This window comes from Oryctolagus cuniculus, chromosome 2 (assembly GCF_964237555.1).
Source record: "Oryctolagus cuniculus chromosome 2, mOryCun1.1, whole genome shotgun sequence".
Classification (NCBI taxonomy): domain Eukaryota; kingdom Metazoa; phylum Chordata; class Mammalia; order Lagomorpha; family Leporidae; genus Oryctolagus; species Oryctolagus cuniculus.
The window spans coordinates 182,309,675-182,378,664 of NC_091433.1; the positions used below are offsets into that span (position 1 = coordinate 182,309,675).

Here is a 68,990-nt window from a genome sequence, read left to right on the forward strand (position 1 = left end):
AAAGCCTGATTAAATAGTGACACCATATTCATAGATAGGAAGCTTCAATTCTGTAAATTTAAGGGCTTTTTTCTCCTAAGTATGAATTCAGTTCACCCAAAAAAGCCAGACTGTGGTCTCCAAATATCATTTCTCATTGGCTAATTATAGAGGTAAGAGAATAAATATGCAAGATGAGCCTGGAACATTTTGTTGTATTAGAATGTATTTTACAGGGCCAGCACTGTGGCATAGTGGGTAAAGCCACCGCCTACAGTGCCAGCATCCCATATGGGCACCTGTTCACGTCCCAGCTGCTCCACTTCTGATCCAGCTCTCTGCTATGGCCTGGGAAAGCAGTGGAAGATGGTCCAAGTGCTCGGGCCCCTGCACCAGCGTGGGAGACCTGGAAGAAGCTCCTGCATCCTGGCTTCAGATCGGCACAGCTCCAGCTGTTATGACCAACTGGGGAGTGAATCAATTGATGGAAGACCTCTCTCTCTCTTTCTGCCTCTGCCTCTCTGTAACTCTGCCTTTCAAATAAACAAATGAATCTTTTTTAAAAAAAGTTTCGTTAAAAAATAGAATGTATTTTACTTATGTATGGCTGTGAAATAAACCACCCCAAAACCACGGGCTCATTTTCTCTTTTTTGGCATCTTTTCTCTCTCCTTTTGGGGTCAGCTGGTGCAGTTGAAGGCTGTGGGGTGGGGCTGGGGCTGGAATTATCCTAAGGCTAGAATCATCTGACGGCTCATTCACTCACATGGCTAGCAGTTGATCTGGCTGTCAGCTGGGGCTTCAGTGGGAGCCGTCAGCCAGGACAGCCACACGTGGCCCATCCATGCAGCCTGAGTTCCAAAGGAAGCATCAGAGAGAGAGAGAGAGAGAGAGTGAGAGAGAGACAAACGGAGAGAGACAGAGAGACAGACAGAGACAGAGAGACAGAGGGAGAGACAGCCGCCTCCTCGTCCTAGCCTCCACAGCCGCCTCAGGGGAGAAGGTCTCAAACTCCACCGTGGGTTGGGGCGAGAATCCGGATTCCATCTCTGATCAAGGGTGTCAGTTCCACACTGTAAGACGAGCCAGTGGAATGGCTGTGTTGACACAGCCTCAGTTTAAACTCTTAACAAGCACTGGGCTCATGTCAGAAGGGCTCAAGGTAACCTGAAGGCACTCTGTGGGTACCAGCAAGAACAATACCAACGCAAGGGATTGCAACAGACAGGAAGTGTTTAAATCTGTGAGTTCATCAAAGGTTTTGCTTTAATGGATTCATTTTGGTGGGTGGTGGTGCTAGGGGGCCAATGAGTTATTTAGAAAATGGGTTTGAATAAGAAAGACTTAAGCCTTTAGCCCAGCCTCTCCCTACAGAGCGCACCTTGGAGTAAATAGTGGATGAGCATCTTTGTAGAGGTAATCCCAATAATAAATGGGATAGATTGGGTTCACCATTGTCACTGCGTCAAATGATGAACCAAATTAATGAGCACCAGGGGTGTAGTTGGCTGAACTTTGGGTCCCATTCTCTTTCCCTCAAATCAGTGTCCGCCTGGAAGCCGTGACCGTGACCTTCATTTGGAAACAGGGTCTTTTGAAAACACACTGAGGTTATGACGAGGTCGGTCCTGTCCCAGGGTGTGCCCCACATCCAACACCGCCGGGGTCCGTATGGAAGCGGAGACTCAGGGCCCCGTGCTGTGGCGCAGCATGTCACTGCTCTGCTTCCGACTGAGCTGCCTGCTAAGGAGCCTGGGAAAAGGAGCGGAAGATGGCCCCTGCACCCACCCACACGGGAGACCCGGATGAAGCCCCTGGCTCCTGGCTCCGGCCTGGCTCGGCTCTGGCTGTCTTGGCCATTTGAGGAGTGAACCAGCGACAGAAGATCTCTCCACATATGTCTCTCCCTGTCTCTCTCTCTAACTCTGCCTTTCAAAAAAAATTACATCTTAAAAAAAGAGGGAAATTCAGACAGAAAGACACAGACAGTGGGGGATGCCACCAGAAAATGAAGCAGAGTGGAGGTGTCGCACGGGCCAGGGGACGCCAGGAGCCCCTGCGCTTGGGAGAGATGAGGGCTGCCCCTTCTCCAGTGCCTGCCCAGGGAGCGCAGCCCCAGCGGATCTTGGTTTCAGACTTGCAGACTCCAGAACTGAGAGCGAGTGCACTCCTGCTGTTTAAAAGCACCCGGTGTGTGGTGATGTGTTAGGGTAGCTCCAGAAACCAGCACTGGGGACGGCTAACACCACGAGAAGAGGAAGGCAGACTCCATGTTCACGGGCATCCCCAACCCCAAGCCGGGAAGCTGAGCGCCGGCAGTGACTATCCGCCTGGCAGGTGGGGGACAACGCCGTCCCCTTACGCCTCACGCTGTGCCAGTCGGAGCCAGGGCCTGGCACTGGGCCCCACTGCGGGAGCTCAGCAGGCTCGGATAAGCGAATGAATGAATGAGAAAATAAAGAAGTGGAGCCAGAGGGACCCATGCCTTATCAGGCCATCACCTCCACTTGCCCCTTGGCCCCTACTCACACAGAACATTCCTTCACTCGGGGATGCTAGGCCAAGGGCGCCCCGTCGGCCCGAGGAGGCAGGGCCGCTCCCACCTGCTTCCAGTGAACAGGGATCCTCGGCAGGCACCTCACGCCCAGCCCCTGACCACTCAGGCTGTGCCACACAGGCTCCCTGTCAGCAGGTTTCCCCTGCGGTCGCAATGTCCAGGGACCATCGTGCCCCAAGCAGGGTGTTTCTTTCTTCTGAGGCCCAGCCCTGGGCCTCGCCCATGTCCCAGTTGTCCAGGCGTGCACAGCCTCTGAGCACAGGCCCAGGTCCTCCACCTGCTTTGCCTGGGGTCTCTGACCCCAAGGCTGCAACTGCCATCCTAGGTCCTCCCCACCTGTGTATCCAAGCCGGGCCTCTTGAAGTCCATATTAGTAAATGACCATATCCATAAATGCCTTCTAGCAAGCTCTTCTGGACCACCCAAAGGCACCTCTGCCTCCCTGCTCCTGAACTGAACAGCCCCGGGCCTCCCTGTCTCCCCTTACTCACCCCTCTCAATTCTGCACCCCTTCCTGGGTTCTGTCTGGTTGAGTGGCTTCGTTCCAGAGCCTGGAACCTAGAGGCCTCATTCTCCGAGGCCAGCCCATTACTTTGAGCCGCAGCACTGCTGGCCACTGGGTCCACATCTTACTTACCCATGAGACGTGTCTCCAGTGAAGTGGCCACTTCCAAATCACAAATCTGGGGTTGGTGCTGTGGCGCAGTAGGTTAAGCCTCCGCCGGTGGTATCGGCATCCCATATGGGCACCAGTTCCAGTCCTGGCTGCTTCACTTCCAATCCAGCCCTCTGCTGTGGCCTGGGAAAGCAGTGGAAGATGGCCCAAGTCCTTGGGCCCCTGCACCCGTGTGGGAAGACCTGGAAGAAGCATCTGGCTCCCGGCTTCGGGTCAGCTGTTATGGCCATTTGGGGAGTGAACCAGTGGATGGAAGACCTCTCTCTCTCTCTCTCTCTCTCTCTGTGTGTGTGTGTGTGTATTTGTCTCTAACCCTGCCTCTCAGATAAACAAATAAATCTTAAAAAAAAAAAAAGCTACCCACACAGAAATGCACCCCCCTCCAAGCGAGGATCCCCCATCCACCCACGGACTTCCTGTTGCTCACCTGGCCGCTCACAGCTGCAGTGAGGTCAGCGCCCTTGACCCTTCCTTCCAAAGCAGGTGGCTATTCCACAGCTTCCTGCTGTGGTCCCTGAAGCGAGTCCTTAAACCTCAAGCCCATATTTTCCTCATTTGTAAAATTCGGTGAGCGCACGATTGGGGGTGGGGGTGGGGGTGGGGGTGGGGGTGGGCAGACCCTTAGCAGTCTACGCAGTACGGACTTTTCACTGCTCGTATCCTAAGAAATTAACAGGGACTCTTACCATGTGAAGCAGCAGGAGCGCTCCTTGTATGTCCCCAAATGCGTCTGAAATTTATATCCAAAGGTTGCATGCGATATTCATAGCTTCATTCACAGTTGCCAAAAAGTCCAAAGCAACCAAGGAGTCCTTCCAAATGGATGCACTCGCTGGTGCAGCCGTGCAGTGGAATATCGCTCGGTAGTGAAGAGAAACGGGCTCTTGAGTCACAAAAAGACGCCCGTGACTAAGGCTGGGACGTCAGTATGAAAAGGCCACACGCTGTCCAACTGCAGCTCTCTGACACTCTGGGAGAGGCAGCAAAAAGACCAATGGTAGCCAAGGGCTGAGGCGGGGGGTGGGGGGGTGGGGAGGAGCGGGGCAGGAGCAACAGGTGCAACACGAGCGCTTTAGGGCAGTGAAACTGCTCTGTAGGACACTGTAATGGTGGGCTCCTGGTGTTGTGCATTTGGCAAGACCCAAAGGGTGTTCACCACCTGGAGCCCAACCTCACGTGGGCCAGTGCTGGGTCAATAGCTGTAACAGAGGCACCGGGTGCCAGGTGTGAAACGGGGGGGATGGGGAGGCGGGTTGTAAAAAGGGGCTTGCTGTATTTTCTGCTCAGTTTTCCTGTAAACCTGAAACTGCTCTTAAAAAGTTTATGAGTTAGGGGCTGGTGTTGTGGTGCTGTGGTGTAGTGGGTGAAGCCATCGTCTGTGATGCCAGCATCCCAGGGGGCATTTGTTTGTGTTCTGGCTACCCCACTTCCGATCCAGCTCCCTGCTAATGGCCTGGAAAAAGCCGTGGAAGATGGCACAAGTGTTTGAGCCCCTGCTACCCATGTGGGAGGCCTGGGAGAAACTCCTGGCTCCTGGCTTTGATCTGGTCCAGCCCTGGCTGCTATAGCCAACTAGAGACTGAATCAGAGGATGGAAGATCTCTCTCTCTCTCTTTCTCTTTCTTTCTCTCTGTGTCTCTCCCTCTCTCTCTGTAACTCTGAATTTCAAATAGATAAATACATCTTTTTAAAAAGCTTATCATTAATAAATGAAGGAACGGGCCAGCGCTGTGGCACCGGGGGCTGAGCTGATGCCTGGGAGACCTGTGTCCCACACTGGAATGCCGGTTGGATGGACTCTCAGCTGCTCTGCTTCCGATTCACTTTCCTGCTGCTGTGGCTAGAAAGTCAGCGATGATGGCCCGAGTCCCTGGGCTCCTGCCACCCTCCTGGGAGACCCACATGGAGGTCCTGGCTCCTGGCTTTGGCCAGGCCCAGTCCTGGCCATTGAGGCCTTTGGAGGAGTGAATCAGCAGATGGAAGATCTCTCTTTCTCTCTCTCTGAAACTCTGCCTTTCAAACGATAAGTAAATATTTGATAAGAGTCATCCAAAGGGGAGACGGGGGCACAGGCTTCGGGGGAGAGAGCAGTTTAAGACATCTCTTCCCATGCAGCCAATCTGCTTTGCACGCTGCACCAAAGAACCCGGGGCAGACCGCTCACCCGCATCGTTTGTGCTAGCAAAGCATCGAGAAAGGACACCCATCACAGTGGTTCAAAAAATCAAGGTGCAGCCCAGTGGGAGAATCCTAAGCAGCCATCAACACAATGCAGTTTGATCTACAGATACTGACATTTTTAAGACGTGCTATGAAGGCAAGAAGGACAGTTACAGAGGGTGTGACTCACACGATCATTTTGCGCATAAATATCATTTATGAATGTGAATGCTTGGGGAAAGGTCTGAGTAAGCCCCCATCCAGCTGGGGGGAGGTGGGAAGGACGTGAGGAGGGGGCTTCTGTTTCCTCCACTTGCCTCTGCGGCAGGCGGCTGTTCATGCATGAGCTGTATTTTTAAAAAAGATTTATTTTTATTTATTTGAAAGAGTTACGGGGTGGCAGAGAGGAGAGAGAGAGAGAGAGAGAGAGAGAGAGAGAGAGAGATCTTCCATTCGCTGGTTCACTCCCCAAATGGCCACAAAAGCCAGGGCTGAGCTGGGCCAGACAGAAGTCAGGAGCCAGCAGCTTCTTCCAGGTTTCCCACGCAGGTGCAGGGGCCCAAGGACTTGGGCCATCTTCTGCTGCTTTCCCAGGTTCATTAACAGGGAGCTGGATTGGAAGTGGAGCAGCTGGGACTCAAACCAGCTCCTGTATGGGATGCCGGTGTTGTAGGCAGAGACTACCTGCTACACCACAGTGCCGGCCCGCGGGAGGCGTATTTTTTACCAGTGGGATGGATCTGACTGCTCTGACTGGGGGCATTGGCAAGCACCTGCACTTGTGACCACCTAGGAAGCCACTTAGAAGAACCCCTAAGAAACGGGGCGCAGTGGTTACCTCCGGGGGTGGCCCCTTCAAGTTCCATGAGATGTGCCCTGACTGCTCCAATCTGTTATGACAAGCAAATATTAACTTTGTTCTTCAAATCACAACAAAGCCTCTTTGCAAAGGGAAGCATTGACGATGGGATAGGTGACAGAAGGACTCGTGAGCCCGGTGACTGGCCCCTTGATGGAGACTGGAGCTGTCGCTCCTTGCCTGTGTATCCTCAGTGGAGAGGGCACACCTCAGCCAGGGGACAGGGGCATGGCCGTCTCACCGCTGATAGCTCCCCACCCGGACATGGCTCCCGTGGTCCTCCCAACCCTGGTGGCAGCCCACAGTGCCACCAGAAGCTCTGCCACCCATTTCTGCTAACCATGGCCCTGTCCCGCCTCTGCTCCATGGCTCATACGGGGCCCTCTGCAGGGGCTTCCCTCTCTGCTCTCCCCAGGGAAGCCCAGAGACTCCCACCTCCAAGGCCCTCCCCTGACCGCACCCAGCCTGCCTGCTCCTCTGGGGTCCAGCATGGGGTCCAGCATGGTCTCCCCAAGCACCAGTCTGTCTCAGACCCAAGGAATCTTTCTCCAGCATCCTCATCCTCCCAGCCCACCCCAACATTTTCCCCCCTTTTTAAATATTTTATTTTTATTTATTTGAAAGGTAGAGTTACAGAGGAGATGGAGAAAGAAAGATTCCGTCTGCTGGTTCCAAAGTTAGAATCCAAGAGCTTCTTCCAGATTCCCATATGGGCGCAGGGGCCCAAGCACTTGAGCCATCCTCTGCTGCTTTAGCAGGGAGCTGGGTTGGAAGTGGAGCAGCCGGGACTTGAACCAGCACCCGTATGGGATGCCGGCACTGCAGGCAAAAGCTTTACCCACTGCACCACCCCTACCCCTGACTTCTAAAGCTTCACTGCACAGGAGGGGCTTTGCCAAGGAGGGCGGGAAGAGGATGTGGTCCCCTGGTGAGCTCACGGGGGTTCTGCAAGGGCAGTAGGTGTGGTTCCCACTGACGTCCAGGTAGAGCGTGTGTCAGTGGATGGGTTGGTCCACACGAAGTGCAAACATCAAGTCCAGGAGAGCTTCCCCCAGGCCACAGTGTGGTCTCCGGGGCTGGTCAGGCACACAGGCGGCGCCACCGAAGGATGGTCCCTTCCAGCCTCCACAGAGGTTGGCTTTGATCCTGAAGTCATGGCTGGTGCCAGAAACAGGAACCATGGCAACAGCTGAAAAGCGAGGAATGCTTCCTCCGTTCCAGACACAGGGGTTTGCCTCCGTCTCTCACCCCTGCTGCGGGCTGATGCGTCCCCAAGGGTCCTGAGTCGGAAACGGGATTCCCAGCCAGAGATGTCAGGAGGTGGGACTCTTGGAGGTGCTTAGCTCATGAGGGCTCTGCCTTCACGAACGGGTCCCTGTCCTTATGGGCGGAGTGGGTTTCTTAGAGAACTCAAGTTCTGCCTCTTCTCCCTCTCTCTTGTCTTTTGCCTTGGACGCTGCAGCAGGAAGGCCCCTACTGGACGCTGACCCCCTGATTTTCAAATTCCCCAGCTTCCGGGACCACGAGCCGAATGCATTTCTGTTCATGGTAAATTACCCAGCCTGGGCCTGGCATTGGGCACAACATATGAAGATGCTGCCTACAGTACCAGCATCCCATATGAGTGCCAGTTCATGTCCCGGCTGCTCCACTTCCAATCCAGCTACCTGTTAATGTCCCAGGGAAGGCAGTGGAGGACGGCCAGCCACATGGGAGACTCAGATGGAGTTCTGGGCTCCTGGTTTTGGCATGGCCCAGTCATAGCCATTGCAGTCATCTGAGGAGTGAGTCAATGGATAAAAGCTTTCTCTCTCTTTCTGTAACTCTGCCTTTCAAATGAATAAATAAATAAATAAATAAATATTAAAAAAACAAAAAGCAGCTGAAGATGGCCCAAGTGTTTGGGCCCTTGCCATCCACGTGGGAGATCCGGATAAAGCTCCTGGATCCTGGCTTTGGCCTGGCTCAGCCTAGGCCATTGTGGCCATCTGAGGAGTGGATGAGCCAATAGAAAATTTCTCTCTCTGTCTTTCTCTCTCCCTATAACTCTTTAAAATAAAATAAATAAATCTTTAAAAAGAGAAAAGTCCTTATGGAACATTTCTTTTTCTTTTTTTAGATTTTATTCATTTCTTTATTTGAAAGGCAGAGTTATAGAGAGGCAGAGGCAGAGAGAGAGGTCTTCCATCTGCTGATTCACTCCCCAAATGGTTGCAACGGCTGGAGCTGAGCCAATCTGAAGCCAGGATCCAGGAGTTTCTTCCAGATCTCCCACACAGGTACAGAGGCCCAAACACTTGGGCCATCTTCTACTGCTTTCCCAGGCCATAGAAGAGAGCTGGATAGGAAGTGGAACAGCCAGGACTCAAACCAGAACCCATATGCATGCTGGCACTGCAGGCAGCGGCTTTACCCATTACACTACAGCAGTGGCCTCAGAACATTTCTATAAAATATTTCTATAGGGCGAGCGCAGCCCCGGGGGCTGTCTGTTTGCAGTCTCTGCCCAGACGGTCCCTGCAATGGAGTGCGAAGTCACCTTGGGGTGAGTGAACTCTGTTGCTGGCCTGATAGTTGAATTTGCAAAGGATCTTGGGGCTGAGGTGGAGCCCCCCGTGTCTGTGAATCTGTGTGCACATGTGCTGCGCATGGCTGCATGCATCGACACGGCACCAGGACTAACACAGCCTGGCCGTGGGCAGCTTGGGGCTGGAGCCCACCCTCACTTCTCCCCTGTGGGACTTTGGAATGCTCACCTTCTTCCTTCCTTCCTTCCTTCCTTCCTTCCTTCCTTCCTTCCTTCCTTCCTTCCTTCCTTCCTTTTCTTTTTTTGACAGGCAGAGTGGACAGTGAGAGAGAGAGACAGAGAGAAAGGTCTTCCTTTGCCGTTGGTTCACCCCTCAATGGCCGCTGCGGCCAGCGCACTGGCTGATCCGAAGCCAGGAGCCAGGTGCTTCTCCTGGTCTCCCATGTGAGTGCAGGGCCCAAGCACTTGGGCCATCCTCCACTGCCTTCCCAGGCCACAGCAGAGAGCTGGCCTGGAAGAGGAGCAACCGGGACAGAATGCGGCACCCCAACCGGGACTAGAACCCGGGGTGCCGGCGCTGCAGGCAGAGGATTAGCCTAGTGAGCCGCGGGGCTGGCCCTTCTCCATCATTTCTAGGGTCCACCTCGTGCCAGGTGAGAGGCTCAGACTTTTATACATCAGAATGATTACGTCAGAATGCATTCAGAATGCTGAAGGGACTCACCCAGGGTCCCAGGAAGAGAGGACAGCCGTACTGAGGTCCACACTTGTTTACAACCTTCCGAGACCCACCGTGGGCACCTCCACGCATGTGCCTGGCACTATGCAGGCTGAGCCCCACCCACCCCTGACCACTCTCAGGTGGGCACAGAACTTCCCCAATCAGAGGAGCCAAGGACACAGAGGTTACAGTCAGGCGGCTGAGGTCTCTCTGAGAAGGGCTGGAGGGAAACTATATTTAACAGGGTCTTTGTGCAGCCTGCTGCCGGCTGAGCAGGACCGCCTTCCCTGCCCGCTGCTCTAAGAGCATGGGCAGGGCTGAGTCAGACACCAAGCCCTTGATGTTGGCCTTGTAGGGAGGCTGGTGGGGGGCCGGGGTGAGCGCCCCACCCCAGGAAGTGGCTCAGAGTGACTCGGCCAGGTTGCACCTGGGCAGGGCGTGGCTGGCACTCACACACCTACCTGTGGGAACAGCTTCTCGGGGCAGCCCAGACTGAGTCACAGGCCCCCGGTGAGTCCCCGGTCTGGCTTCAGCACCCAGTGGGGCCACTCCTGTGCTGATTTGACCCCCTGATGCTAGCTGTTGACACACTGTGTACTCGCACACTTCCTCTCCTTCATCTGTCTCAAGCCTCATCACATCCTCCTTCCCCCCTCCACATCATGCAGCGGTGCCTGCACCTGCCCTGCCACCGCCTCGGAGTGTCCGTAGCTCTGCTGGTCTCCCATGTCCCAGCCTGCAGTCTCCCTTCTTGCAGCTCATCCTGTGTACGGTGGCCAGAAAATGCTTCCAAAATGCAAACTTTACCTGTCTCTCCATCATTCTTTTTAAGCTTTATTTATTTACTTGAAAGGCAGTTAAAGAGAGAAACAGAGAGAAAAAGTTTTTCAATCCATTGTTTCACACCCCAAACGGCCAGGAGCCAAGAACTCCAACAAGCATTTGGGCCATCTTCTGCTGCTTTCTCAGGTGCATTAGCAGGGAGCTGGATCAGAAATGGAGCAGCTGGGACTCGAACTGGAGCTCCCATGGGGTGCCAGTGCCGCAGGTAGCGGCATTAAGCTGCTGTGCCACGGCGCCGGTCCCTCTGCATTGCTCTGAAAAGCCAGTGACTCCCCCTTGCCTGGGCACAGCCTGCTAGTAACACAAAACCACACACAGAGGCTCTCGGCAGAGGTCCCAGGCCCTGGTCAGTGCAGCCAGTTGCCGAGTGGTTCCAGTTCTTGAACATCCTGAACTTGAACATTTCTCGCTTCCTGCCTACTCTTTGCAGGCTTCCCTGTCCAGAACGATCTATCCTGGCACTACTTGCCTACAGGAGGCTGAGTAATGAACTTCAGAAAGTAGCTACTATGCTGCACCTTGTGAGTATTCTCTTACAGGGAAAAAAAAAAAGGGAGGGGAGGGTCTTTGCAGGTCTGCAGATGCGACTAAGCATTTTGAGATAAGGGTGAATGTCTTGGATTATTTGGGCCCTAGATACAGTCACCTGTCTCCTTATAAGAGGCAGAAGGAGATTCTACACAGTCAGAGGAGGAGGCAGTGTGAAGATGGAGCAGAGACAGTGACGATGCTGGCTTTGAAGAGTGACCGGCTGGAAGGCAAGGGATGCGGCAGCCCCAGGAGCTGGGCGGGGCAGGGAGCAGCTTCTCCCCAGAGCGTCTGCAGGGAGCACAAGCCTGCAACACCTTGAGCTGGGCCCTGCGAAACTGATTTGGGCCTTCTGGTTCCCAGGACAGTGAGAGAGTAAACAGCAGTTATTCTCAGCCACCAAATTTGTAGCGAAGTGTTACAGCAGTCACAGGAAACTAACATGCCGGCCAGAGCCTCTTCCTCCAGCCAAGGTCAGGTTCTAATGGCTTCCACCCCACCCTGATCCGGGGAGCCTTCTGGAAACTCGTGCCTGCATTTGGAATCCGTGGCTGCCTCCAGCTGCTGCTCAGCGCCTAGTATTACACACCCTCCTTTGTCTTGCAGCAACTGTTTATATCTGCGTCTCCCCAAAGACTGTGAACTCCGAGAAAATGAAAACCGTATGTTTTCACTTTTGTGTCTCCAGCATCCAGCATCCTTGCAGCTGTGGCACTGTGGTATCGTCCAGCCCCACGGGCACCATGTGTGCCGGATGCTACGGGGGTGAGGATTCCTACAGTACAACCCCATGGGATACGATTTACGAGGAAGGCACTGGCACTCATGCCTCCCGGAGTTGGGCAATGACGCAGCTCTGGGCAGGCTTATCCAATGGATGAACTGTACCCCACCTTCCTCTAGGGGAAGAAACCCTATTCCCATAGACAAAGGGCTCCTGGGCTGGCCTAAGATGACGGGCAGCCCCAGGTGATCAGCGTGGGTCTCCTGCAGGACTACCTTGGAGAAGTGGGCACCCTGCGTTGGACGTGTAAATCCCAATGGAGTTTACAGAGGTGTGCTCTCTCCTTCTCTCCCTTTTCTCTCCTGCTGCTGTTCTTTTGAGCCTTAGAGTCAACCTAAGCATCGAGGGAAGCTACCCATTGGTGATGGACAGGTAACTGGGGCAAGGCAGGTGTGAGGGGTAACAGACAAGTGAGGCGTGAAGTCCTGTGCACGTGCTGGGCACTGAATAACGGAGTTTCAGAGCTGCCTGAGCTCCATGAGCGGAGTTTGGTCTGGCAGGTGAGACACTGGTTAAGGTGCCAAGGTGCCCATGTTCTACACTGGAGCACCTGGGTACCACACACCTGCGACTCCTGATTCTGGTTTCTTGTCAACGCAGACCCTGGGAGGCCTGATGGCTCATATACTTGGGTTCCTCCACCTGCCTGGGAGACTCTGGATTGAGTTCCTGGCTCCTGGAATCCATCCAGCCCAGCGCTGGCATTTGGGGGAATGAATTAGTATATGAAAGTTCTCTCTCTCTCTCTCTGTATCTCTGCCTCTCAAAATCCAAACAAAACAGAAACATGCTTGGTTGCTCAAACTCATTAGTTCTGAGAAGAATCAGATGTTCTGCCTCTGAGCCTTCATCTGTCACCGTCCCCGAAAGACAGACCTGTGGCAGGCACAGGGGAGGAGCTTCCCCTGGAGCTCCCATGGGAGTCAGGGCCATGCCCCTGCCCCTGGGCCCCCGAGGCAGCCATTCTGCAGAGCAAGAGAGAAGTGGAGGGTTGGAGGGCTCTCAGGCAGTCCTGGGAGAACACTTCTCTGGAACATGGCTCCTCCTGGGCTATATCCCTTCTGGGGCGAGGAGCTGCAGTGTGCAGTGGGCAACACAGGCCAAGTCGAATGCCCAGCCCCAGGCCTGGGCAATGGGCAGGGCTGCCTCCTGGAGGCTGTGTAACTGCACGCGGCCCAGCCGGTCAGCACCAAGAAGCCTCAGCCACTGGCTCGCCAGGGGAGGGACACTCAGAACATCAGACCATTAGCTCCACGTTCCCTGCAGCGGGTTGTGAGAACATAAAAGGCCCAGCCACGGCAAGTCATGGAGGTGATGCAGGAGCAAGGGAACTTCCCTCACTGCCTGTGAGAGTGTACATGGCTCTAGCCGATCTGGAGGCCAACTTGCCTAGCCACGTCGCTTAGAGTCCTTCCTGGAGCTTCATTTCAAAAGTCTCACACGTGCACTCAAGGAGACAGGTAAAAGAAATGACTGCCAGGTGGGTGTCAAAACAGTGGTGCAGGCTGGCGCCGCGGCTCACTAGGCTAATCCTCCGCCTAGCGGCGCCGGCACACCGGGTTCTAGTCCCGGTCGGGGCGCCGGATTCTGTCCCGGTTGCCCCTCTTCCAGGCCAGCCCTCTGCTGTGGCCCGGGAGTGCAGTGGAGGATGGCCCAGGTGCTTGGGCCCTGCACCCCATGGGAGACCAGGAAAAGCACCTGGCTCCTGGCTCCTGCCATCGGATCGGTGCGGTGCGCCGGCCGCAGCGCGCCGGCCGCGGCGGCCATTGGAGGGTGAACCAACGGCAAAGGAAGACCTTTCTCTCTGTCTCTCTCTCTCACTGTCCACTCTGCCTGTCAAAAAAAAAAAATAAAAATAAAAAAATAAAAAAAAAAAAACAAAAAAAAAAAACAGTGGTGCAAATAATGCTTGGGATGCCTGCACCCTATATCGGATGCCTGGGTTCAAGCTGCCAGCAGAGGTGGGTGGAATAGGTTCTTGTCTTCAAGCAAGAAAAGATTCAGACGTGAGATGAAGAGCAGCGGTAAGCAAGGTCTCTAGGTTTAACGGGCTGGGGCATCCGTCAGAACAGTGGGGCGCCTCCCCAGACAGAGCCTGAGAGACAGTGCCCATGCACTCAGAATGGGGAAGGCAAGCTTACATGGTTTAACAGAGAGAATATGCAAGGCAGGCCAGGGGGGTGGCTGGCTGGGAATAGGGCTAGAGCTAAAGCTAAAGCTAGGGATAGGGTTAGGGTTAGACCAAGGGCTAGGGTTAAGATTTCTTGGGGTTAGGGCTAGGGCTACCTCTTGGGTTCCATTTAGTGTTTTGATTGGGATTAGAGTTAGGTTTAAGGCTAGTGCTAGGGCCAGGACAGGCACAGAAGGGTGTGGGACTGTCCTTGGGCCAGTGTTACAGGAAAAGAAATAAGATGTGTGTGGGAGAACTCTAGTGATCTGTGTCTTTACTCCTAAGACAACCATTAGGAGGAGACGACCTCAGGGCTAGACTTGACTGTGTCAACCATGAGGGCTGGAAGGAATGGCACCACCTGGCTACCAAGCATCAAGCCACAAAAAGATGGCAGAGCTGCAGGGTGGGAGGAGCCTACGTTCCAGAAATGCTGAGGCTGGGTTTGTGCGGTGGGGAACACAATCATCAAGCTGCCTGAGGGCAGGATTGGCCAAGGTGGAAAGCATCTTAATTGATTCAGTGAATAATTTCTAATGGAAAATATTCAACAAGGAATGTCTTGGTTGTAAACACTGAGAATACAGAGTAAACCTAACAGTTCTCCCACACTGCCGGCACCCCAGCTTTCTTCTCTGAACCTCTTCTTCTACATACATGTGGAGTATCACACGCTTTTAAGAAAATTCTGGTTCTTTACTCTCTGGTCAACTCCTCTCTGCTTTATTATTATTATTTATTTTATTTCATCTACTAGAAATACAGAGAGGAGAGAAAGAGAAGTAGAGACAGAAAGAGGCTCCTTCCTTCCACTTGTTCACTCTCCAAATGCCTACACCAGCCAAGGCTGGGCCAGGCTGAAGCTAGGACCTTGGAACTCCACCTGGGTCTCCCACAAGGGTGCAGGGTGCTAAGGGCATGGAAGCATTAGCAGGAAGCTGGGTTGGGAACAAAGTAGCTGGAACTTGAGCTAGGGACTCAATACAGGATGTGGGCATCTGTAAGTAGTGGCCTCACCTGCCGGACCACAGCTCCCACCTCTAACTGGTCCTTTTCATTTAAAAATAGATTCTGAGCTCTTCATGTCGGAACGCGACCGTTTTTTTCCACTTAAAAGGTGTTGTGCTGTACTCTGAAGGCAGGAACACTGACCGAGTTCCTCCATTGACGCACGTGCACAGACCCCTCTGCACAATGTGAGAATACTTTTGAAGAGCAAAGGCACCGAGGTGAAGTCCCACGTTGATGGATCGGATCGGCGCTTTTTAAGTTGTCACAGATGCTGCCGCGTCCCCAGGGAGTGCCTGTGTCAGTCTGGTGTCTCCGCTGTCCCCCCGGGGCAGCCCTGGAATCGGGTGCTGGCTTCTTGCTCTTCCTGCCCATTTGCACAGGCGCTGTGCCCTGCAAGGGTGTACATGTCTCCCAGAGTGGAGCCTTAAGTGTCCAGAGGAAGGTGGGGAGGAGGTGGGAAATGGAGGGAGGAGAAAAGATCAACATTCTAGGCGGGTGGTGATCCGCCAGGGATGGTATGGAAAACAGTTAATCACCCAGGCTTGTCCTAGTGCCCCTGTTGGGGGTCACAGGCTCCCTACTGGCCCAGGAATTCACCCTTTAGTTGTCAGATCAATGGAAGGGCTGGGAGGGGTCTATCCCTGCCCCTCCCAACCCACGGTGACCCAGTTTCCCTGCACGTTCCATCGAAAGGGCTGAAGAGCCGACTTCAGCCTGCACAATCCCAGTCCAGGGGACCACCCCCCCAGCCTTTGTCCACTAGGCTCTTTGTAAGGCACCAGGTACCCTGAGCTCCCAGGAGGCCCCACGATGGACCACTGTGATGCCAAGCTACCAGATGGTTGTCCCCAAACACTAAGGGACCCCAAGGCACCTCCCAAGCCCCGAGGAGGGTCTGCTATCCCCTGGAGGTCATAGAGGTATTGGCGGGCAGGGCAGCAAAGTTCATTTCCCTTTTTGCTGATCGGGGACCAGGAAGGTCTAACGCTTCTCCAGAGTACTGGGGACCTCCGGAGAGGACAGGAAGTCTTGGTTGACCGGTAGGGCCCCGGGGAGGCTGGAGGAGGAAGGCGCCCTCTGCGGTCTCCAGGTTCGGGACGAAGGTCATTTGGCACCATCTCTCCCGCCTACCAGGCCCGGGCCTTCCCCATTTCTCTGTCGAGCTGTGCGCCCCACCCCCGAGCCTTTCGGGCGGCGCTGCCCTAAGGCAGATGGAAGTCCTGGGGCCAGGGCACTGTCGGCAATCGCGCTGCGCCGGGCGCGGGCGCTGGCGCTCCGCAGGCCTGAGGTCACCTGGCCACAAAGCGGCTACTTGTTCTTCCCTTTAGCTTCAGCACGAAGGGAGGGCATTGTCTCCTATGAGGACAACGAAAGCTCCTCTCTAAAAGAGCGGCCCTTTTCCGAGGGTGTTCCGCTGTTTGACGGAAGGCTCCGAGTTTCCAGCATGCGGCTGGGTGCGGGGAGAACGTGGGCGCGACCGGGGGGCCATCCGCTTAAGGCTCCACCCGCCTCGGCGCCCCGCACGGCCCTAGAACGCGTTCCCACCGCCACCTGGGAGGCCGCGCACCTGGAGGGCGCCCCGCGTTCACGCCCAGAGGGCGCTGCAGACTCGCGCCCGCATTGAACCAACTACCGCCCCGTTGCCACTCCTCGGGGAGCGCCTCAACACCCCGAGCCTGGTGCACAGGGGGACGCTCCGGCCCCCACCCACCGCTGTAGGCAGCCGGGCCGAAACGCCGGGAGCCGCCGCGCGGGAGGGACCGCGACTCCCCAGGAACCCAGGCTCTGCCCTGGCCGGGCGCAAGCGGGGCAAGCTCGGACCCGAGGGGGCGGGGCGATGGGCGGGGCAGGGCCCGGGGCGGGGCGGCCAGGGGGCGGGGTCCTGGGGGTGGGGACTGGGGCTTGCTGGAGACCTGGCGGAGCTGGGGGTGGGGGGCTAGTTTTTGCAACGGCTAAGGGCCTGCAGGTTTATTATAAGGCGGAGCTCGGCGGGAGTGGTGCGGGCCGAGCCGAGCGGAGAGGCATCCGGTGGTAGAGAGCCGACTCACCGGCCGGCCCCGCAGCCCTCGCCTCGGACAGCAGCGCGCGGCGCCACCCGCGGAGCCGGCCCGGAGCCCCGCGCAGCCTGCAGCTCCGATCCGCGCCCCCGCCGCGCCCCCGCCGCCAGTCCGGGCAGAATGAGGCGCGCGGCGCTCTGGCTGTGGCTCTGCGCGCTGGCGCTGCGCCTGCAGCCGGCCCTCCCGGTGAGTGCGGCGGGAAGCCGGGATCGCCACCCGCCGATGCCGGCGGCGGCACGTGGAGGGGGAGGGGAGCGGGGACCGAGCTGCTTCCCGCGCTGGCCCGGCGGGCCCCAGGACCGTGAGCCCCGAGACCCTAGGCTCCCGCCCCAAGCCCCTCCGCCGTCGGTGGGCTCCGCACCGGCTCCGCCGCTGGGGGGCGGGGGGCTGGGGCGCCCCGCGGAGCGGAGCCTGCGCCGGGGCCCCGCGCTCAATTATGTAAAACGTCTCCACATGTGTCGGAGCCCGCTAGCCCGCCGCGGCGCCCGGGGTCGCAGCTCCCACCCCCTTCCCTGGCCCCGGGCATCGCGGCGGCCGGGCCTCCGCCGGCGACTTGGGGGGCGTGTGGTGAGCGCGGCCACAGCGCCCCTCTCGCAGACCCTAATTCAGTCCAGGCCCGCGGGCTGGCACCCCCAGCGTCGCGAATCCCGGGCGCCTGGCCCCCTCGCGCCGGGGCAAGTTTGGGCGCAGCGGAGCCGGCGCGGGAGCGGGCCGTGCGGGGGCCGCGGGCCCTCGGGCTTTGCGTTGGCTGCCCGAGGTGAGCCGCGCCGAGCTGGCAGCAGGAGGTTCCGGGAAGTTGGCTTGGGAAAGCCGGAGTCGCGGAGATCCCAACTTGTGGGCTGCCCGAGTTGCGTCGGCTCCAGAGCGCCGCTTCCCTGGCCGGGTACGGCCGGAACGCGAGGCGCCTTCCACGCGAGTGGACCCGGAGCGCCCCCTCCCCCGGCTCGGCTTTGTGCTGAAGCCGCGCGCAGGGAAGGCGGGTCCCTTGGCCCGCCCAGCAGGGCTGGGGCGAAAGGGGGACAAATGTGGGGCTCGCGGCTGAGGGAGGCCTCTGGGGAGGACGCAGCGTCCACCCCTGGCGGGGGCCGGTCCCCTCTGTAGAGGGTCGTGGACGACAAAGAGCGGCCCGAGGGTTCCCAGAAAGTGGGATCTCCCGCCCCGGCCGGCGGCCGCTAGCCCGCCTTCCCCAATGGGGGCGCTTTGTTCTCGGCCCCTGTAACCCTTCGCTGGGAACCGCCCCGCAGCGCTGGCCCCTACCGGGGGCTGGGACCTGGGCCGCCGCCAGGTGTCAGCGCCGGCCGCCGGGTGCCGGCCTCCCCTCCAGGAGCTGAGCCCCGGGTCCTGGGGAGGGGTCGGCCCAGCCATCCTGGGATACCGAGGGAGGCGCGGGGCAGGGCGCTTCCCCCTTCCGGAAGTGGCGGTCTCTCCCACCACCTCCAGACCGCTCCACTTCCCTAGCTCCAGCGCAGGGACGCACGTGCGCTGGGAAGGCGCGCGGGACGCCCTCTCCTCCGCGCGGGCTGTGGCATCCGGGCGGCGCGGTGCGCAGCGGTGCCCTGTAAGAGAGAAGCAGCCCGTTAACCGAGGGCTCTGGGGGGGTTTCACAGGGCTTGGTGTTAGCGAGGTGGGGCAGGTGCTGTGGATTTTGAGGCTGATGGGTGAAATGCCCTCTTTGCTTCCCAGGGGACTCATGCTGCCCAGCCCTTGGAGGTCCGGGAGAGGTCTCCTGGGCCGGTGGGGCTGCAGCTCGCCCATCTGCGGGAGCCTCGGAGGGACATGGCTTCCGAGCTGGCCCTCCGGTCCAAGAAGTTGCTGTGGTTTCTGTGGGACTCGGCTTGCGCCTGGAATCCTAGTTAGAGGCTGGAGCTGCTTGGCGCACCTCCCTGCGCCGCCTGCCTTCTCCAGGCCCGGATGGGGCCTCGGAAGGGGCTGCGAGGTGGGGGCACTGCCCCTGTTTGCAGCAGTATGCAGGAGGCGGGTGGTGGTGGGCTTTCCTGCCAGCTGGGGCACCCCCCGCGCCCAGTGACACTGGGGAGGCAGATGGGGTTCAGGGTCCTCCGGGGACGTGTTTCCTGGGTGCTGCAGCGCGAGGCATTGTTGCTCACCCAGAAACTTCAGCTGTGTGTGGAGGCAGGGACCAGCAGGCAGGAGGGGCTCCTGGGGGCGGAGGGGGAGCCGAGTCCCACAGAACTGCCTGGGTTCGCGGCCACCCTCTGCTCTGGAGCCGAGCAGTGCTTTTCCTTACTTTAGAAAGTTTAGTCTCTTTCCCCGCCCTGCCCTCTCCCTCCTTCAGCCTGTGTGGGTTAACAGGGAGCATGCTATGGCATTGAGGCCCTCTCCCCCTTGCCTGAAAGAGCTAAGGTGATTGGGGTTTGCTCAGAAAGGGAGAAGCTCTAAGAGATCCGGCAGTCTGTGGGGTTCACTTGTGCTCCCGTGGGAAGCGGGTCAGAGTCCCCCTGGGGACCGACAGGCAGGGAGTGATTCCTGGGCACCTGACTGGACAGGGGAGGCTGCTGGGGCTCCCAGGAGACTGAAACAGGTTTGTCTCAAAAGGTTTCTGTGTGTGCGCGCTCTTGCCCGTGGGCTTTTGTTTCAGCCGGGTAAGAAAAATGGCTTGTTCTGGAGTGGTTATTTGCTGTTTTCCTCTTCTCCTTGAAAGGCATCAGATCTCTCTTGCCTTAATTACGGGGGCTAGTAGAGACATTTCCCCACGGCCGGGCAGAGTGGGCGGGGGAGGCACTGGCTGCAAGGCTGGGCTCTGTGTTCTGGCGGTGATGTCACTGCTGGCCTCAGCTCCGTGGGGAGGGTGGGGTCGGTTTAAGTCTCTACCTGTGGCTCGTGATGGGTTCCAATAAAACCTCATTAACCGCATTAGTGGGGAGAGGGGTGAGGAAGGAGAAGGGCCTGGAAAGAATTAGGGGAAAGCTGGGCTTTTGCAGGATTTTATATGTGAATCTCTTCTGTTGCAGTGGAATTTTTGATTCTCGAATTCCCTTGGGAGTGAGGTATCCTTGGTATCCAGGTTTTCCATTCGAGTTGAGAATCCACACACATAACTCTCCAGAATATTCTGGCGTGTTTATTTCCCTCCCTTTACCATCAGCAACCACACAACACTGGGCATCATTTCATCTCCTCTGGGTGCCAGGCTCCTCCACCCCAGTCTTCAGGCAGGGTGTGGCACGGTCTCCTGTGCCTGGTGCCACCCACACCGTGCTCCATTTTGGGTTCTGGTTCTGCCCCTTTTTCCATCCCTTCCCCATCTGGTGGCGGCCAGAGTGACGTTCTGTGCCTGAGTGCAGCGAGGAGTTTCTCCCTCCAGCTCTTGGTCCCGTGCCTGCCAGGGGAGTAAGCAACCGTTGAGATGGTTGGAACTGCTACAACAAGAGCGCAGGCTCTGAGCAAACCTGCAGAAGATGTGGCTCCTGCCCCTCAGGGCCCTCAGTGGGGACCTCCGCAGTGTAGTGGCTGAGTGGACAGGAAGAGGGTCTTGCTGGCCCCTCTGGCCCCTGCCTGGAAGAAAGCACTGACAAAGTGAGGTACATGGGGGTCTCCCTCAGGAGCTAGGAATGATCTGGGATCCCCCCTGCCCCGTTCCCAGCTCTTCAGCCCCGTTTGGCTTGCAAGTGACTCGCCAGCCACAGGTGTCCTGGACAGCTATGCCAAGTCCTCATGCATCCCGATTAGCAGGTGCCCTTGTTCAGCCTCCGGGCTCTCCGTTGGTCCCGTCTCCATCTCTTCATTGTATGTTGGTTTGGATTTTAGGCCAGGTCTCTCTAATCTGGCAGGCCAGAAGGACCTCCGGATTACGTGGAGCCCCCAGGACTGAGCCCGCACTGAGCCACTGATGCACTGTGTCATCTCTGGTGACTCACTTCGCTTCCAGTCTCGTCATCCTCACCCGTGAAGCGGACTTCATAATACCTGTTCTCCTGCCCTCACTCTGCCATTTGCAAAGGCGTTTCATAATGGAGAGGGTGAAAGTGCTCTGTGATGGAAGTGCCCAGGAGAGCTGCCTGCTTTTCAGTGCTGGGTCCTTCTCCGTCCTTGCTTCATCTGTATCTTGAGCCTTTAAACAGATATCGGGTGATGCCCCCGCTTTGTGTGTGAGCAAGTGGAGGCCTGTGGAAGTGTGTTCCTCCAAGGGGCACAGTAGCAGAAGCAGGATGTGTGTGTGTGTGTGTGTGTCTGCACACGTGTGTGTGTCATGAATACACTTTAGGGCTGTCCAGCCTCCCTGGGAAACCAGGGAGGTTAGCAGAACCCTGCTGCGTATTTGCTGGACTGCTCCAGAGTCACATGGGTGTGAGTGTTTGCATGGGGGGCATTGGGCTGGATTAAGCTGGCCTGTACTGTGCTTTGGGACAACCCTGAGTATTGAACAACCTCCTGGGCTTCAGTCACGCTCACCTGATGGTCGCTCAAGGACAGCCGGGAGCTCCTCACAGGCGGCCGAGGTCAGGAGACAGCTGTGGGACCCAGGAGCGCAGAGCTCTCCTTGGTTGGGTGTGGAACCAGCCTGTGATTTGAACGGTCCTCTTGTACCTGCCCAGGCAGCACCCAGCGTGCACTGGCCTTCATCTGGCCACTGGAGAAATACTTCTGGAATTTTTAGTCGAGGCTGTGGGCACCATGGCTTAGTGGGGTGACCAGGGTGCGGCACTCATGGTCCCTTCCGATACCAGGTCCTGCTGGGGGCGTGGGGAGCAGCCCCATGAGGAATTGGTCCTTAAGTGACATCTAGTCCCAGAACCCTGGTAATCCGACAACCAGACCGTCTCCTGCCACCTTCGTTTTGATAGCCGGTTTTGGAGTCTTGGTTGATGTGGCCCAGGTGTATCTGGAGAGAAGGAGAGGAACGCAGGGAGTCTGGGCAAAGAGACCTTGGATACCAGGACCCTGTGTTTCCCCTCTCAGCTGTTCCAGCCGAGGTTGGGTTTTAGACAGGAGCATGCATTCCGGAACCTTCTGCTGGGAGGTCCTGATGGACACCAAGGGAGAGCAGAGCTTGTCTGTTCCTCACAACAACAAGGGCCTCCTCAAGCAGCTGCTGGCCCCGCTCCAGAGCTGGCTTCGTCTGTGCAAGGCGATGCTTCTGCCTGTCTGCAGGAGGCTTCCCTTAGGGAGGGAAGATGTTCCGAGCCAGTCCCTGGTGTTCCCAGGCCCGAGACAGGCACACCAGGTCACCTCCTGTGTGGTTGGGGGGCCTGGGGGCCCGGGGTGGGTGATCTGAGCTTCCCAGGGGAAAGTCCTGTTGTGTGCTATGGCTGTGTGTTTTGGGGAGGCCAGAGGCCTGGGGGCCGTGGGTGTGGAGGCCCACCCCACAGGTTTGGGGAGCAGGCTAAATCAGAGATGGGAAGGGCAGGGGCTGGACCCACCCCTCCACTAAGTTCACTCGGACTCCACGGATGCTCCCCCACCCCCGCCCTGCATCGCCATCTTCACTGGGAGCCTTCAAGGGTCTCTCACCTCCCATGGTTTATGGCTTCGTGGGCTGCCTAATTATATGTGGAGGTTGTACCTCCTCTGGCCGTCTGCCCTGGGAAAAACTCTGCCCGGTGACTCACCTGAGCCCCGAGCCCACAGAGGCCGTGTGTGCAGGTGTGTGTGTCTGCGCACGGGGCGCGGGGTGGGCCCACGGCGTGAGCACTGCCCAGCAGTCCTGAGCTGATGCACTCCCCTGGTGCACCTGGTCACCACCTCTCTGCCACTTCCTGCTCCGAAACCAGGAAGCTTGCTGCTGTCCCGCCTCCTGCTGGTGGCTTGTTCTCTGGGATGGCAGCTCTGGCTCCCCTCATGTCCTTGGCTCATGAGTGCTGACAGCCAGGGCACCTGAGAAGGTGGTACCAAGGCCTGCCCGGGGCACGTGGCTGTCTGCCGTCGTCGCTTCCGGGGACTACAGGGAGCAGCACGGTGCCAGAGGTGGGCTGTGCGGGTGCAGCTGGGAGTCAGGGCAGGCCGCTTGCAGGTGTGCACGTGGAGCTCGGCATGGGAACCGGGCTGGATGGAGGCCCCTGGGCAAGGCCAGGCCGCGGGTGGGGGCTGGGTGGTGCTCTCTGCACACACGCCCAGGCATCCTGGCACCTGCCCTGAGGTCCGCTCATCAGCAGGAACGAAAGCCGTGCCGGGCAGGTTGGGGCAGTTGGGAGGCGGGCGTGTTTATCGCCCCACTCATCAGCTGAGTCACGGTGCCCGGCCCACGGTCCTCGCCCAACCATCCTTGCCCCACTGTGAGCCCACTGTGTGCTGGGTTCAAGGTGGGGCAGTCCAAGGAGGCGCAGACAAGGGCCTGGGGGCTGGCTTCTGGCCCTAGCCCTGCCGCTTTACAAGTGGGTAACTCTGGATGTGGGCTGCTCTTGGCCTTGGTGAGCCCATCTGTTAAATGGGGTCACGCTTTTGGGTGTTTATGACCTTTCGTGGCTGAGGCATGGGACCTGTGGGTGCCTGAGCACTTGCTGCCACAGGGGAGTGCAGCCTTCAGCATGGGGGGGGGGGTGTTCATGAGCTGTTGGGCCTAGCCAGATCCAAAGCCGGGTGTCTGAGCACCTGCTGTGTGTCCAGACCTGTGCAGTGGGGCAGGTGCACACCTAGACTAGGGGCTTGCCTGTAAAGGGTGGTGCCATCCAGTGCTGGACCTGGACCAAAAGTCAGCCCCCTCCCAGGCCTCCCTGGCCAGAGGAAGGGTTTTGTCCCAGGGTCCCATGGGATAGCACTTGCAGACCAGGAACTTGGCTGTGTGGCAAGACATTTTTTGAAGCTGCAATATGCAGGCTGCTTCCTGGCCATGGGAGAACAGCAGGGGATGTCAGGCTTGCTCTGGGCCCTGTCCTGGGCACCCCTGATCTCCACAGGCATTAAGAGACTCAGCGCTCCCCACCCCCCTGGCCGCCGTCGCCACGATGGCGTAAGCCACAGTTCCACTTAGGGCTATGTGGCCATTCTGTGGCCATGTGGGCCCTCCTTGGGTGTGTTCTGTGCCTGAGACAAGATTCCCCCACCTCTGGGTGGGCTGTGGGGGAGGCGATGTGCTAATGCCCTCCCACAGCGTCTCACATGTACTGATGCCAGGTCCCAGGAAGCCCAAGGGGGAACCCAGACTCTGGCCGCTGATGCTCCAGGAACTTCATCCACTTGGGGGCTTGATTACATCAATCTCGTGGCAGGGACACGAGTGGCGCTGGCCCCACTGCAGCAGCCCCTCTGTCTCCTGGCAGGTTCTAGACCGATGTGGCGGTCAGGTTTGGACTTGTAAGGCCCTGGGCTGTGGGGCACTTCAAGAGCCACTGAGACCGTGGTGGAGGCTGATGTCTCCCAGAGAAACTGCAGGGAGTGGGGCTGCTGTCGACGGGACCACATCTGCGCAGGATGGGGGAGTCGGGGAGAATCTGGACCCCATACCAGTGGGCCGGCCAGGGTCTGCCGGGCTGTGAGAATTCCCAGGGCTCCACCCCAGGCCCAGTTGCTGTGAAACCCAGGACCCGCCCTGGGGTCTCCATGGGAGCAGCTGGGGCAACCTGAGCTCTGGAAATTATAGGAAGAGCAGAGAGCTCCTCCCCTCCTGCCAGTGACCCAAGATTCTCTCTCTCTGTCTTTTTAAATTATTTATTTGAGAGACAGAGTTAGAGAGAGGGGAGATAGAAAGGTCTTCCATCCACTGGTTCACTCCCCAAATGGCCACAACTGCCAGAACTGGGCCAATCAGGAGCCAGGAGCTTCTTCTGGGTCTCCCACATGGGTACAAGGGCCCAAGCACTTGGGCCATAGCAGAGAGCTGGATCAGCCGGGACTCTAACCAGCACCCATATGGGATGCTAGCGCTGTAGCCGGAGGCTTAACCTACTATGCCACAGCGCCGGCTCCCCAGGGTGGTTCTTAGGGGCTGCTGTCTAGGGCCAGCCATGCTGTGGTGTCCTCCAGCTGCCTAGTACCTGGTCTGTCCCACTTTGGGGGCCTGGCAGGTGAGGTGCCAACCGGAACTGGCCAGCTAGGCTGCCGGTGCAGGCTCTTTGGCTGCCTCTACACCTGGGTTTCCTCATCTGTAAGGTGGAGCTTCACCTATGCTGCCCCGAAGGGTTTTAGAACAGATTCGTGAAGTCACTTGTGCCGCGTGGGGGCCCTTTCCTTGCTTAGAGCAAAGAGGAGTGGGTGGGGGGTGGGGCGTGGGGCTAAGCCGTGGTGGGGAGGCCCCTGGGACAGCCCCGGGTGGCCAGGTCTGGGGAAGGGCTGCAGTCCCTGGGCATGGGTGGCTGCTGGCCTGGCCCCGGTGGGGCTGATATAACAGGGTCTGCAAACATGGCTTTTGCCCCTGCTCAGAAACCCGAGCCTTCGCTGCCAGGCCAGACTTTGCTCTCGGCTGTTGAGCCTCTGCCAGCGGCTTGGGCTACTGACCCGGGAGGTGTGGGCTGGGCTGGCAGGTGGCCGGAGGCACTGGGTGGGGCCTGAGCCGCTGGAGCAGGCCTGGGGTTGTTGAGCGCACCGTGGCTGTGCCCGGATCTTCCGTGTGTGCCGCCTCTGGTGGCAGTGACGGCTGCTTTCTCCCCGTGGGTCCCCGTGTGATGCGCAAGCCTGCCTCGCCTGTCCGCCTCCACGGCCGTGTGTGCCCTTGGACGAGTGAGGTCCCCTTTGCCTCAGTTTGGGAGATGGGCCCGGCACCAGGGACTACAGTGGCCTTGAAGATCACGCTGATGAGCGCGGGGGAGTGCTTAGATGAGCACCCAGCGTGCAGTACTCCACGTTAGCTGCCATGCATGCTCTGCCCCGAGACCTGACTCAGTGATTCCGCGCCATCAAGCACCCCTAGCCTGGTAGAATCTTCCCATGCCTTCCCTGCCTAGCACCCCCTGGATCCTGAGCAAGGTGTCCCCGTGTCGCTTCCCTTCCCTGGGGGCCTCCAGCTCCTGAGCCTGGGGCTGCGTCCGCCGCGTCCCACCTGCACGCGGTCGGGGTGCCCGTGGGCCCGAGGGCTCCCCGTGTGTGGGCCAAGGCCCCACCATGGGTCAGAGCGCGTCCCAGCCTCTTCAGACTTGGCCTTTGCAGGAACTTCTGTCTTGCATGGCCAGGCCCACCTGCCGTGGGACCCTTCAAGGGTGCTCTGCCCTGCCGTGGCTCTGTCTAGGCTTCCCAGAGGCCGTCTGCTAGTCTGAACGGTGCTGTATCTGAGTGGCCAGTTCCCAGGCTAGCCCATTGTGTGTCTGTGGCTCAGAGGGAGTGCAAAGGGAATTGAATTCAGTCTTGCCTGGATATGGTTTTTCTGGTGTCCACATCCTGCCAAGAATTACAAACTGTGCCCTTGGAATCTTCCAGACTCTCACTTGTGACCCTTTCCCATCTTCTGTAGTTCCTACCCAGCCCCAATGCCAGAGTTAGCTCCTCTCCCGTGGGGAACTGATTTATGCTATAGTGTGAATGACTAGCGCCCTTTAGCCTTCCCCAGAGGTGTTTCCATTTTCAAGGAGATACTGTGTACTGTGAGGGGCACTGAGAGGAGAGGTTTGGGAGACGCAGTTGGGCCATGTCCCCCACTCCAGCGCCCCCCCCCCGCCCCCAGCACAGCTGGAGCCCTGGCTGGCTGCAGGTGTCGAAAGCTGCAGTTTCTGCTTCTGTGAAACTGGAGAACTGGAGGACGCTTTATTTAGCCAGCTCAGGGGAGGATGTCGCCCGGAGGCCATGCGCCAGAGGGGTCAGGTCCCTGGGTCTAGGGCTGACGGTGATGGACGGCTGCCAGGAGGCTCTGGTTGGGAGAAAGGGGTCCAGAGTGAGGCAAGGCGACACCTGGCCTGCACTTGGCTTCTGGGTTTTGTTGCCTTTGTGGGACAGCCAGGGCTGGCGGAGGGACCGTGCCGCCTGCCCCTCTGTCCCCAAAGTCACCTTGATCTGGGACATCTCCAGCCTGGGCCGTGACTCCTCCGGAGAAGCTAAGAGGGGTGACAGGCGGTGTGGCCAAGTGCCCCCCATGGGGCTTCTCACCGGTAGGTCACCCCCAGAAGCAGGCTGCTGTGGGTCTCAGGGCGCTCCTGCTGCCACTGCACCCAAGTGCACAGCGGGGCGACTGGGCACGGAGTGTTCCAGGGTCTTCCAGCACTGCGTGGGTCTGATCATTCTCCCTTGGCCCGTTCCTGGAGGTCAGTGTTATGGGCTCTGCAGAGGCGCCGTTGGGCAAGTCTTGGGCCATAGCCACCTGCCCAGGCCCAGGCTGGAAGCCTTGCTCAATGCAGATACCTTGCCCTGCCTGGCTGGGTTCTGGCAGGTGGGGAGAAGCAGAGGAACTGGTCTCCCAGCCGCACCGGCTCCACACCCAGCCCTCAGTTGAGCCTGTTCTGAGACTAGTCCTGGCACGTGGTGCTGTGAGGCCAGCGCCAGTTCTGCGGAGGATGGATATGGGGGTGCCAGTGGCAGCACTGACCTGGTATGGGCCTGGGGGCTGGCATTGAGCTGCCAGGGTCCCCTGTCCCCCAGCAAACAGCCCCAGCCCTCAGTGTGGCTGTGCAGGGTCCTGTGACCTTGACCTAAGGTTTCCTGTATTTCCCATGGTGAAGCCCTGACCTTACACTAAAGGGACTGTCCTCAAGGCCAAGCCTGATGCCATCCTCTGCCCTGGGTGGTGAGGCGTCTGGGTTAGGCAGGGGTGATGTGTGCGGGGTCCTGCTGGAGGGGGTGCAGCTGGGGGCGGTGCCTCGCTGCTGCCCTCAGGGGTGCACATTTTCTGGCCACAGCAGTGACACCTGCTCCCCATCCCACGCCCGTCCTCCGGTCCCACCCTGGGCCAGGCCCATCAGTCCCTGCCCAGCATACCCGGGGCAGGTCCCAGCTTGTCTCAGTGGAGACAGCAAGCTGATAAATCACTGTCCCCGGAAGGCCCAATGCTGCCTGGAGGCACTGGCGGGGCCCCTCCTGGGAGTGCCGAGGAGGTGGAGGGTTCAGGGTCTCGAGGCCTAGGCCAGGAGATCTGTAGCCTTAGCAGGGGGTAGGGGGAGCCCAGTGTCCCTGGGGCCCTGGGCTATGTCCCTGCCTGCCCCTCCCACCTACCATATGCCACCCAGCCTAGACCACTGGGGCCAAAGTGAGCTGGGAAAGGGGTCCAGAGCGAGGCAGGGCGACACCTGGCCTGTCTGGCCCTTGCCCTGTGTGGCCAGTGTCTAGGCTGCTACAGCCAGAGTGACAGGTGCTGAGGAGTCCCCTCACAGGGGGAACAGTGAAATCCCACAGCACAGGGCCCTGGGTGGCCAGTGGGTTAGGGGAGGCAGCGCTGTCTAACGCACTCCCCTTGCTGCCTGCTGGGGTCCTGCAGCCTACACTGCCCTCCCCGGGCTGGCGGCTCCAGCAGCTCTCCCCTGCTGGCCCAGGACAGCAACTCTGGCTTGTGCTTGTGACCCGCCTTTTGCACTGCCAGGGACTGAGGGTTCTGAAGTTCAGAGGTGCCCTCAACTCCCCAGTGAGGGAGACCGGGCCAGTCCCACGGCGTCCTGTCTGCCAAGAAGGGCACAGCGGAAGTACAGACGGCATATATATTTTTTTTTGATAGGCAGAGTGGACAGTGAGAGAGAGAGAGAGACAGAGAGAAAGGTCTTCCTTTGCCGTTGGTTCACCCTCCAATGGCCACCGTGGCCGGCGCACCACGCTGATCCGATGGCAGGAGCCAGGTACTTCTCCTGGTCTCCCATGGGGTGCAGGGCCCAAGCACTTGGACCATCCTCCACTGCACTCCCTGGCCACAACAGAGAGCTGGCCTGGAAGAGGGGCAACCAGGACAGAATCCAGCGCCCCAACCGGGACTAGAACCCGGTGTGCCGGTGCTGCAAGGCGGAGGATTAGCATAGTGAGCCACGGCGCCGGCCAAGCATATTTCAGAACCTTCCCTGTCACTTTGCCTCTCAAGCTTGTTTATTTGATCTCTGGCTCTTGGGTGCCTATCTGTGCGCTGACGGCATCAGAGGACCCGAGCGGAGGAGGTGTTGGCTCCTTTAGGGCCTGGCCCCCCAGCCCGTCTGCTTGAAGCCTTCCCTCCCAGGGCAGGCGCACCATGCAGTCTGCAGACCCCTGCGTGCCTGGGCTGGGAAGACTTCCGGTGGCACCATGTCCTGGGCGTCCTTAGGGATGCAGGTGGTGGTGTGGCATCTCGGGGCCGAGGCTGGGGGTGAGGGCTGGTTCTGCAGCTCAGACACTCACGCCCCAGAGCTGTGCAGGCCAGGCACTGGCTGCTTCCCTTGGGCCCATGCATCTGACCGAAAAACTGGGGCGAGAGCGCGATTCCAGAAACACCGTGAAGCTGTCATAGCCCCTCAAGGGCCTTTGCTGTGGCCTGAGTGTGTTGAGAGCTTACCCTGCCTTTTCGGCCAGAAGCAGTGGGCCCGTTCCTCCCGAGCAGCCCAGAGCTTGTGCGGGGGGAGGTGGGGGGGTGGGGCTGTGACCTGGCTCCCTGCTCCTGCTTGTTGATTCAGAGGCGGGGGACTTGGTGACCACACTGGGGCCGTTATGGCCACGCGATGGTCCCAACTCCTGGCCTGCTAGACTGCAGGTCAGGGGCTCCAGCAGTGCCTGAAAGCCCAGAGGGAGTCTTCTCCTCTCCAGAGTCTAGCTGGCGGCCTCAGGGCCTGGCCCTGGAACCCCGGAAGTTAGGGCGGCTTCCCCTTCCTAGGACCCCCTGCAGCGGGCACTTGCATATGTTCCTTGGTAGGGGCCAGGTGCTCCGGCATACCACCCTCTTTCCTCCCGGAGCCCCTGGCTGCTGGTGCCCACTGGTATTAAAACCCTGTGACCCTACTCACTGTGGTATGCTTAGAGCACACGGATTGTAAAGGCCGCACTGCCCTTGGCAGTGAGTAACGCTGTTTAGAGAGTTTGTGACTTAGGGTGCAGGTGCAGGTGGGAGATCACAGGTCTTCAGACCTGGTGGCTGCAGGGGGATGGGGTGGGAATGGGGGGAGGGGCATGCCCGCAGCCTTTCCAGTTAGCAGCCGAGCGCCCACCCTCACTTGAACCTGTCTGAGATGCCCACTTGACCTCCTGGTGCGTGGCCAAGGTGCCCTTGTGCCCAAGGGGTCTGGGAGAGGCGCCGTGACACAGATGTTCCTACAGGCCAGGGATGGCCAGGGGGCTCTGCTGAATGGGAGTTGCCTTGTGGCCGTGGTGGGGGTGGAGAGCTGGCAGGAGTTGCTTGGAGCTGCTTTCTCGAAGCTTCTCTGCCAACTCTGCCTACAGACTCTAGGCATGGCTGGCAGTGGACGGTGAGGCCTCCTGGCCCTGACCCTGACCCTGCTCCTGCTCCAGCTCTGGAGTGTGGGCCAGTGGCTCAGTCCCTGCAGCCATGAGGATTCTGCCCCGGGAGACTGTCACCTGTGGCCCTGGAGCTGGCTGCAGGCGAGTTTCCCCGAGGCGGGTATGCTCAGCCAGGGCGGGCGGTGCCCGGAGCTGGGACGGTCCCCTCACTCTTGCTGTCTGCTGTGCCTTATCTGCAGCAGAGGTGTGTGTGTGTGGGGCGGGGGGGGGGGGGTGGGGGGGTGGAAAGTGCTTCCTCCCTGCTGGTGTGGCCGAGGCAGAGCTGGGCTGCCCCGTTCTCTCACTCCGGCCCCACGGCCTTCCAGCTTTGGGTTGTCAAATCCACGAGCTTCCAGGGTCTGTGCTCTGGGTGGCCCCTGCTTGGAGCAAATGCAGTGGGAGAATCTAGACCTTCCTTCCCTCGGGGCTGGGCTTTGTCTGTGGACAGCCCATCCTTCTTGCTGTCCCCGGCAGCATGAGCCGGGCTGCAGGCTGAGCCCACCTGGCCACAAGCAGCCCCGTGCAGTGGCCGGGCGGTCTGGGAAGGGCCCAGGTCAGAGGTGACATTCAGGGGACCCTGCACTGAAGGCTTGGGGTTCCCGTGAGCGTAGAAGGAAGCCTCTGTGGGCACGCGTTGGGTCAGGGGTTGGCCGGCGACTGCCTTGGGGATCCAGCGGAAACTGCAGTTCCTGCTCATTTCCTTGGTCCTCGGGGCGAAGTCTTACACCTTCCTCCCTCTGGGAGATGCTCCCGCAGAAGGCGGGCTGCCCACCCCTGAGCAGGGCCTGCAGGCCAGGCCGGGGAGCTGGTTTGCTGGTTTCAGTGGAGAAGAGGTTTGCTTAGGAGCTTGTTGTGTAAACAAGATAGTGGAGGGATAAGGGGAGCAAGAGCGAAGGGAACAAATTGTTTTGGGGACTGGGCCTGGGAGAAGCCTTGCTCTTGGGAAACAACGTGCCTGGGCCTCTCTGTGTAGGTGAGAGGCCGCCTCCCTGGCACTCATTCTGGGTCTCATCTCGTGCCGCCTGCAGGCTTGTCCGGGGGCCCCAGGGGATGTGTCTTCTCTGCAGGCCTCCGTTGCCTTGGCTGTTGAGCAGGGTGGGAGGCCCTGGACTCAGTACTGGCTCGTGCTAGAAGAGTCCAGGCGTGGCTGCTGGGAGCCCTGGTCCCGGGCCCCAGCTCAGAGGCCGTGGGCCAGGGTGAAGCTGGCATCTTGGCTGGTGTGGGCACGGAGTACCTGCTCTGTGCCTGCCTGCGGGGCGGAAGTCTTTGTTGCCGGAGGGACAGACGTGGCGGAGACGGGCAGCATCCTCAGAGCTCTGTGGAGGCAGCACAGGCACCAGGGGTCTTCAGAAGTTCAGGGAAGGGGCCGGCGCTGTGGTGTAGCGGGTAAGGCCGCTGCCTGCGACTCTGGCATCTCATATGGGCATCGGTTCGAGACCTCCCTGCTAATGCACCTGGGAAAGCAGTGAAGGTGACCCAAGTGCTTCCACTTAGGAGACCCGGATGATGCTACTACTGGCTCCTGGCTTCAGTCTGGCTCAGCCTTGGCCATCGGGGCCATTTAGGGGGTGAACAGTGGATGAAGGGTTTCTTTCTCTCTCTCTCTCCCTCCCTCTCTCTGCCTTTCAAATAAGTAAAATCCAAAGGAGGAAAAAGTTCATGGAAAATGTTTATGGTGAAAAAACTATATGGATTTCAAAACATGTTTGCACCCAAACAGACTTGATCTTTTTAATTCCATTTTCCATGAGCTTTTTGAAGTACTCACCCATCAGAGTACCAGGTGGGGATGGTGCAGACAGGAGACGGTGTTGTAGGATGAGGAGGCCTGGACAGTGAATCTGCACTGTGGATGGGCCACCGGGGACCGTGACTGCTCGTTGTAGATGGCCGCAGACGGCCAGCCTGGGGTGAGAAGCTTTCTCGGGGGGAGGAGTTTTGCTTTCACAGGAAGCCCCGTGTTATTTCTAGCCTTGCAGTTTCTGCACGTGTCTGATGTGTCCCTCTGACCTGGGGCCCTGGATGTGGAGCCACCACCTGGTCCAGCTGTGCCCTGGGCTGCCCCAGGAGCTCAAGGATCTTGTCTGTCCCTTCCTGCTCTGCTCCACTCAGGAGTGAGGCCTCGGGCCCGTGGCCAGGACCTGGCAAGGAAGCCCTGTCCCCTGGGAGCCCAGCTGCAGTTGGAGGCCCCTGATGAAGGGGCTCCCTCCTGCCCCCTCTTCCCGTGGAGGCCCGTCCTCCCCCATCCTGCTCTCCCCCTCCTCCTGCCAGTTAAAGGAGCAGTCGCTACGGGTGCTTACAAAGTGCGGCTCTGTCAGCTCCCGTGCTTGCCTGACCTACCTCACTGAATGTTTGCAGTGGTTCTAGAACCTAGATGTGACTGTAATCCCCACTTTACAGATGGGGAAGACTAACCCTATAGACGTTTATTTATTTATTTTTTATTTGAAAGGTAGAGTTACAGAGAGGCAGAAGCAGAGAGAGAGGTCTTCCATCTGCTGGTTCACTCCCCAAATGGCCACAACAGCCAGAGCTGGGCCGATCTGAAGCCAGGAGCTTCTTCCGGGTCTCTCATGGAGGTGCAGGGGCCCAAGGACTTGGGCCATCTTCTACTGCTTTCCCAGACCACAGCAGGGAGCTGGATCAGAAGAGGAGCAGCCGGGACTCGAACCAACGCCCATATGGGATGCTGGCACTGCAGGCCGTGGCTTTACCTGCTACGCCACAGTACCGATATCTGCTGGGCTCTTCACCTAGCAAGTGGCAGAAGTCAGAGGTCTCTTGAGCCCCTCTGCTGCTTTCTTCATCCTGGGTCCTGAAGTTGGGACCCTCCCAAGACGGACTGGTCGTGAGCGGGGTCGGTGGGGTCGACGTCTCGATGCTGAACACAACTCCTCCTGCTGTCTGGCTGCTGGGCTCTCCTTCCTCCACCTGCTGTCCAGGAGCCAGTGTTGGGGGCAGAGGTGGTCCTGACTTCTGTCCCTGCCAGGCAGTCCCAGCTCAGCGCCTGGGTATCTGTGTGCACTCAGGTACCTGCAGCCTCTCAGGGCTGGGCCACATCCCTGCGGCTTCTGTTGCATACGGCACCTGTCTCGGGGCCGCAGACCAGTTCCCAGAGCCTTCCCTGTGCAGGGTCTGTTAATGAGAAAACAGGCCTGGTGGGCGGAGCTGCCTCGCCACAGGCAGCTCAGACTGTGCCCACCCTGGCCGTGCCCCTGTGGCCCTCGGTATGCACCTGGAGTCAGCCTCTCGGGATCCCTGTTGTTGTTGGCTTGTTTCTGGGTGCTCCTGAATGAGGTGGGGTCGGCACTCTTAGACTCCCTGGCTGCTGGACCCCAAGAGTGAACCTCAGTGTAGCACAGCTGATGGAGTCCACAGCCCGTGGTCCCGGTAGCAGCAGCTTCCGTCTGCCCCGTGCGAGGTCCGCGGCTCCCTTAGCAGACACACAGCTCCTTGGGCCGAGGGCCCGGATTCCTTGCCTGTTCCTGCAGCTCCGCCCCCAGCATGGGCTCATCATCGCATCAGGGGGTGGGGGGACCCAAGGGCTGCGTGGAGCTGTGGTGTGGGGCCCCACATGTCGGCGTCCTACGTGCCCTGTGGTGCTGGGCAGGTGGAGTGAGCCCCTCAGCTGTCTGCGAGGGGAGCCAGGGACAGCAGGGCCCTGGCCAAACCTCCGCTCAAACCCTTTCCTGATGTTCTCCCAGCAGCTTGTGACCACCAACGTGCCCCCTGAGGATCAGGACGGCTCCGGGGACGACTCGGACAACTTCTCCGGCTCAGGTGCAGGTGAGGCTGCCGGGGGGCCGGGGTGGGGGCGGCCGCCAGCCTTTCCCCTGAGCTTAGTGAGCGTCTGCCCTGGCCCACCCAGCTGGACCAGAGTGGGGGTGCTGGGAAAGAATGGGGTCTGTGTTGCACAGGGCTGCAGTCGGCACGGAAATCAAATGTAGGCAGTGGCTTCCAGCTGCAGCCTGCAAGTATGCGCCTCTTTACTCGCTCTTTGGCTTCTCTGGGCCTCTGTGTTCCCATCTGTAAAATGGGAATAAGACCTTGGCCTTGTCAGGTGGTTGGGAGCCATAAGGCAGCCCAGAGCCTGCTGGGGCATAGGTCCTCTGTCAGTGTCCCCTTCCTGCCTCCCTTGCCCTGGGGGAGGAAAGTCCCTTGGGAGGAGGCTGGCCCTCAGAGAGGGGACAAGAGGTAAGGAAGGGGGGCCACAGCCTGCTGAGACCAGAGTGGCCTGGGCAGGGGCCGGACAGCTGGAGGGAGGGTGCAGTGTGTGTGCTAGGGAGCGGGCAGGTGAGGCCCGAGAGGTGAGCCCTGGGGGTCAGGCAGCCATCGCCTCCGTGGTCACAGGAAGGGGCCTTTCCAGGTGGCCCTGGAGTCTCTCATGGCTCCAGAGACCAGCTGCCCCCAGGCACCTGCACTGGGAAAAGCCAGCTTTCCTCGTTCATTTTCCAGGTGGGCTTTAACCTCGACAAGGGCCCGCTTCCCATGGGAGGAGGGTGGCCAGCCTTGCGGGCCAGGGCCGCAGAGCCTGGTCCTTGTCCAGGTGCCTGAGTGGGGGCTGGGGGCTCCGGGGCCTCCCCCACTTCACGTTCTGCCTCTGGCCTGCAGGTCCCTTGCAAGACCACGCCCTGTCACGGCAGACGCCTGCCACCTGGAAGGACCTGTGGCTCCTGACGGCCACGTCCACCGCTCCAGAACCCACCAGCGCCGACGCCACAGCCGCCTCCACCCCCATCCTGCCGGCTGGGGAGGGGCCTGTGGAGGAAGGGGTCGTACCCCTGGCGGAGGCGGAGCCTGGCTCCGTAGCTGGGGAGAAGGAGACCACCGCCCAACCCAGGGAGACCATGCAGCTCCCCACCACGCAGCGCGCCTCGACCGCCAGAGCCACCACAGCCCAGGCGCCCGCCACCACCCATCCCCACAGGGACGTGCAGCCCGGCCACCACGGGACCTCAGCTCCCGCAGCCCCGGGCCACGCCGACACTCACTCTCCCGGTGTGCAAGACCGGGGCCCCTCTGCCACCGACGCAGCTGCCGAGGACGGAGCCCCCAATCAGCTGCCAGCCGGAGAGGGCTCTGGGGAGCCGGTGAGTGGCCCCTCGGCCTGGCCCCTGGCAAGACCCATACCCCCGGCCCCGGGAGGATGGGGTCACGGGGTCCCCCACCCCCTCCCCTAGAGCCTCTCTCTGCCAGAGCAGGGCAGACTGCTGGTGAGGTCAGAGCAAGAGTCCTCAGAGGGCCCAGATGAGAGGGCTTCTAGAACTTTCGCAAGGCCCTGCCACCGAGAGAGGTTCTGCCGGCACCTAGGCCGTCAGGGCCATTCCGAGTGTTAAGCTCAAACCCGCTGGCTTGTTTCACCCAGAAGTACATGTGTTGGCACTGGGAGTGATCCCTGTGCCCCGGTTGGCTGGGGGCCAGCGTGATGCAGGGAGAGGGGCTGCCCCGGGCGGCAGGGGGGAATCCTGGAGGGCTGCCCAGGGTACAGCCGAGCAGGGAGCCCTGGAGATCAGAGGAGGAGCTGCTGCTGGGTGTGGGGAGGAGCAGGGAGCCGTGGCCCCGGTACAGCCTGGTCTGTCCCGCCCCACTCAGGACTTCACTTTCGAGACATCCGAAGAGAACACGGCCGTGGCTGAGGTGGAGCCTGACCCCCGGAATCAGCCCCCAGTGGACCAGGGGGCCACGGGGGCCTCGCAGGGCCTCCTGGACCGGAAGGAAGTGCTGGGAGGTGAGTCCCCCCAAACCCCGGGGCCGCCTCCTGTGCTGGCAGGTGGGGGTGGGGGTGGGGGCGGGAGCAGGGCAGCCTAGCCCGAGAGCCTTCCCGGCTGAGCTGGCTTCTCCGTCCTCCGCAGGGGTCATTGCCGGAGGCCTCGTGGGGCTCATCTTTGCCGTGTGCCTGGTGGGCTTCATGCTATACCGGATGAAGAAGAAGGACGAAGGCAGCTACTCCCTGGAGGAGCCGAAGCAGGCCAATGGCGGCGCCTACCAGAGGCCCACCAAGCAAGAGGAGTTCTACGCCTGAGGCCCGGCGGCTGTCCCCTCCCCCGCCGCCCACTAGGCCCCCCACTCGCCTCCTCGGGGAAGAACTGCAGGCCCTGGCCTCCCCGCCACCACGCCACCCACTCCCCAACGCCGCCGCCGCCAACCTGCTCCCCTGACGGCTGCCCAGTCGGGGGCACCGCGGGCTTCTCGGACGTGGCCTTCCGCCACAGCCACGGCCTGGCCTCGCACCCCTGGGACTCGCCTTCTCCAGCCTGGCCCAGCTCTGGAGAGAAAGGGGACCTTACTGTTTGGACCTGGGTGGCCCTGCCGTGGCTGGAAAACTCTGGGCTGGGGGCTTTGGGCGGAGCCACCTACAGCACTTAGCGGGGCGGGGGAGGTGAGTTCAGGCTCCATCAGAGTCCACGTGGTGTCGCGGGGAGGGCTAAGGTAGATACCCACTCGTTTTTGCACATGTTTGCTGTAGTCTCTGTCCGTAGCCCCGGTAGTCCCTGTTACTTCTGAGGTTAAGTTAAGAGCGTGGCGTTGGTAGGCCCCACCTTGCTTCCCCAATCTCAGGGTGAAGAAGCCTTTGTTTTTGTTTTTTATTTTTTTTTGAGAGCCAAATCCGGAAGCCACATGTGGGCTTAGTTTGTGTGTTTGTCTCTGAGTGTGTCGCTCGTGCGTGCAACAGGGTATGGACTATCGGTCTGGTGGCCCGTGGCGGGTTGGCCTGTCCAGGTGCCAGGGGGCAGCCACCTCTTTGAGCAGCCATGCCTGTGTCCCTGATCTCAGGGCCCTGGCCACGGCCTGGGTCCCCGTGACGCTGGAGGAGCCCGTGTGTGAGAATCGAATCCTGGCACCTCGGGCTGGGGATGGAGGAGAGAGGGTGGTGGGGGACAGGGCAGTGGCGGGGGCCCAGAGACACCCCCTGCCTTTGGCGTCAGCTCTCGGGGACACGCTCTCCTGGAGGTGGATTCGAGGCATCTTGGGCACAGCTGGCACTGGCTTCTCTGTCATGGACCAAGTTCACCTTTAGCGCCTGCAGCTCTGCCCAGGGCTGGAGTCAGGACTATTTTCCAAAGAGTGATAGGCTTTTGCTTTTGGCAAAACTCTACTTAATCCAATGGGTTTTTTTCCCCCTGTACAGTAGATTTTCCAAGTGTAATAAACTTTAATATAAAGGAGTCATGTGAAACTGCCTGCCTTCGCTTCTTCTCTGGTCGTGTGGCCTTCCTCAGCCCCGCCTCCAGACGACAGGGGCACCGGGCTAGCTGGCGTCCCCGGGCCTTCTCCTTTTCTGGTAGGGGGCCAGGGGAGGGACTTGGGCTCCAGAGGCCTCTGGTCTACTTGTTTGTTTTGTCTCGGGTAAAATTCTTCCTAAGGCCCATAGGTTCGGCCAAGGTTTTTTGTGCGGCCCGGTGCCAGTTTCAGTGTGGCTGTTTGGGGCACCACTGGTTGAGACGGCCCTGCCCAGCCCGACCCCAGGCTGCTGGGTCCCAGGAGGTGTGCAGCCATGGCCCACCCCACAGACACCTTGGTCCTTCCACGCCTCTGCTGGGACCACAGGCCCCCAGCCTAGGAACCCCTGCGCTTGCTTATTTAATGTGACAACGTCCCAGCTGCTCTGGGGACCACTCCCAGGGGTGCACTGGCCTGTGGCTCAGTCCCATTGCTGAAGGAAGGGAACCTGTTTCCTGGACTCCATACTGGGACTTTCAGAGTGTGGGACTGGGGTCTGGGGTTGGGCGGGGCAAGGGCTCCGGACTCTGCTCAGCCGCTGGTCTGTGGAATGGGCCCGAGTCTGGCTGGACCCATCCGTGTACCTGCAATCAACGGTACCTGGCATTTCAGACAGCTGACCCTGTGGCCGTGGCTCAGTCTCTTCTTGGCCTGGCGGGGCCCTGTCTTGTCTCCTTGGGGCAGGAGCCTGGCTGTGGGCTGTGCTCTGACTCAACATCGAACATCAGGACCGACGCCGGTGCCCTGGCTGTGACAGAAGCCTGAGTCCATCTCTGCCCTCAGCACCCAGGCCCTGCGGCAGGCTCATTCCTTAAGGCACCCACCAGCTCCGCCCCTTCCTGGAGGATGGGAGGGGCTCCCTGCCGACCCAGCCAGAGCCAGCTGTCTCTCATTGCTGTGCGACAGATGAGCACTCCGAGCAGTCTCAGGGCCAAAGATGTCAAAATACTGTCCATGGGCGGGCATCACGGTGCAGTGAGTTAACCTGCTGCGTGCCATCTCGGAGTGCCTGGTTCAATAAATCCCGGCCACTCCACCTCGATCCGACTTCCGGCTAACGTGTGCCCTGGGAGGCAGCGTGATGACTCCAGTGCTTGCTCCCCCGCCACCAGTGTGGGAGACCAGGATGGAGCTCTTGGCTTTGGCCAGGTCCAGGGACCCATCTAGGGAGTGAACCAGTGGCTGGAAGATGTCTTTTTCTGCCTTTCAAGCAAAATGATTAAATATATAAATACATTTTTAAAATAGACCTGTCTACACGTTAAGGAGAAATGACAGTGAAAGATGAGTGTGGTATACACAAGGCCCAGTGTTCCGAGGCGTTCAGCTGCCTCTACGCTGAGTCTCGTTCAGTCTGCCGGCCCCCTCTCTGGCCCTGGATGTGGGCCAGCTGTGACCCGAGACCCCAAGTCGTGGTGCACAGCTCAGAGCAGGGGGGCCTGTGCCCCTGCTGGAGACAGCAGGTGCCACTGGGAGGCCGTGCAAGGTGGAGAATTCTCTTCCCCAACACTGGACTCCAAGGGGTTTGGAAGCTGAGCCAGTCCTCCAGGTCCATGCTTCGTTCACAAACACTGAAGACCCCACGTGCCCATGTTCTGCCAGTCCCTGGGTGGACAGTGAAGGCACAGTTGTCAAATTGGCCACCCAGATATGAATACTTGAATAACTGTGTCCCCTGCACATGGGACTGGCTAGCTTCCCACCCACCTAGGCCACCTGCTCCTGTCGTCATAGCCACAGAGGTGAAACCACTGTCATCTTTGTCCTCTCTCCTGCTCCATACCCCTGCGCTGGGTCACCCTCACCCCAGGGCAATTTTGCCATAAAACACGTAGCTGAGTGAGACTAACAGCGAGCAAGCTGGCGGTGAGGGTGTTTAAGCAGCTTCAGGTTCTCCAAGCGATTTCTGGCCATCTCTTAGGCCTCGGCCACCCTGTATCCCACAGCCTTTGACCTGCCCCCTCTTACACTCCCAAGATTTCCACCTCTGTGCTATCCCACCTGGGAAGGGGACACCTGAGCCCTATTTCCCTTTCTCCTCTCCCTTGGATCTGGCCCAGGGGCTGGCCTGGGTGTGGGTGTGGTTGCAGTGTAGGGAGATGGGGGAGTCCCTGAGCTTCCTGCAAGTTACTGCCTGAACTACCGAGCCAGCTTCTCCCAGACGGGTGGTGTCGCACTCCTTGTTGCATCTGGGCCTGACTTGCCCCTGGGGCTTTGCCCCGGAAGTATTTCCACATCTTTGCACATCTTTCCTGTGCCCTGCTCTCTGGGAGAGGGAGCCCCAGGGAGGCCCCAGGGAGACTGACAAGTTAGTGACTCTGTTCCTTATGGCAGGGCAGCTGGGGGGAAATCGTGCCTGAGTCGCCCTTGAACTGGGTCTGGAAGGGCCTCCCATACAAGGGCAAGGAGGAGCCAAAGTCAGGACTCTGAGGTTTCGTGCTGGCTGTCAAGTGCAAGCAGGTGCAGGAAGGGTGAGGCCGGAATGGGATGCAGCAGTGCGGCTCTCACCTCTGGGGGGAAAGGGGAGGAGCCTGGGGCCTCGGAGGGACCTGGGAAAGATGGGTGCTTTCAGGGGGTGGGGTTCGAGGCCCTGCAGCAGTGGGGAGGTGGGGAGGGGGAATAGCGTCAGAGCGAGGGGGAAAGTGGCAGAGCCTCACCTTGTCCCCCAGAGGTGTACCTGCCAGAGAGGAGGTTGTCATCTGAGCCAGCAGCCATGATGGGGACCTCTTGGGGACAGACAGACAGTAGCCCAGAGCTGGGGGACTCCCTCCCTGGCTGGACGCGATGGCAGGCAGCCCCACAGACAGCATCGGGGAGAAGGTTTCTTTATAAAAAAAGATTTATTCGAAAGGGGTAGAGTTACAAAGAGGTAGAGGCAGAGAGAGAGAGAGAGAGAGAGAGAGAGAGAGAGAGAGAGAAAGAGAAGTCTTCCACCTGTTGGTTCACTCCTTAGGTGGCCACAGTGGCTGGAGCTGGGGAAGCCAGGAGCCAGGAGCTTCTTCCGGGTCTCCCATGTGGGTGCAGGGGCCCAAGCACTTGGGTCAACCTCCACTGCTTTCCCAGGCCAAGAAGAGGGCAGGATCAGAAATGAAGCAGCCAGGACTCGAACGGGCAGCCATATGGGATGCCAGTACTGAGACAGCCCAAGATACTAGAGAAAGTTTCTAAATGGACAACTGCTACACAGAGGCGCAGGCCTCAGGCCCCCTCTGTCCCCAGCAGTCCCACCCCTCGCCCTGTTCCTGGAGCTGAGTGAGCAGGAGCTGGGGCGGGGTCCTGGCCTGGGACCTAGAGGGACTTAGGAGCTGATCTGGCAGCAGCCCTCACCTGGCTTTCTCCCTGCCCGGTCCTGGAGCCATGGCCAGTTGTAGCTTGTGGGTGTGCGTGGATGTGCAAACGCTCCAAATGAGGCGGTGGGCTGCTCCGCCCCCCGCCGCTGGAATCGAGGCTGGAGAAGCTCTGAGCCTTGGGAGCCCTGTGCAGATCCCTGCCTCTGCCCAGGCGTCCTGAAGTCCTGGGGAGGACACAGACTTTATTGTCCAGCCCAGCAGGATGGATCGCTCTCCAAGTACGAGGGTCCCTGCCTTTGGGTGTGCTCACTGTAGCTGTGTGGAGCTGCTGCCCTGCCCACATAATCGTGCACTTTTTAAGACGCTTACCTTGGGTGCAAGACAGCACGTAAAGGCCAGACTCCGAGGGGGCCACTGGCAGGGGGGTGGGGAGCAGCCAGAGCTCTCCACCCCGCTGGAGGGAATGCCCTTCGACACAAGCATCTTGGAAACGCATGTGACAGCTGCACATATCCACCCTGTGATTCGTGAGAAACGGGGTGTGTGTGTGTGTCGGCCGACAGGTGTGCAGGAGCGGGTTCATGGCCGTTTTATCTGTGATTGCCCAAATGGGAGCGGATGGGTAAGTACACTGTGGAATGTTTGCACAGAAGGGCAGGCTGCTGCTGCATGGACACGGAGTGTGAGAGGCCGGAAGAGCCCAGGTGCTGTCCCCAGGGACAGGCAGCGCTAACTAGTGATTTCAGAAGGTGGCAGGAATCCCTGGCTGAGGGCACCGCATCGGCTGGGCCCTTCTCTGCCTAGATGCAATGGTGGTTGCAAGGGCGTGTGTGCATGTTAATAAACCATCAAGTGACACACTCGGGGGAGTGTGCTCTGTGGATATGATTCTGCAGTAAGAACGCGAAAGGGAGAAAAGCACTTACCAAAGGGCTTCTGAGATTCTAATTAGTTCCTCCAAACTCCTACGAGAGCCTTTGCAGCAAAAATAAAGGTGGCCCCCATGGCCTGCCTTCTCTTCGGAATCCCTGATTTCTAGGCAGAGGGGCCCAGGGCCAAAGTCTCTCCCAGCGGCTCGCTGAGCAGAGCGAGCTGGCTGTGTCCCTGGGCTTGCCAGGGTGGGCACCGCCCAGAGGGCAGCCTGATGCCCCCTCCTCCCCCAGCCACAGCCGGGCTCCACTCCTCCTCGGCTTCCTGGAACCTGCCTTCCCCAGCCGTTGTTTCCAGCACTTAAGGCTAGGAGTTAAGTCGTTCCTCCACTCCAGGAAAATATTTGTTCAAGGACTTGGCACCCGCAGAAGAGGAAATAAAAGCCACCTTGGAGTCAAGCGGGCGGCCCGGCTGCTGGCGGCTTTGTCTGCCCCTCCAGGCTGCCTGGGCTCCAGCCCTGTGCAGGCCCAGGTCCGGGAATCCCACCCTGCAAAAAGACCAGCCTGGGGAGCCCTCTGCGCGTGTACGCGGTCCAGTGGGCCGTCTGTGGGCTCAGCCAGCAACTGCTCAGGATGCCTACGGTGCACCAGTGAGAGCGCCGGGCTCGGGGCGGCCGTTGCCAGCGGCACTGCCTGTCCTTAGCTGCTAGAGTGTTATGACGCAGGGAGGGAGGCTGGCCAGCGGGAAGGCCCTCACAGCCCAGTGGGAGGTTTGCCAGGTGGAGGTGAGGCCAAGGGGTTTGGGGCGCCAGCCAGGCGGGCGATGTTACCCGAGGGCACCTGGCATGCAGAAGGGAAAGGCCAAGCTAAGGGGTGATTGCAGGGGAAGAGAGTTCCAGTAGAGGGAACAGCAGGGGCAGAGGCCTGGAGGCAAGAGTGGAAAGCTGGTGGCTGTGGGAGTGGCCGGGGGCCCAGAGAGAGGGGATTAGAGGTGGGGGTGGAAGGGGGAGCTTGCCAGTGCTGCAGGATCTCCTGGAGTACGGGGGGGGGGTGTCCCCACTCTGCCTCCTAGACTGTGTCCCCAGGCAGTGAAAACGTGTGTTTGCTTTGCAAATTTCACACACTGATTTTGATTCTTTCTGATATAGCGAAGTATAAAGGAAATGAAATTGGCCTCACATCGCACCTTCCCAGTGACCGTTTGACAAGGCGGAGCTCTGTGGGCCCGCAGGCAGTGGGCCGAGTGAGCAGAAAGGGACAAAGGCAGCGGAGAGACCCTCTCCCCGACCTGTCTCTCTTGCCAAAGGCAATTTCATTCAGCAGGTTTTCGCTGTATGTTTCCAGAAAAAGTTTCCACAGATGTGCCCGTGAAGATGAGCCTGTGTTCTGAAAAGTGCCAGAGCGTTGGGGCCACACGGGGCACTCGGGCACACATGCGCAGCTCTGCCCCATTCCCACGGTGGCCGTGGCACAGCTGGTTGGACGGGTGGACGGTAACAGCCGTCTCGTTCCTGGTGGACGCCTTATTTCAGGTGCTGGCTGTTGCCGACTGCGTGGAGCCCACCTGCTCGGGTAGGTATTTTGGTGGACTGTTTTGCGTGCACGCCTTGGGGGATCTTTCTGGCTGTGGTTCCTGAATGGGAGGAAAAGTTTTTGAGCATCACGCTCCGGAAAAGTGGCCAATGTCCCACATGTGCGACCACACCCAGACTGTGAGACACCCCCACACCTGTCAGCACACGTCATCGACCAGCTCCATGATCGGGGGGTGGGGGGTGGGGACGGCATCACATCAGTTGTTATTTGTTTATTGAATTGCAATTGGGGTTACAAATCTTCTCCTATGTCTTCACCATGTCCATGTGGTGGGACCCATGGTGGTTTGAATGGGCTTCCCTGCTTTGTCCTATGGATGGATGGGTAGGGGTTCCTCATAGGGCAACAGTGTGGGGGGAGTAGCAGGTCAGGGCTGGCTGCAGTGTGGGGGCCTGAGCAAGGGTATCAATGGGACATGCTGTGGCTTGGAGCCGGCCATGACTGTGGGGAAGACAGCCCCGAACGGATTCAGCCGGCGATCGGGAGGGAGGACCCCCAGGCCTGGCCAGGGCATTGGTTTTGTGCACAGTAGTCCGGGGTACTTCGTGCTCAGTGTGATGAAAAGCATTGCCAACCGCCGGTCCTAGGGAAAGGGACAGGACTGGCACAAAAGTCTCCACACAGGGGTGAGCCCCACAGCAGCCCTGCGGCCCCTCTGGGACATGAGCCCGCCCCTGCCTGACTGCGCAGTGTGACAAAGCAGAGGGCGGCTCTCAGGTTCCCACTTCAAATATTATGATCCCGTAAACCATGGGAACATCTCAGAAATCCCAGTATTTCAGCACACGGCAGCTGACTGGTCCACGCAGCAGGATTGGGCTGGAGCCACCCAGAGGGCCCAGGAAGGGCAACAGGTGCACGCGGGGCAGAGTGCACGGCGCTGTGGGCGGGGCAAGCGGGCCCTGGGCTCCCAAGCCCACTGCTGCCCACAGCCTGCAGACCCAGCCCCTTCCCCTTGGAAGTACCCACGAGCCGAGATTCCTTAACAACTCAGATTCCTGTTAGGGTCCACATGAGAGGGAAAAGGAGCAGCAAAGGGAATGTGATGTTTTTCCATTTTTAAAGTAAAATGCAGTGAAATTTGCCCTTATTGTTGCACAATCTTTTTTTAAAAATGCACCTGATCACATAACCAGCACTACGACTGTGGTACAGAGCAGTTTCGTCACCCCAAACACTCCCCTGTGCCTTGTGCAGTCAGCTCTCCTCCCCACCCCCGCCCTGGGCAAACACCTGTTTTAGCCTCTAGAGTTTGGCCTTTTCCGCCTGTCCTCTGCATGGAATCATATGGTCTGAAGCCTTCTTTTTAGTTTATTTTTTTTAAATGTATTTGAAAGGCAGAGGGGAGAGAGAGAGAGAGAGAGAGAGAGAGAAGAGAAGAGAAGAGAAGAGAAGAGAAGAGAAGAGAAGAGAAGAGAAGAGAAGAGAAGAGAAGAGAAGAGGAGGAGACCTCTCATTCACTGGTTTAATCCCCAAAAGCCTTCGATAGCTGGGCGCGGGCCGGGCTGAAGCCAGGAGCCAGAAACTCGCTCTGAGTCTCCCGCGCGGGTGGCAGGGACCGACCCAAGTACTTGAGCATCAGCTGCTGTCTCTCAGGGTGCGCAGTAGCAAGAAGCTGGATGGAAAGCAGAGCTGGAATTCCACCCGATGTGGGATGCGAGCGTCCCAAACAGCAGCTTAACCCGCGGCACCACCGTGGCCGCCCCGGCGTGGAGCCCTTTGCGTGTGGCTCCTCTCATTTAGGTTACATCTGAACTTCATCCCGATTGTGGGCATCAGGAGTTTGCTCCCTTTTCATAGCTGGATGTGGTGGCTTCGTTATCAGCCCAGCCTAGAGAACTCCCAGCGCTCCTCGGCTACCCGGCTTTCCGTATTCCAGATCCATACATCCAAACACTCAGTGGGTCCACAGACAAACCCGATTCAGAACCCAGAAAGCACCTTCCACGTGGCCCAAGGGTGAGAAGCAACCTTCAAGAACCTGCAGAGGTGGGCCGGAACCTCTTAAGGAGACAGCCAGGGCCAGCGGGCAGGACAGGGCCCCTGCTCAGAACTCAGCCTCGCTCTCCAGTGTCCTCCGGGGCAGCCCCCACCCCAGCCCCCGCACTGCCTCTCTGCTTCTCCCCCTGGGGACCAGCTTAGTGAGCAGATGGCCCCTTTGTCCAGTAAGATAAAGGCACCCTTTCCTCCAGGCCTGCTGGGTGTCCCCGAAACTTCTCAGTGCACCCCCAGGGCAGAACGGACCTCACAGAGACCTTCAACCCCAAACCCCGAGGCCTTCCTAGGACAAGGCCACAGCAGAGCCCCTGTTTGGCCCAGGCTAGGCAGCCTGCTCCAGCTGCCCTAGGTCTGAGGGCTTCCAAAGAGAAGGCGGGGGTGGGGGGGGTTAGGAAATGCTGTGGCCCCTTGGGAGCTCACGAGGAGACAGGCAACATGGTGTTGACTCTGGAGCCAGATGCCTGGGTTCTGCTGTGGCCCAACCAGGTGATCCGTTTCCCAGGTGTCGCGGGCCTAAGTGAGGCGTTCTACAGCCGGCACTTGGCTATTAGTGCTTCCCAGTAAAGAGGCAGGGCTGGCTGCTGTCGAGCCAGCAACAGCTTGGAGGGCTAGGAGGTGTCAGGGGTCAGGGCGGACATCCCCTTGCTGGGGCTCGCTCCATTTAGGCCTTAGTTCCCCCCCCGCCCCCGCAGGACGTGGTGGGAGATGAGATGACTTCTCACACACTTCAGGTTTCTGCCAGGGCAGGGTAACCCGAGCTGGTGACAGCAGGCAGCGACCCTGGTGACTCCTTTGATGGAGGTCCCCGCAGCCTGAGGGCTGGGGAAGAAGGGCCATACTGGGCCCCAGGGGTCCTCAAAGCAGAAGCAGCCTGGGCCTCCCCCATGGGTCCAGCCCAGCTACCGCTGAGCACGGATAACCCTGAGCACTGTAGGCACTGGGCTGGTCCAGGGTCCAGCTAACGGGTACCAGACAGGAGCTAGCATGCAGGAAGAACTTTTTAAAGATTTATTTATTTACTTATTTATTTGAAAGGCAGAATTACAGAGAGGCAGAGGCAGAGAAAGAGGTCTTCCATATGCTGGTTCACTCCCCAACTGGCCACAACAGCTGGAGCTGAGCTGATCCGAAGCCAGGAGCCAGGAGCGTCTTCCAGGTCTCCCACATGGGTGCAGGGGCCCAAGAACTTGTGCCATCTTCCACTGCTTTCCCAGACCATAGCAGAGAGCTGGATCAGAAGTGGAGCAGCCGGGACTCGAACCAGCGCCCATATGGGATGCTGGCAGTGTAGGCAGCAGCTTTACCTGTTAAGCTAGCGTGCCGGCCCCAGCAGGAAGAACTTTATCAACTGCTTCTCTCTATACCTCAAGGTCCTCAAGCCTGGATAAAATATTTATCTTTTTTTCTCTCTTTAAAAAAGTATTTATTTTTATTTATTTGGAAGGTAGAGAGAGAAAGGCCTCTCATCTGCTGGTTCACTCTCCAAATGCTTGCAAGAGCCAGGGCTGGGCCAGCCCAAAGCCAGGAGCCAGGCGTTCCATCTGGGTGTCCACCTGGGGACGGAGCTCCCAGCACTTGAGCCCTGATCTGCCGCTTCCCAGGACACCCGTAGCAGGAAGCTGGATGGGGAGCAGAGGGATTCCAGCTCAGACACACTGATGGGGGATTCAGGCATCTTGAGCGGCATCTTGCCTACTGCGCCAAATGCCTGGCCCCATTTTTCCCTATCAATGTATGATCATTGAACCTGTGAGAAGAGTTCCTTGGTGTGATAGACAAGCGTCTTTCCTGCTTGAGAATCCAAACCCAAAGCACAGCTTCCCTCCTCGGGGCTCGCTGGTGCTTTGTGCAGCAAGTGCTGGCCCAGTGGCTGCTCCATCCACTGCTGTCCTTGCAGCGACAGCCAGCCTCGTCCAAGACAGGCAGCCCCGGGCTCACGGGATGCTCCCCCGGCCCTTCCCTCCCACCTCCATATGGCCCAGGCCCACTGTGCTACGGTGGTTGTGGTCATTAGCTCCTCATAGTCCCACAGAAACCCAGGAACTATGGGGTGTCAGTGTTATTATCATTCCCATTTTACAGGTGAGCAAATAGGTCTGCAGAGGAGACAGAATGGCCCCAGGTGGCAGGGCCGGATCTTCAGGTACCGCTGGGCTCAGTTATGTGGCCTGTGCCGGGCGTCAAGGGGGGCCAGGCAGGCAGGGCCAGTCCCTGTCCCGACGCTGCAGCCAAGCCTGTCTTCTCTATCCCCACCCTCACTGCACCACAGGCAGAGGCAGCTGCTCCTGGGTCTCTGCCCCCACCAGATGAGGGGCTGTGGTGAAGTGTGCACCTCCTCAGGCCTCAGCTTTCTCTGTAGAAGATCACCAAGGCTGGAGCCCATTGTCAAGTTCAGAGGAGGCTATGGAAGAAATGTCAGAAAACGCAGCCTCCTCGGGGCTGGTGCTGTGGCGTACCTAATACAGTGGCCTCCTGCAATGCACCATTGTGGGCGTCGGTTTGTGTCCTGGCTGTTCCACTTCCGACCCAGCTCCCTGCTACTACGCTTGAGAAAGGCCCTGGAAGATGACCCCAGTGTTTGTGCCCCTGCCACCCATGTGGAAGACCTGGAAGAAGCTCCTAGCTCCTGGCTTTGGCCTGGCCCAGCCCTGGCAGTTGTGGCCCTCTGGGGAATGAACCCGTGGATGGAGGCTCTCTCTCTCCTCTCTCTGTGACTCTTTCGAATACACCAATCAGTCTTAAAAACAAAAAGAAAAGGCAGCCTCCCACTGAACGCCAGCCAGCAGGGTTCTGGACCATTGCAAATGAGAGCGGTCATGGACCACACGCCGAGAACATGCCAGGCCCTGTGCACACCAATACTCCAATTGCCAGGACCCCAGGTGACCGATGTAGTGGTAGGAGCAGGAGCTTTCGAGTTGGACCCCGCTGTACTTGGTGAGACCATAAACTCCTTAGAACCTTGGCTTGCTCATCCGTGAAATGGGACTAATGACTCATAGAGCTGTGAGACCATTAAAGAATACAAGTGAGTTACTGCTCAGCTCTGGGGTGTGGGCAATTTGCAAGTGCTCCATGAGCAATGCTGACAGCTGTACGGTCACGAAAACCCTGGCAGGCAGGTGTCACCACCCCCATCTCGCAGAAGAGGAAATTGAGGTCCAGGCCGAAACTCCCCACAGCTCCCTGTGGCCCGCTGGAGGTGCAGATCCAGGTTTCTCCACCCCTTTCACTGCGGCTGCGTCCTGTCCACCCAATCCCGTCGCAGAGGGCTCCTGAACGGGCGTGGGAGACTCTTCCAGGCTGGAGCTGCCCTGGCAAGCCCCGAGGCTGTTCCCAGGCATGGGCAAGGCCCTCCTACCCCCATGGCTCGGCTGGCACTGCAGTCAGTAATGACAAGGTGCCCTTCAGGGACCGTGGTCACAAGCACACAAGCAGCAGGAGGGCGGCGGAAGCCCGCTGCGCTGTCCCAGGCAGGGGTGGTGTCACGTGGCACATCTCAGATCCAGAGGCTGGGGGTCCCTCCCCACAGCAGGGGGAGCATGGGCAGTGCACTCTGCCGACACCCCGGGGAGGCTGTACTGAACCCGGAGAAGCTGTGAGCGCAGCCCCAGCTCCCGAGGGAGCCCCTCCTCCAGGCCCTGAGCCTGAGCATGACCCAACACGCATCTCACACTTTCCAAAGAGTCAGGGCCTGGGACCAGGAGACCAGCAGGAACATGGCTCCGGCTTCTGAAGTGCCCACTGCTTTGTGGCAAGGACACACAAGCAATATTAAATAATACACAGGTTCAAGGGCAGTATGGTAGGGACACAGCTGAAGCACAGCTCATCCAGCCTGGGGAGTCAGAGAAGACTGCCTGGAAGAGGAGGCATCAGAATGGGGCATTCTCAAAGGGGCTGGCCAGGCTGGACAGGAGGAGAGGCAAGGGCTGGGTGCCCTTAGTACCAGCAGGTGCCTCCTGGTGTGCAGTGTCTGAATGCACTCAATAGGAGATGGGAGAGCAGTGAGGGGTGAGGCTGAAGGGACCCCTGGGGCCAATAAAGGGGCACTTTGTATCCTAGGTCAAGGGTCAAGGGTCAAGGGGCAGGGGTGATGGTGCCCTGGAGCCTGCTGTGCACGTGAGTCCAGAGACCTCACTCGGGCAGTCTGTCATTGGCCATGGTGGGAATATTTACACCACGGGAACGGGCAAGCGCTGCAGGCCTGAGCTGGTTGCTAAAGGGCACGGGAGAAGCCTCGGGTGGATTTCAAAGTGCAGGTGTGGGGTAATCGGCTTTGCTCCTTAGCAGGCTGCTCTGGCTGCTGCAGGGTGAAGGGTGGGTGGAAGGTGGGCTTAGAGACAGGAGCCAGGCCCTGGACGACCTCCTCGGGAGGGTGGGGGCAGACCGGCCCCTGCACAGTAACCGACTCCAGCTCAGCCTGGGGGCAGGGCCGGGGGACGGGGAGGCAGCACACCCCAGCCCCAGCAGAGAAGCCACAATAAAGGCCTTAATGAGAAACACCTGGGGCTGGGACGGGAGCAGGAGGGGATTAGGGCAGGGAAGCGAGGCTGGAGCGAGGCCATTCACTGCATCCACTCGTAGGTTCGTTCATTAACTCTTGTTTCACCCAACTCTGTGTGCCTGGGGGGGAGGGGCTGAGGAAAAGGGACAGTGGCCCTCTTGGGGGGGCCTGGGTGCCGCAGCCTGCGTGTACTGTGGGGGCTTCTGGTCCAGGTTGCAGTGGGTCAGAGCCACAGCTGATGCCTTCCCCACAGCCCATTAGTGTGGGGGCTGAGCACCCCCCTCCCAGGACCCACAGGGAGGAAGCATCGGAGACCCCAAAGGGGAGACTCGGCCAAGCCCAGAGTCTGCTGGGGGTTGGCCTGATCAAGCCTGGCCTGTGGATCAGAACCAGCTCATAGGCCTGTAGTGCCTGGGGTCTGGGGTGGCTCTGGGGGGTGCTGGATTCCACCAAGGGAGGTGCCTGCTTTCGGCCACTTCGTTTCTCTCTGCTCCTCAGGATGGCCCAGGGCCACCATCGAGGCAAGCCATGGGGTTCCCAGGCATGGTGCCTACTGGCACAGCACTCATTTCTGGCAGGAATGCCAGAGGTCACCAAACAGGTGGGTTGGGATCCGGAAAGAGGATGTCCTGGTGCCAGTGGGACGCAGGTTTCGCCACCTGCTCCTGTGCACCTGCTGAGCCACTCCCCTCCCTGAATCCTGCCGGGGGACCCTAGCATAGCCTCATGGCCTGCAAGTGCGCCCAGGGCATCTCTGTGCAGTTTGGAAACAGCGCCTCCTCCGGGCAGATCTAACCCTGCAGGCACACAGCAGGACACCCCTTTGAGCTGACACAGCCCTGGGGCAGTGGCCAAGCTGCATCAAAGCCGAGGTGGCCTGAACGGGTCCTCTTGTGTGCCAACACAGCTGCTGCTTCTGTTGCCTCTCCGCCCTGCCCCTGCCCCTGGCTGCCCCATTCCCCAGCCCCTTACCAGGATGGGGGGGCCTTGGAGGCTGGGAGGGCCCCATGAAAGCTAAAAGCCTCTGCATCCCAGGCTCCGGCAGGCGTGGTCCCCCGCTGACTGTTTTGCCCTTGGCAGCTTCCAGTAAGGGAAGCCCCCACACATCTTCTGGGCACCATGTGGGAAGGGAGGCCCCAGCCAGAGGAGATGAAAGGCACAGGGCCAGCTGCAGCCCCAGCCACCACCCAGGAGGCACACAGCCATCTTCCCAGCCTTCCCTCCGGGGCCATGTGGTCCCAGCCCACACCCCTGCGGCACATGGTGTCTGTGTAGTGCATCCACTGCCTCTTCAGGTCTTGCAAGCCGGGCTGCGAGACAGGCCCTCTGCGAACGCCCAGCTCTTCTGACCAGCGAATGCTTTAGGACAAACCCCCGTAGGAAGGAGGGGAAAGCCCGCCCACGGCCTCGCCTGCAGATCTTGGGTGCGCCAGGTCACCTCACCTGTATAAGTACAGAAAGTTGTGTAATGCGCTAGTCAGGGGCAGAGCTTGGATTTGAACCCAGGACCCCCTGGCTATAAAGCTTCATGACAGCACTGTGGGTCCTGTCTGCAAGCCAGGATGAACAGATGCTACCTGGGACTGGGACATGGCCCTCGCGGGCTCCCATAGGACCCGTGGGCTCCTCAGTGCCTCGCCAGGCACGTGGGCCTGTGGAGGTCACAAAATGAGGGGTGTGAGTGTTCTCAAGGGCCACACCCTTGACACTGGGGCTCAGAGGAGAGTGATTTGCCACTGGGGTGCAGGATGGACTCCCCCGGCCTCCTGCTCCAGCCTGGCGCCCCTCCCACTATGCAGCAGCCACCTAAACGCCATCCAGGTGAGGCGTCACCGACGTGCAGCCGCCTGGTGGTGCAGCCTCCCTCCTAGAAGCCGAAGCCGCCCCCCCCCCCCGCCTTAACTCCATGAGGCCACTCCTCCCTGTGCCCCCAGCTGCTGAGTCACCGCATGGCAAGCAGTGGCAACCAGAGGTCTAGAAAGACGCTCCGGAGAGCAGGCTGGCTGTCCTGTCCCCAGACCAGAACTGGGCTGGTGCATGGCTGGAGAAAGCTCCCTCCCTCTCGTGCCAGGTCAGAGTGCAGGGAGAGGAAGGGGAGGGGGGTGGGCTGAGCTGCACGCCTCACAGCCACTGGATGGTCTCTGTCTCGGGTCGCCTTGGTGTAGGCAGGCAGATTGGACAAAATCCATTAGATCTGTGAGTGGCAAGGCCACGCCCCCTGTGTGATCGCATGCCCCTACCTGATCCCACCTGTAAGCCTACTTGCCAATCAGACTACGTAACCACTCCCCCTTTGGGAGTAAATAAAAGGCCTTTGGGTGCCTGCTCTCTGCATGGTATGGACCCAACTTAGCTTCTAGGCTTCTCCTTCTTCCCGAAATAAAGCCCTCACTTTCTCATGCATTTCTCTCACTGAATAAAAGCTTAAAAAATTACCATGTTGTCTGGCCTGTTTGAGCCAGTATTCAGAATTCTTCTCTGAATAAGTCGCAAGAACCCATAGGCTTGTTAATATTGAAAATTATTAATAAGCAGGTTGACATCACAGACAGGTTCTCCCACCACCCCAAGCTGCAGCCCAGTGGCCACCTCCTGGAAGTCCTCCTTGTGAGGGCTAAGGCCTTGGGACCAAGGGCCAGCTCCAGGGGCAGGTGTCCAGCCTTACAGTTAGGGTGCCTGTGGCCCATATTGGAGTGCCTGCATTTGATTCCTCTGTCTCCTGCATCCAGCTTCCTGCCGGTGCACACCCTGGGAGGCAGCAGGTGATGCCTCAAGTACCGGTGTTGCAATCACCCACTTGGGAGACCTGGATGAAGTCCCTGGCTCCTGGCTTTAGGCCAGTCCAGTCCCGGCCAGTGTGGGCATTTATGGGTGTGAGAGCTCCTTCTCTCTCTGCTTCTCCAATAAGTAAATAAAGCTGGAGTGGGCAGCTACTGAGAGAGTAATTGGGCAAAGCAGAGCCAGAGCTGCACGTGGAGGGAGCGGGGGAGGAGAAGCCACACAGCTCTCACGGGGCTCCTGCAGGAGGCGGCCCCACAGGCACAGCTATGGGGTGGGACAGCTGGGAGAGGGAGTCTCTGCTGCACAGGACACCAGGAGAGTCCCAAAGGCCCAGCTGTCCCCCAGACAGGGGGTGCTGGGGGGTGAGGGACACACTGACTGTGCCATCTGTGCTGTCCTGGGGCACCAGCAGAGCTGACTGGCCGCTCGGGGGTTATCCCCGCACAGGGCATCAAGGGCTGGGTGTGCTTCCAGCACTGTCCCCGCCTCCTAGGAGCTCGTTGTGTCCCCAGAGGTGGCCTGCCCTAGCCACGCTGCAGCTGCCACAAGCAAGCAACCCAGGGAGCTCCTGGCCATAGTGCCACCCGAGAGGCCTGCTCCGGGCCCACGTCCTCCCGTCCCCCCCGACTCACCTGCTGGCTTGCCCTGGGTTTCCCATGTGCCAGTGCTGTCGACTTTTCCTTTCTCCCCGATAGCCACAGCCCTGCTCTGGCAGTGGTGGGGTCTCTAAGAGCCCCACCTTGGCCCCACTCCCCACGACCGGAAGTCCTGCCCGTGGGCTCAGGCCTGCTCCAGGAGGAGGTGGTCCCCGAGCTGGCTCTAGCAGCCCAGGAGGACCCCTCGGGGAAGCCAGAGACTTTCAGGAGTTCGGGGGCCTGAGGCGGAGACCGTCTCAGGGCTGCGCATGGGGCAGCCACGCCTCTCGGCTCGATCCACGGTCCACTCGGACCCCCAGATCCTCCCCAGGCACAGCTGGGGGTGGGAGCAAGGAGAACTCAGGATAGACTAAGGAGCTTTCACTCTGTGTGCGTGTGGGGTCCGCAGGTCTGGTGAGGGAAGATTTGGAACGCAGAGGGAGAGGCAGAGGCAGAGGCGGGTCCAGGCAGGGAAGGAGCCCCCTCCCACACCCCACCCCCCACCACCCACCCGCACCTGACCTTGCCCCTGGCTCTCATGCCCCCTCCTCAGCTTCTCCCTGGAGTTCCTGGTGACCCCAGGCTGGTTTCCTCCTGTGCTGGCCTGCTGGTGGCGGCTGTGGGAGCCCAGCCCAGGTGCCCAGGGCATACAGCTGGAGCTTCGGCCAAGCGCCCTGTATAGGGACGGCTGTATGCCTCAGGCTTGTGACAGTTCCCCTGCCCGCCCCTCCCCCGTCCTGCTGGCAAGACGGATGACTTCCTGAAAAGGGGTTAAAGAAGGGTTTGTGACTTGGAACATTTGATGTGACCTGTACACGTCCTGTTCAAAAGCCCCAAGAGTGCCTGGGGCACAGTCAGAGGGGGCGCCGGGGGGTCCGTGCGCTGCCACAGGCCTGGCTCCCTCAGCCTTTTCTGAGGGACTGCTGCAGAAGCTGCGGGGGGGGGGCTTGTGGTTCAGGAGGTCAACGGGGGAACCCCAGCAGGAAGTGGGCCTTCGCCTCGAAAGGCCTTTCTCACACCCCTGCCCTCTTCCGGGCCCCAAGGCAAATGCCGGCTTCTCATCAGGTGCTCATCCCTGGCCTGGGTGCTCCCGTCCCCAGCCACTGTGGCTGGGCTGGGGTGTCCACGCCTGGCTTTGGGCCTCTGTTACCGGTCACGGAAGGGAAGGCGGTTGCAGGAGTGCATTTCCTGGGTTCTTTTCCTCAGCTTAGTATAGAAATCAAAAGCCGGGAGACAACTTGCAAAGAGGCAGAAGCTTTTATTAGACAGAAAAGAAACTTCTATTTGACTGGCAAGCGACAGAGAAGGCATCTGGTCCGAGAGGAGCCCAGGCTGGGTGCCTGAGCAGGACACTGGCTGTAATGCAAGTGTCCTGGGTTTTTAAGGCATTGCAGACTGTTCTCTGGGTCATTCTGTGGGGGTGCCCATTGGACGGGGTTTCACATACTGCATGTTGATTGGCGTGGGCTCCTGGAGATAGTGGGGGTCTCCTAAGGGGCTCAGCCCCCTCCTCTGCTAGCTCTGGGTGAAGATTGCAACTAACTTGAAGGCTGATTTAAAGCCACAAGGGTTACACAACGTGACCTGGATCTCCTGGAGCCAGTCCGACTCCCCCCAGGGGCTCAGGCCCTCCCTCGGCTGGCTCTCGGTGAAGGGTTGCACCCACTCTGCAGGTGAGATTTAAAGCCGCAAGGTCACACGTGCAGCGCAAGAAGTTGTCAGTGGGGGAGATGCCAGCGGTCTGGAGACAGGCTCTCCGGCCACAGCTGGCAGCCTGCTTGGGAGAGACATGGTACCCATGTGTGAGGGGTGCATAGACCCCCAGCCCCACCTGCCCACAGCCATGGAGATCTTGCTCCGTCAGATGCCATGGCGGTTCTGCTACACTCTCAGTCCCACTTCCCACCCCAGCGTGCATGGGGAGGACCCGCTTCCTGCATGACCTTGAGCGCAAATTGCCTGGGCAGAAAGACTCCCCAACTTCCTGTGGAGCACTCATCAGTTCCAACTCCAGACCTAGAGGGAAGACCCGGCTGTCAGTGCTCGGCCAGGAACACACCCCACGCTGCGTGCAGCAGCCGAGCTCCAGGGTGAGTGCTGCAGTGGTAGCAGGTGCACTGAGCAAGTCCTAGCCCGACGTCCCAGCCGAGGAGCCCTCTGGGTGGGGGGGCTTTCCAGAGTTTTCCAAGCCTTCAGTGTCCCTTGGTGAGTCGAGGTAGGTCAGGTCAGGGAACTGTTGCTCGGGCCACCGAGTCACGGTCCGCCAGCTGTCCCTGTTAGTTGCGTGCCCACCTGACTCGCCCATGCAGCTGGACAGACCTGGGCTGCCCGAGGCACTGCTGTCAGCCCTTGGGGCTGCCTGTGATGTCGCGCAGCTGACTCAGGGCTTGATCAGCGCTAATGAGTGCTGATGACCACGGGCTGGCGAGAGCGGGGAGTGGGGCCCTGACGGTGGGCCAGGCTCTCAGGGGATGTGGCAACTCACCACGGGCAAAGCAGAGGGGCTGGTGCCAACTGCCGCCCCCTCCAAGGCAGCGAGTGGAAGATACGCCTCCAGGGCCACGCCTGGCCCAGCCTCTCCAGGGCCTTAGCGCCCAGTCCTCTGTGGGTGAGAAAGAGCAGAGAGGGCGGCTGGAGAGCGGTCCCGGGGGTGGGGGGTGTATGACTGCGGTCAGAATGGTGCAGAGGCAAAGCCAGAGTGTGTTTGATTTCCTGGGAGAAGGCAAACTGAGCCGTGACTCAGTGGAGAACTATTCCATCAAGTGTTTGTTTTTGGAAGGACAGCATCATGGCAGCCCAATTATGGACCCAGCGAAGCCCTGGGGAGACCAGGAGGGCCTTGCTCAGGCCCCGGACGCCCCCAGGGAGGAAGGCCTCCATCTGACCTCCCGCCTCCAGCAGGCCACGTGCTGTGCAGCCAAAAGGGACATTTTTCAACAACACCTCCCCTTGTCAGGCTCAGTTTCCCCGGCTGCCTTCCACAGTGTCGGCTGCCAACGGCACTGCCCGGCTGCTCTGGCTTTATCTAGCTGATGGCCTCTCTGGGGAGGGATAGTCTGGGGAGACTCTACCCCCTCCCAGTCAAGTTCACGTGCCCCAGAGCCTTCTCCCTGCGTCCGCAGGTTCAGGATGAGCCCAGCATTCCTGCGTCCTCTCCAAGGCTCCCAGGCCATTCCTGATGCTGTGGCTCCTCTGGGAGACCGGGCAGGATCGGGGCTAAAGGTCCGGCAGGGGATCCGGGCTGCAGGAAGGCCGGGCGTGCCTGTGTGTTTATCCACCTGCACGTCCTGCGGGCGCCACCCCAAGTGCAGTGCTCCTGTCCCCGGACCCGGGTCCCCGCCCCTGCCCCTAGTGTTCTCCCTCAGCCTCCCCATCCCCACATGGCCCTCTCCGGGAGCTTCCTCCTCCCTGCTGTGCCCCATTCCACCCGGACAGCCTCTAAATGCACCCCCGGTCTCCCTCCCTGCCTGCCACCTCCATCCTGGGTCACTGCTCCATCTCCCTTCCTCAAGGTGACAGCTGCAATCTCCTGCCGGTGGCTCCCTCCAGTCTCCGCCCCCTGAAGCAGTCAGGCTGGGGGAACTCAAGTTGGGATGCTGGGAGAAGCGCTGACCAAGGCCAGGTGAGCCAGGGCTACTGTTGTGGCCTCGTCTTAAGGTTGCAGCCAGCCTGCAAGTCCGCTGCAGGCGGAACCTGGACTCAGATCACAGAGGAGAGCTCACAAGATCATTTTGTGATGCCCACATGATAAACTAAGTGGAAGAGAGAGAGAGAGAGAGAGAGAGAGGGAGAGAGAGAGAGAGATCTTCCATCTGCTGGTTCACTCCCCAGATGGCTGGCCCTGGCCGAAGCCAGGAGCCTGGAACTCCAACCTTCTCTCCCACATGGGTGGCGGGGCCCCAAGCACTTGGCCCGTCCTCTGCTGCCTTCCCAGTGCAACAGCAGGGAGCTAGGGCAGAAGCAGAGCAGTTGGGACTCAAACGTGCGCTCCTTTAGGGGACGCTGGTGTCGCAAGCAGCAGCTTGACTTGCTGCCCCTCAACACTGGCCCTAGCCTACCCTCCTCTTGGCCGACAAGCCCTGGGAGAGCCACAGGAACATGTTCCCTGGGCTATGAAGAGGGGCCGGGCAGCCCACTCAGGCCCAAGCCTCAGCATCCAGACTCCTGGCTCCCTGGGGGGCCCAGCGAGGCCACCCGACCCTCAGACCAGCAGGGAGCAGCAGCCTTTAGGGGCCATGGAGGAAAAGGGGGCGAGGAGAAGCCAACGGCCATGCACGGTCCCTACCCCCCACCCTCCCAGAAATCACCTCTGCCCGCCTTCTGCACATCCCAGCCTCTGAGGCCGACACGGCACCGATTATCCAGGACACGGGACTTCAGCCTGCATCCCACAAACAAACAAGAGGCTGCGCCCGGGCGAGGCTGGTGGGCAGGTGCGGAGACGGCAGTGAGGCTCGAGGCAGATTTGGCTCCGTCGGAGCCCTGAGTTCACCTCCACCTCCACCTCCACCTCCACGAGGGCTTGGCCCTCAAGAAAGGGAGCTCACAGCCGAGGGGCCCTGGGGCTGGTACGTGGGGGTGCACATGCCCAAAACATGCACACGCCTGCACTGCCCCGGGGAGCAAGGGCCAGAGATGGGGCCCCGCTTGGCTCATATCATCAGTGGAGTGAGGCCGAGTGGCCGGCGGCTCGGGTTCCTATGTGTGCCCCAGGCCAGCTCCCACCCCTTCAGTCTTGTATGGGGCTGGACGGAGCGGGACAGACCTGGGGGGGAGGGGGCGTTTGAGGAGCATCTCCCCAAGAGGCACTAGAGTCTGTGCAGGCTGGGGCTGGGGTCACGGCGCAGAATGTGGGTGTCGCGTCCAGCCGGGCCACCCCCTGTCCCCTTCCCAGGATCCCTTCCCCAGCTTCTGGGAGCCTGCCCGGCCCCGCCCCACTGGGCCAGCCCCAAGCCGGGCAGGCGGGCGCGGCAGCCATTGTGTAAGGAGTGAGCTCACCGGCCCTGCCCGCCTGGCCTGCACTGGCCTGCCTGCCGCTGGTTAATCATTGTTCAGACGCCCGAGCGGCTGCGGAGGAAGACGTGACAGGGCAAGGCCGCCCCTGCCAGCTCTCAGCAGAGCTCCTGCAGCAGGCCTGGGCCGGACTGCTCCCCTGGACCCCAAGAGAGCATCCTGCGGTGGGCTAGGGCGGCGGGAGGAATTTTGATGGACTCCAGGGCGGTCTCTTTGCAACTCTGCTCCCTCAGTGAGTGGCTTAGCCAGGAAGGCAGACGCCACAGCCCAAATGCCTCACTGTAAAGCCACAGCTCTCCCCTTTCCTGGCTGTGTGACCTTGGCCTGTTTTCCTAACCTCTCTGTGCCTCGGTTTCCTGGACTGCAGCTGCTGGGAGCACCATGCTCCTGGGGCTGTTGTGAGGGGTGGGACGCATGTGGAGTGCCCATATGCCAGTGACACAGACACTCCACAGGGGCTCAGCCACTGCCAAAGGGCAGCAGGCCGCATGCATGCCTGTATGGGCGCTGCCGGTGAGTCGGGAACCCCTCTCGCCTCCTCGCAGATGGGAACACTCAGGCGAGAACCTTCTAATGTATGAGCCAAGGAACTGCCCGCGGTCACATGGTGTAAGTGACAAAGCCGGTGTCAAGCCCAGGTCTTTCTCTGCTCCATGTCCCACGTTCCCTCCGCCACCCAGCCCCACCAGGTTTGCAGATCAAAGATGCAAATCTGAACTTGCCAGGCAATTAAATTCTGCCCACACTCCCTGACATCCTCTGAGTGTGTGTAGGGGGTGTGGGTGTGTGGGGGGTGGGATCTGGGCAGAATCTGCAGGGAGAAAGACAGAGGCCGACCGTGCTCAGCCCGGTCGCTGGGCCCGAGGAGCCCCCTTCGCACGGAGAGACAGGAAAAGCGGTGCACACCCCGGCAGAGGCCCAGCACTGCGGAGGCTGGGTCCCCGGGGGCCCAGGAGCCCTGGCTGGGGACTCGGGGAGGCAGCAGTGGGAAAGAGCCAGCTCTGCCGGTCAGTGTGTGCTCAGGCTGCAGGAGCCCTAGAACCCCCTCCTCTGCACCCAGAACTTCCCCAGATACCACCCCTGGTGGGGAGAAGGAGACTCAGGGGAAGGACCCTCTCTCTCCCCCGGGGGCAATCTCGGCCCCCTCCAGAGCCGCTTTGATCTGACACAGAGGTGACCTGGTCCTGGACAGGGAGTCCTGGGAGCCAGGCCGCTTGCCCCGGGGCCATGCGGGCATCTGTGGGGCAACCCGGGAACCAGTGCCGTGAAGGCTTGGTGGCTAGGAAAAGGCCGAGAGAGACGCGTGAAGGCTTGAGGCCAAACGCTGCAGCTCAGGGCCCTTTGTGTGCACGTGTGTATTTGTGTGTGCATGTATGTGTGTGCATGTATGTGTGTGCATGTGCTTGTGTGTACATGTGTGTGTGTGCACGTGCACTGAGAGTTGGCAAGGCCACAGTGCTCCTCCTTGGGACAGCCACCTCATGACAGCTCCAGAGACCCCTGCCAATTTCTGCATTGTGCTTGCCTGCCACCTGCCCCTCCCCCACTCAGCGCTCAGTGCCCCTGTCCTGGCTCACTCCGACTATGCTCCAAGAAGCTCACCTCCCTTGAACAGCTGCTGCCTGGGAATAAGGCCTCCTGTGTGAACCCTCTGGCCACTCTCACCGCTCACTGCCTTCCTGTCCCCAGAGGCATGGCTGTGACTGTGAACAGGGAGCCCAGCTCAGGCAGCACAGCAAGGCCTCCTGGCTTCCAGGACACCCAGGCACCCGTTCCTACCTGGCTGTGGCTGCAGACTAAAGACACACCTGTAGACTGGAAGAAACTGGAGCCCACTCTTGGCCACCAGGAGAAATTCCAGTGCCCAAGGCAAGGCTGCGGCCACAGGGTCCACAGGATACTGGCATGTCTTGGAGGCCTTGGGCATAAAGTCGCCCCTTCTGGTGTGGTTAGTCACAGATACAGGTGCTGGGAGACTTAGGTGAGGCTCTGGTGGGGCAGGGAGGGGGGTGGCACGTGGTGTGGGTGCCCGGGAGGTCAATGGGAGATCCTGGACAGGAAGGAAGCGAGAACCTTCTAACATCCTCTCTAATCCACCCTGCACATGTCACCAGCCTCACCTGCCCAAACTCAGCCAGCTGGGCTCTGCAGGGGCACACAGCAGTGGTCTCCACCTGGAAGCTGGGAGAACGATACTCACCTCCTGAAGGAAGTGGAAGGGTCTAATCTCACCCTCAATGTCTCCTACATGCACACACACACACACACACACCCCCATGCCCGCTCTTATCTCCCCCATCTCGGCAACGGGTAAACATCAGTGTTCCCAAGGATTCAGTGGGAACTGAGTCCTCGGGGCCACGCCCTTGCTACGGGGACAGCAGGCTGCAGACCGGATTCCACCACGGCCACCTACTGGGGACAGGAAGGGGCATGAAGGCGATTCTCGGACCCCGCCACTAAATCCGGGGGTGTCCCGCGTTCCCTGTGCCTGCGTTCGGTGACAAGCTCAGGCGCAGAGAAGGCTGTGTCCTGCCCGCAGGTCCAGCAACCTTCCAGCTGCATCTGGAACTGGAGCCTCCTGGTGCGGCTGGGGAAGGTCAGAGGAAGGGAGCAGACCCAGAGCACCAGGGCACAGGGGCCCGGCAGCCTGGTGTGGTGGACTCTTCCGTCTCATCCTGGCAAAGACTCTGGTACCTCAGCCATCTTTCCAGCCACACCTATCCCTTGAACATCACTCACTTGATCAACGACGAATTTTCCATCACAGCTTGCATACTGGTTAATTGATTTTGGGCAGCAGATTTAGATAACTATATTTGAAGTCCTTGCTAGCCACTTCTGGAGTGTGTTCCTGTAAGTGTCAAATACCTCTAGCGCGTAAGTTATCACGAGGAGTGGACAAGCAGGTGCATCACCACTCCTGTTCCTACAGTGGCTTCTTTTAAAACTTTTTATGGCAGTGGCCTGCATGCCTGCAGCGTTGACATCCCGTGTGGACGTCGGTTCAAGTTCCGGCTGTTCTACTTCCAATCTAGCTCCCTGATAATGCACCTGGAAAAGCTGTAGAAGATGGCCAAGACCTTGGGCCCCTACACCCACATGGGAGACCAGGAAGAAGCTCCCGGCTCCTGGTGTTGGACTGGCCCAGCTCTGGCCATCACAGCCATTTGGGGAGTAAACCAGTGATGGAAGAGCTCTCTCTCTCTCTCTCTCTCACACACTCTCTCTCTTTGTGCCTCTGTCTCCCTCTTTGTAACTTGGCCTTTCAAGTAAAATAAAAAATATTTTAAAAAACTTTTTACAGCAAAAAATCTAAACAAGCAAAGAGAGAACAGTGCAGTGAGGCCCCCTGTACTCCTCCTGCCCCACCAACAATGTCAGCTCAGCTGGTTTTATTCCGTGTCCTCTCCCACCTGCTCCTGTCACCACTGCACCTCACCGGACTGGTTGAAAGCCCCAGACAGCATTTGTCTAGAAATGCTGAAGCATACACCTCTACAAGGTGCACATTTCTACGACATAACCCTATCTTTAAAAATTAAAAATGATTCTTTAATATCAGAAAATATCCAGCAAGGAAAACACGGATACCTTTGAGAGTGTAATGGGCAGTGAACCTCACAGGATCTGGGGACAGCAGGCACGAATGGGGACCGTCCAGATGGAGCCAGGCACCTAGAGCGTTTGTTCTCCCCACATCCATCCCTGTCTAAAGCACGTGCCTGAAGCTCAGCCCCCGAGGGCTCCTGGTGCCTAATCCCGGAGGCCTAGCTCAGCTCTTGGGAGCCGCTGTGCCGTGGCCTGCGCTGGCTCCGCCCTAACCCACGACAGCGCTCTTCGCACACGTGTCTGCATCTGCTCGCCGTGTTGCACAGGAAGTGCTGGTGCCTGGGGCAGGCTCTGGGGGCCCCGGGTGTGGTCTCCGCTCAGCTGTAGCTGTGCCTTCCAGGCACCTGAATTTGAATGTTGGCAGAGGCAGGAGCTTTGGTTTTGCTGGGAAAAGGATGTAATGAGCTAAAGGAGCCTTAACCTGGCCTGGGGTTGGTTTTGATTTGGTCTCTTCTTTCTCTCCTTTCTTTCCAACTTGCATCCAAGGCCTGCTTTGCCCTTGAGAGAAGTGCCCGGGGCCCCTGACCGCTCTCAGCTGCGGGGTCTCTGCCATGCTATGCGGGAGGGTGTGTGTGGAGCTGTTTAGAATGGAGGTGTCATCACCCTCCCAAGAAACACACAGATACACACACACATATACAGACACACATATATACACACACAGAGACACACGGTAAAATACACACATACATACACATAGACACAGACACACACACAGACACACAGTAAAACACACAGACACACATACATACACACAGAGACATGCACACACACCCAGACACACGCACACAGACACACAGTAAAACACACAGATACACATACATACACATACACAGAGACACACACAGACACACAGACACAGACATGCACACACACCGAGGCACACACACACAGAGACACACAGTAAAACACACATACATATACATACACAGAGACACACACAGACACAGACACATAGAGACCCACACAGACACACACATACACAGAGACACACACAGACCCACATGGACACACACACAGACACACAGGTGCCTGGCCAGCCCCTGGGTAGGCCTCCTGCTTGTCCCTGACCTCCTGGTGGCTTCTCTTCAGGGCCCTGGGAGTCCTTTCCTGCTAGCACACCTTCACTCATCTCGTCACGAACCAAACTTATCTCAAGGACTTACTGTGTGCCTGGCATGGGACCAGGTGCCAGGACACACACCCTAACATAGTAACAAAACCCTCGCCTCCTGGGGCTTACATTCCATGGAGTACCAGGCCTCTGGGAGACTGGCTTCTCCTCTCTTCTTGGAAGCCCTGGAATCCACACACAAATGATTCCCGGATTCCCAGGGGCTCGGGTTTGCAGACCAAAGGGCCTTAAGACAGGCGTGCCCAAGTCGGCTATAAAAAGCTGCCTTCCAGGGCAACGTCTCCAGCCCTACGTTTGCGTGAGAGATGGATCCATCAGGTGGCCTTCCTCCAGGGGAAGGAGGCGAAATTCAAGGCAATTTGCTCCGCTGGAAGGGGATGGAGTGTGCGTGTTTGTGTGTGCGCGTGTGTGTGTGTGTGTGTGTGTGGCACTGGCTAGTTAGGCTTCTTTGAGCAGCCTCGTGGATTTATGAGGGCTTTGTGTGGCTTCTGAAAGGATTCTATGAATCGTCTACATGGATTCCATTAAGATCTCATAAGGATTTTGTGCTCACCCACAAGGAGTCTACACGGATTCTGTAAAGATTCGGAGAGACTGTAGTGGGCCAGGAGCTGGAGCCTGGCCGTGTGGGTGGGTGAGCAAGGGTTTTGCACTCGGCGGCAGCTCCAGAAGCAGGCCCTCTCCTACAAACTCTACCGTGGCGATTCCACCCGGTTCCCTCTTCGGCGGTGCACAGAACCCATTTAATGAGATGAATTTAACAAAACGAATAAAAGAGAAACCCCAGAGCAAAGAACACACGGGGGGCACTCGGCAGTGGCCATGCTCCGACTTGAAAGAGTCCGGGGCGCATCAAAGGTGCCGAGAGACAAACCACAGCGCCCGTCCCTCCCGGGCCGGTCACCGTAGCCAAGGCGTCCAGAGCCGCCGCCGGCCCCCAGCTGGTGCCCTTGTCTTCTGAGGCCTGCGGTTCTGTCCCTCAGAGCTCTGGGCCGCGTTGGGAAGCAGGGAGGTGGGCGGCTCCTTTGGGCCCCACCCTGCCCGGGCTCTTAAGCACTGGAAGCCTGTGGGAGGCTCCGCTGCTCCTACGTGTGCTGGCTCCTGGTCAGCTCCCTGCAGGTCCCTACAAGGCCCGTTCTCCACCCTGGGAGGTGCAGGACAGCCACAGACAGGCCTCCAGTCACGCGGCCGGCCGGGGAGCAACAAGCCAGCTGCTCAGGCCTCAGGCCGGGGGCTGGGAGGGGCAGGAGGGAGAGCCGGGCCTGGGGGTGGGCAGGGCTCCTGTGAGTTAACAACCACTCAGCGAGGGGCAAAGCATTGCGTTCCCTGCATCTGACTTCCTCCTCGGGCTAGTGCTGCCCAGCAGAAGTCTCTGGGCTGGTGCGAATCTTCTGTCTCTGCACTGTCCAGTGTAACAGCCCCCTGGCCCGGGTGGCTGGTGAGCAGGTGAAATGCGGCTACTGCCACTCAGTATTGAAATACTGAATTTCAGATCTTGCTGAACGTCTGTGAATCTCAATAGAAAGCGGCCGTAGTGGCCAGCGTGGCTTCTGAGCAGGTGCCTGGTGATCTGCTGCTCCACAGCACCCGCAAGAGGTCTGCACAGGCCTGGCGTCTGGCATTGCTGTGTTTTGCAGGATTTCTTGCCAGCTCGCAGGTGTCCACAGCAGTGGTTCCTGTTGGCCAAACCCCTCCAAGGCACAGGCCGCCAGGGCTGCGGATGGGCCATGGTCAAGGTGTGACTGAGGAGACCTGGGTGCTAGTCTGACTGTGTGTGTGACCCTGGGCGGTTCTGCTGCTCTGCATTGAGGGAATTGGGCTGGACTGTGCTCAGTGACTTGGGTGCAGGGACGTGGGGCCCGGCGAGGCATTCTGAGTCAGTGAGCTCTATCAGGGCCACCAGTGGTGAATGGGCCTAAGAGAATATTGGAGATCATCACCCAAATGATATTGGTTAAGACCTTGGCTTTGGGGGCCGGTGCGGTGGCACAGTAGGCTAGGCCTCCACCTGCAGCACTGGTTTGAGTCCCAGCTGCCACTCCCACTAATTCAGCTCTCTGCTATGGCCTGGGAAAGCAGTAGAAGATGGCCCAAGTCCTTGGGCCCCTGCACCCATGTGGGAGACCCGAAAGAAGCTCTTGGCTTTGGATCACCTCAGCTCTGGCCATTGTGGCTGTTTTGGGGAGTGACCCAGAGAATGGAAGTCTTTTCTCTCTGTCTCTCCCTCTCTCTGTCTGTAACTCTCCCTCTCAAATAAATAAATCTTTTTTTTTTAAGGACATTGGCTTTGGAATCAGACTAGCTTCAAATATGGGCTCCACTACTTACTACCTGTGGAACCCCAGGACCTTGGGCAGTGTTGAGTGGTGGTCAGGGGCATGGGCTTTGGTGTCAGAGATTCGAGATCTAAGTCAGAGGGGGTGGGGAGGAAGCCGGAACAGACTGCTACATGCTCGTTAGCATTTTCAGGGATTTGGTGAGCTGTAGAAAACACAGCCGTTGTTACCTGTTACATTAAATAAACTTATAACTGAATAAATTATTAGAAGCAAAGGTAATAAGGACTCAAAGCTCACCATTCTCTACTTTTAGGATTGTCCATGCTCTTGACACGAGCCGTGTCTGCAGATGGAAGCACGAAGAAATGGGTGTCTCTTCCCACCTCTGTGCTCACGGACATGACATCAGCCTCCCGAAGTCAGCTGCAAAAGGATATTCACACCACAGACATTGCCGGAAATCATGGCTTGACTTTCAGTTTGTTGCTTGTCGAGATGTAAGAAAACGATGCAGAAAACGTTAATAATGAAGATAAAGCTTGAGCATCACATGTCTGTAGTTGCTACATTGTCAGTAGTACAAAAACCTGAGCCAATATTCTTTTTTTTTTTCTTTTCTTTTCTTTTCTTTTTTTTTTTTTTTTTTTGACAGGCAGAGTGGATAGTGAGAGAGAGACAGAGAGAAAGGTCTTCCTTTTGCCATTGGCTCACCCTCCAATGGCCGCCGCGGCTGGCGCGCTGAGGCCGGCGCACCGCGCTGATCCGAAGGCAGGAACCAGGTGCTTCTCCTGGTCTCCTATGCAGGTGCAGGGCCCAAGCACTTGGGCCATCCTCCACTGCACTACCGGGCCACAGCAGAGAGCTGGCCTGGAAGAGGGGCAACCGGGACAGAATCCGGCGCCCCGACTGGGACTAGAACCCATGTGCCGGCGCTGCAGGCGGAGGATTAGCCTAGTGAGCCACGGTGCCGGCTAATATTCTCTACATATTTGAAAACTTGCATCTGATTCAGCAAAGAAGTCACCTTTTTTTTTTTTTTTTTTGACAGGCGGAGTTAGATAGTGAGAGAGAGACAGAGAAAAAGGTCTTCCTTCCGTTGGTTCACCCCCCAAATGGTTGCTACGGCCTGTGCGCTGCACCGATCCAAAGCCAGGAGCCAAGTGCTTCCTTGTGGTCTCCCATGCGGGTGCAGGGCCCAAGGACTTGGACCATCCTCCACTGCCTTCCCGGGCCACAGCAGAGAGCTGGACTGGAAGAGGAGCAACCGGGACAGAACCGGTGCCCCGACCGGGACTAGAACCCGGGGTGCCAGCGCCACAGGTGGAGAATTAGCCAAGTGAGTCATGGCGCCGGCCAAAGAAGACACTCTTGTCATTGAGAAAGGAGTGAAATTCCAACAAATGTCCTTGTTGTTTTACTTTCATTAGCATAGAGAACATTCATGGTGGAACCGCACAGGAATTAAACCATTCCCAGCACCCTACGCGTGTAAGTCCAGGCTTTACCACTTGCTGCCAGGTAGAGCCTCTCCTTTCTAAACCAGGGTTGCCTTGTGTAAAATGGAGAGCGTCATAGGTGTTTGCTAGGCTGTTCCATCCGCTTCCACCTCCTGATGTGCCTTCCTGTGCACTATAGGCTGGACGTCAAGTGTGCAGACTCTCTTGCAGCTAGGGTTCTGGGGTGAACTTGATTCTGAGAAGAGCTGTACTCACAAGAGACTCGGATGGCAGAAGTGAGGCTGAGCTGTGGTTCTGCAACTGTGGACAGCGTTGTATAGGGGGGTCCTTTGGCAGTGGTGTTTGGGGGTCCTGGCATTACTTGAGTACCAAGAGGAAGCTGATAGGGCTTTTTTTTTTTTTTTTTTTTTTAAAAAAAAAAAAGCAGAACTGCCACACTAAACATCCTGATTCATGGCTGAGCCCCCAAGGAGAAGCCCAGGGACACAAACACAGGTGGGCGCAGGTGGATTCTCACACTGCTCTCAGGGCTCCAGGCTCAGTAGTCTGCCCCAGTGAGTCTGGCATGGAGCCCACCCACCCAAGAGAGCTGCAAAGCCCTAGAGCCCCTGGCCTGCATTCCCTGAGTGGAAATCTCCCCGGTCACGTGAAGAGTCCCTTCACTGTCTAGACTGGCTTCCCTTCTGCCTACCTGACCCTGCCTTGGTTCCTGTTTGGTCTGAGAACTAACTTTCCCCATCTCCGTCTACTCCTGCTCTTAGGGTCCTTTCCTGCCTTCAGAAGTGCGCTAGGAATCCAGTGCCTGAGCCGGACGGAGACCCCCCCAGGAAGCCCCGAGCAACCCCAGAGAGTCCTGCAACAGAAGGCTGGCAGGACAGTGTCACAGGGACTAGACAAAGATTGGACTAAGAATGCAGCACTGGGGACAGCGCTGTGGTGCAGCGGGTTCAGCTGCCACCTGAGACGCCGGCATCCCATATGGGCACAGGGTCAAGTCCCAGATGCTCCGCTTCCGATCCAGCTCCCTGTTAATGGCCTGGGAAAACAGGAGAAGATGGCCCAAGTTTTTGGGCCCCTGCAACCTCGTGGGAGACCCAGATGGAGCTGCTGGCTCCTGGCTTCAGATCGGCCCAGCCCCGGCTGTTGTGGCCACTTGGAGAGTGAACCAGTGGTTGGAAAATCTCTCTCTCTCTCTCTCTGTAATTGTCTTTCAAATAAATAAATCTTAAAAAAAAAAAGAATGTGACATTTTCCACTTCTCTAAATCAGATGTTTCTTCCACTTGGAAGGCCCCGTCTTCTATCTCTGAGTCTCAGCCCTTCCAGGCTGTCAAGACCAAGTTCAAATGTCACTTTCTCAGCTGAAGGGAAGGTTTTACTCTTTTGATCTTTGCAATTTCATTTGCCCTCTCTGTATCCCTCTATTAAAACTTCTGGCAATGTTCCCATTGAGAGGAAAGTTCCCAGCTCCCTGAACCCCATGGGCACATATGGGGTCACATGGTGTCAGCACCCACTCTCCGCAGTTCCACCCCCACGGGAGGACTTCAGTGCACCCAGCGTCACGTGCCCCTCCTCCAGAGAGCTCAAGAATGAGCTGCACCTGTGAGTTCTGCTGCTCCTCTCCCAGCAGGACCGTGGGCATTTGCCCTGCTGCTGGCACCCTTGTCATGTGCTCCTTGTAACCCAAAGTGCCGGGGTTCTGGGCTAGGCCACACATCGAGGTCCTCTGTCTTTCCAATCTGCATCACATTTTGTCAATTGGACCTTAGGGTACCCGGGCTCTTGTGAAACCCTTTATTCCAATAACATGACATGCAACTAAACCATTTTCAGTTGTTGTTTATAACCTCTCTACCCACAGAGCCTAAAAGGCTACAGGGTGGGCAGGATTCCTGTGCCGTCACACCCCGAGTCCTTATGTCCTTCTCACTCAGTCAAACGCCTCCTGCACCTGAGACTCCCCTTTCCTTTTGGCAGCCCCCTACACCCCCAAATTAACTAAAGAGAAGAAGGAATTCTTAAGAAGGCAACGCATAGGCAAATTCATTCATGGAAACGTGTGACTAAGAGTGAAAGAGGGCATGGGAGCTGGCATCGAGGATCTGGAACAGTCTGGAAGTGCATGTCTCTTGAATTTGGCCTTCAGAGCGAGTTCTTGCAACATTGTACTCAGAGCCGGCCAGACCACCAGCCACAAGGAATGGTCACAGCTGCAAGAACCAGCCTGTCGGAGCTTGGGAGCACACAGCGGCTGGTGTGTGCAGCGGATGAAAGCGTGTGTTGCTTGGGCAGGGGGGGCATTCAGAAGACGCCCCTTTGGCTTTTGAAAGCCTTGAGTACATTGAGTTTTGGGGGTCTTCCCAGTGAAAAACAAACAGCTCTTGGAACTTAGGGCTCAAGGAATGCCACCGAATGCATCCTTCAAGTCTAAGCCGGTGTAACCATTGCTGGCTCCTGGGAACCTGGCCA

General features: G+C 58.8%; 1 protein-coding gene across 2 annotated transcripts; it reads left to right on the forward strand.

Annotated features, from left to right (window-relative positions):
- Positions 1 to 16,743: 16,743 nt before the first annotated feature.
- SDC1 (syndecan 1) lies at positions 16,744 to 37,303 on the forward strand. 2 transcript variants are annotated; one of them, XM_070069741.1, is made up of 5 exons: positions 16,744 to 17,058; positions 33,831 to 33,912; positions 34,738 to 35,216; positions 35,719 to 35,854; positions 35,979 to 37,303. In XM_070069741.1, exons 1-5 carry the CDS (start codon positions 16,993 to 16,995, stop codon positions 36,146 to 36,148), a joined length of 933 nt encoding a protein of 310 aa, XP_069925842.1. In that variant the 5' UTR covers positions 16,744 to 16,992; the 3' UTR covers positions 36,149 to 37,303. The 2 variants fall into 2 exon arrangements, with proteins under 2 accessions (XP_069925842.1, XP_069925843.1); XM_070069742.1 differs by having other exon boundaries at positions 16,745 to 17,058; positions 33,834 to 33,912.
- Positions 37,304 to 68,990: the final 31,687 nt, after the last annotated feature.

What these genes read in the sequence shown, in the direction of transcription:
- SDC1 (XM_070069741.1), top strand. Translation starts at nt 16,993, where the DNA reads ATGAGGCGCGCGGCGCTCTGGCTGTGGCTCTGCGCGCTGGCGCTGCGC. An exon ending in GAGAGGGCTCTGGGGAGCCG is followed by an intron (nt 35,217 to 35,718) that starts GTGAGTGGCCCC and finishes CGCCCCACTCAG; the next exon opens with GACTTCACTTTCGAGACATC. An exon ending in CCGGAAGGAAGTGCTGGGAG is followed by an intron (nt 35,855 to 35,978) that starts GTGAGTCCCCCC and finishes CGTCCTCCGCAG; the next exon opens with GGGTCATTGCCGGAGGCCTC.